General features: G+C 41.0%; 1 protein-coding gene across 2 annotated transcripts; it reads right to left on the bottom strand.

Annotated features, from left to right (window-relative positions):
- Positions 1-34,970: 34,970 nt before the first annotated feature.
- On the bottom strand, positions 34,971-66,869 carry wnt7bb (wingless-type MMTV integration site family, member 7Bb). Of its 2 annotated transcripts, XM_040026222.1 has the most exons (5): positions 66,724-66,869; positions 66,153-66,616; positions 58,963-59,189; positions 43,423-43,694; positions 34,971-40,316 (listed from the first exon to the last, which is right to left on the bottom strand). In XM_040026222.1, the coding sequence occupies exons 2-5, from the start codon at positions 66,221-66,223 to the stop codon at positions 39,837-39,839; spliced, it is 1,050 nt and encodes a 349-aa protein (XP_039882156.1). In that variant the 5' UTR covers positions 66,224-66,616; positions 66,724-66,869; the 3' UTR covers positions 34,971-39,836. The 2 variants fall into 2 exon arrangements, with proteins under 2 accessions (XP_039882156.1, XP_039882155.1); XM_040026221.1 differs by lacking the exons at positions 66,153-66,616; positions 66,724-66,869 and adding an exon at positions 63,505-64,006.
- Between the last annotated feature and the right edge of the window lie 5,220 nt (positions 66,870-72,089).

The following is a 72,089-nucleotide window of genomic DNA, read 5'->3' as shown; positions in this document are numbered from 1 at the left end:
CTTTAAACATATTGTACCAGTCAGGGCTTTGATGTTTGCCAGCCTTATTAACCGCAAATGGAGTCTAAATGTTGGATGACTCTACTGATGTGCAATTCGGGATTTCCCAGGCAGAGATAAGGTCATTAGGGCAAACAGGTGGCATTACAGGAAAGAATGAAGCAATACAATTCTGTGATCTTGACATCTCTCTGATTTTGAGTTGTGAGCCCAAGCGCAATTGTTCTAAATACCAGCTGCAATGTAAGAAGAAGCTGCACACTTTACTTAGCCAATAAAACTAGAAGCAGTATCGCATACATCAAACATCAAACTATATTAACCCAATTATTTATTTATGTGCAGCATGTAATGCATTCTAAAAAGAAAAAAAAAAGGCCTACTTTCCTTCTCTGCATATTATTATGCATTAAAACAAAAAGGCCACAGTGCTCTTGGTATGGACGGGTGAGAATGAGGAGAAAGGAGAGATGCAAGACGAGAGAGGAGAGTGTTTTGTTTGAAAAATGCTTGTACTTTCAAAAGACCTTTGTTAGCCTTCAGCTTGTCCTGTGTGTCCCTTTCCTTGGTGCTGATTTATGGCTTGTCTGTTGCTAGGGTACGGATGCCCGCTGTGGATTCTTCATCACTCCGAATGGAGAAGATGTACTGCCAGAACCCGGTCCAGATTCGGATAACGTGTGCAAAACCTGACCTCTAGTAACCGCTGCTTAACATGCCATTATAAGATGAAACAAGCCTTAACCAGCATGGCATCAAAGTGAGCACAGATTAGATAAAGATCCTAGTTCAAACAATAGTCGGCTGCCAGTGGACTATATTATGAAACCAGAGTTTAGATCTGCTTGGTATGGCTACAGACTTCAGAAGCAGATTACTACTTCTACTGCTCTCTTACTACCTGTTCTCTAGCACACAGACTAATTATGTCTTAATGACTTAATGAGAGCTGTGGGTTTGACTCAGCAGGAAACAACGGTTCTGTTTTACATCCAATAGCATGCTCCTGCAGCATGACTCACCATGCTTGGCTCAGTTCTTAACTCCATGCACAGACCATTTACAGGTCCGCCTGCCTGTCTCATTGCCTTACTGGCACAGTGAGAGATCAAGAGGGTGGATGATTTAACAAAAAAGACAGAATTAAGGGTGAGATTAAGAGTAATTCTTAGTGAGATATGAATGGCAACAACAACTTTAGGCAGCAAGATTAAGTTATTATAATTATAATATTCCTTAACCCTATCTCAATTTTCTTTTCACTGAGCTTCAACCTCTAACTTTAATTCCCTGTTTTTTTATAGAGTAATAAGATAAGATCATATTTATACAGAGCTAACTAAATTCTAATATAAAGCCAAGAGCTTTTTAATACACCTCCCCTTTTGATGTCACTTTTTCATTATACAAACTTTCTCTCAGCAGGCCAACGGACAAAATGACTCATAAAAATGTACAGAATGGCATCACTATGATTTTATTAGTAAAATTAATTTATAGCCATGATCACCATATTTACAACAAAAGTCAACAAAATCTGGAAAAATATTACTATTGATAAATTCTTTATCTACACAAAGACCAATATAAAGATCTCTGCAATAACAATTTTTACTACAAAACTAAAAATCCTACAGCATGTCAGCAAAACATCCTGTCAGTTCTTTTCCTGGTGGAAACAAGGCCCAGGTCAGGCAATGTTAAACCTTTAGGATTCTCTAATCCTTGCTTAATGCTGGTTCACTCTTCCACTTAAATGATTCTTAATGTTTGAAGCTAAGCTGACAGGATGGAGGTACTGACATTCAGCTGACAATCCAGCAATAAAAGGCTGCCAGCTCCAGTTTGTAATCCGTCTGAGAGCAGTTGTCTTATGCAAATTTGCAGACCACCCATTACCACTAAAAAGGATTAGAAACGCACGGCAATGATCCCATAGCCACTTTATTAATTTTTCCTCACGAGTTGATACATGACAGAAAAAATCAACTACATTTTACTGTATTTTTTCTTATTCAATAATCTCCCATCCAAAGAAAAAGATCTAATGCCGAACACTCATTGAGGTAAACACAGGCTCAATGTAACAATATAGATTTATCAACACATAATGTAAAGGACTGATGGGAGCTCCAGAATCTGGTGTTGTTGGAATTGTTTGCAGTCATGCGCATCCACTCTCAGTGCATGAAGAGGAGACACACCTGCAGTCACGCCATACTTTCCTGTCATCACATCCACTGGGACTCATTTACATGGACCAGTGCACGCTTCTTGCACTCCGTGACGCTGAATTTATGCATCGTCAAAATCAACATGTTCCCGTAATCACAGGCTTTGTATACATTTGGTTCTCTTTTAGTATTCTGCTTGTGTGAGAATATGTCAAAATAAGCGCCTAAATGTAGCAGCTCTGTTTCCTACTGCTAAACATACTTTCTTTAACTTTAAATATACCATTTTCTATAATATAATATTATTTGATGTAGTGGTGTAAAGTGACTTTTAGAGGAAGACAACAAGATAATATAACCCTCCTACCCCCTTACTCCACTGTTTAACAGGAGACATTGGAGCAGATGAAAACACACCATTTTGTCTTGCCTGTCTTTTTTTCCTTTTTTTACTCTGACAACCTCCTGCAGCTTGTTGCACTCTTTCTGCACTCCTTTGTGGCTGAAGAAGTGTAACATTTGTTATTTCTGTTTACTATTAAAGTGGCTGAGGAATTATTTTTAGAACCATTCTATTACAAAAATGAACAATAAAACACTGAAAACAACTCGCTACATTATAAAACTGTATTAGTGGAAACATACATTATACATGAAGCTTCAAAAGAGAAATGAATTTATCTGCAGAAATGTGTTCCCATCAGTGTTATATGGATTATTATTGTGCTGCAGATTTTTAAGGCTAAGGTCATTTAAAGAAATTGTTTTACATTCTGTATATAATGTCACGAAAACCTAAAAGTGATGTCAGCTTGATGTATATGATAGTGCAAAATGTTATGCTTCCCATGGTGAAATATCAGCTGGATTTATTATATAATAGCTCATATCAACAGGGGTGTCATCCCTTTGATACACCACACAGGATACATAATAAATTGTTATGTCTTGCACCCATTTCAGTCCCAGTGCCCTACAGTTTTCAGGTTGGGCTGTTTTCATGCAGATATGATGTGTAGTCATGTGAAAAAACAAAGGTTTTCACAGGACTCTGTGCTGTTTTATGAGGAACTAAGTAGACAATGCCACAATCTTTCCAGGAATGGTCTTCCCAAATTCCCAAGGTCAGACCATGCAGTGCTCAGAGAAACAGCAAAAAACCCAACAGCTTCATCTCAGATTCTACAGGCCACAGCATATTAAATGTTGAAGTTCATAGCAGTATAATTAGAAAAAGACCGAACAAGTATAGCTTGTATGAAATGGTTGCCAGGAGAAAGTCTCTTCTCACTAAAAAGAACATGGCAGCATGGCTTAGGTTTGCAAAGTTGCATCTGAACAAACCACAAGACTTCTGGAATAATGGACTTCATTTACTAATAAGTGCATAGAAATGTTCTTACTCTGCATAAAATGAGTTTGCATGCAAAATCTCTGTCAGATTTTTGACACATGCGTGACGACACGAACTGAGAACTGGTGCCACTTGAGAAATGGGTCCAAATTCTCCAAAGGATCAAAATTATACATGTCTGAGTAGTAAATGGACTGGTTAGTACAAAGCACGTTTCTACTCAAACTAAGCGCTCAAAACATGCGTCGTTCTTCCATGCACTTTTTTCTGTGCCTAAGAATCTAACAATCACGCTCCAATAGCAACTTGGGGATTAGTATCTTGCCCGAGGCATGCAGATTGGAGCAGCCAAGGATTGAACCAACAACCTTCCAATTAGTAGACAACCTGTGCTATCTGAGCTATCCTACTCTCCTGAGCTTATGAATTCCTTTGTCAATGCCTGCAGATACTGGCAATTCACACTGCAAATAAAAGGTGTTCAATATGCATGTTAGTGTTGTCAGGAAAATGGAGTCATAGAGGATAGGATAAAGCAGTCCAAAGCATTGCTTCATAAAGATAACAACAGTTTTAGTTGTAATGTCTGTAATTTGATTATTTCAGGTAGGGTTGAAAGATCAAGCTCAAATATCTTTCTACAGAGCATGGAATTCATTTCCAGGAGTGCCATATATTTGACGTTCTATGTATCACCACAATCATCACCAGTGCTGGTGCTGCTCTTTCTCAACCAAGCTGCTCATCTTTACAAATGCTTACTACACTTTTATTTGGCTAAGAACGCCAGAGTGAAAATGACTGCCATTCATGCTCTGGATGCTGAGGACTGTGTTGGTTGACATGCCTCTGCAATGTCACATGGAGGTCTGGCAGCACCTCTGGCGAGGTTCCCATCTTTAAAAGGCGGAGCCGTAGTGTGTGCTCCTACTACAGGGGGATCAGCCTACCTGATAAGGCCTATGCCAGGGTGCTGGAAAGTAAATATTTTACATTAGTCAAACATCATGCTTTGGAGGAAGAATACCGTTTTCGTCCTGGTCGCAGAATGCTGGACCAACTTTGTATACTCTCAGGGATGTTTGAGTGTGCGTGGGAGTTTACCTATCCACCCTACATGTGTTTTCTGGACTTAGAGAAGACATTCATCTGCATCCCTCAGGGTATCCTGGTGGGGATATTTTGAGTGTATAGGTTTATCAGCAATGTCGTAAACCTATACACTTCTGAGGCAGTAACTCAGACTTATTTCTATGTTGTTGTACTCCATCATGACTGCCCTTTGTCAATGATTCTGTTCTTAACTGCTATAGACAGAATTTCCAGGTGTACCTGAGTGGCAGAAGACTTCTGGCTTGGTGGCCTTAGAATCTTATCACTGCCTTTTGTGGTTCTTGTTGGCTCCAGTGCATGCCCTTCTGGCATGCACTGGAGCTGTTTGCATGAGTACAAAGCGGCAAGAATGAAAATTAACACCTCCAAGTCTGACACCATGGTGCTCAATTGGAAAAGGTTAGTCCGCACTCTGGATCAGGGATGGGTTGCTAACGATTAACAGGTTGATCTACGTCCCTACCCTCAGCTATGGTGAGGTTTGGGTATTGACTGAAAAGAGATTGTGGCTAAAAGTAGCAGAAATTAGCTTTCTCCTAAGGGTTGCTGGCCTCTCCCTTAGAATAGGGTGAAAAGTGCAGTCATATGAAAGGGACCAAGAGTAGAGCCAATGCTTGAGGTGTATCAGGCATCTGACTGGGATGTCTTCTGGGTAGTTCCTTGGTGAGGTGTTCTTTGCCTGTCTTACTGGGATTAAGCCCTGTGACAGACTCAGGACATGCTGGAGAGATAACATCTCTTGGTTGGCGAGGGAATGCCTCAGTGTTAATAAACTGGAGGTGGTAGGTGGAGGACTGTACCTTTCTGCTTACCTGCCTCCCTTGCAACCCAGCCATCGATAAGTGGAAGCAAATGGATGTATCGATTTGTTGATCTGTGAGACTGATAGTGAGTCTTACAGAGACTGCCTCAACTTACACTTATCATTAAAAATGGTAAATGGACTGGTACTTATATAGCTCTTTTCTACACTAACTGAGCACTCAGAATGATTTGTAGTACAAGCCTCATTCACTGAATTACACAGACAAGCACTTTTTTCCATGCCTAATGTTTGCACAGACACAGCAAATCAGGGTATCCTGTCCAAGGATACTTACAAATAGGCTGCAGTGGCTGGGGATGGAACCACTAACTGTCCGATTGGTAAATAACCTGCACTATCTTTTGGCTCATTAACCTTTTGATTATCATAACTGCATCTGATTAGAAATGCACAGAAAAGAAGAAAAGACACCAACTAGGAAGGATAAGAAAGACAAACGCAACAACATTGTCATCCCCCATGTAGCCGGTGTATCAGAAAAACTCAGGAGAGTCTTCTCCAAGCACAACATCCCAGTATACTTCAGACCCAGCAACACACTCAGACAGAAACTGGTTCATCCCAAAGACAAAACTCCTAAACACAAACTTAACAATGTGGTGTATGCGGTACATTGCAGCGAGGAATGCCCAGACCTCTACATCGGAGAGACCAAACAGCCACTTCATAAACGTATGGCACGACATAGAAGAGCCACCTCCAGGGGACAAGACTCGGCGGCCCATCTGCATGTAAAGGACAAAGGTCACTCTTTCGAGGATGCCAATGTACATATTTTGGACAGAGAGGACAGATGGTTTGAAAGAGGAGTAAAAGAAGCCATTTACGTCCACTGTGAGCGACCATCTTTGAACAGAGGCGGTCGTTTATGACACCAACTGTCTGCCATCTATAATCCAGTTTTGAGATCCCTTCCCAGATGCCTTAATGCCCACTCACATCCTGGGCCATCTGACCTCAGGAAATCACATGATAGGGTGGGGCTAGGTTTCACAATGAGCTCACACGAAACCTTGGCTGATTGTGACCTACACCCATTTTTACACCTTGGCTCATGTGATTGGGTAGAGGATCATCAGGGGGTCCATTGTCCCTCTCGGTGGGTTACTCCCACAGAGCTTAAATCTGGGACTCTCCACCATTATTTGACCCTAGAACTGAAGAAGCTTCTCGGATGAGAGGTGAAACGTCTTCAAGCTACTTAAGGAAGTCCAGATGCTTTTCTTTCCAAGCTCCTTAGACTACGATGAGCTTCACAGACATTAGAAATACACCTCTTTCTAAAGATGTAATAATGGTTAAAATCCAAACAACCCTATATAGACAGCCAAGGAGGGATATTTGTCCTTACAGGCTACACATGAAAATTATAAAATAGTTTTGCTCAAAAGAGACTTTGCCCAGAGTTTTACCCATGTTTAGTAGCAAGAAGGATAAAAAAAATTGTCTGTATTACTGATAGTAAATATACCTCTCTGACTGCGGCTAATCTCCTGCTTCCCGTATCTATTACAACTTGTTTAACATTTTCAACTCATAGATCATTTTAAGATCTTAGACATTAATGAGTATGGCCACACAGATCTCTTTGATATGCATCTTTGTTTAATAATTCTTCATTGTGACTGGAATATTCAGACCCTGTGAAAAATAGGGAGATCTAACAGGTTTTAGACATATAAGTATATTTTAAGTATATTTGCATCATGGTTAAAAAAGATAGTAGGTTTTGGGGTAACTGTGTGTTACAAGTGTGAGTGTGTAAAACAATTTTGGCTCAGTGGAAATGTGGTAATAAATAAGTGAATTAGGAGACATTTCCCCTGCAAAGTGATCTGAAGCCAATGGAGAATTTCAGTACAGCTAGTTCAGTTAAGGCTAAATATGTGGACGCTTAGCAGCATTGGCCAGACAGATGCAGGAGGTGTCCTTGTAATTTTGCTCTTAAATTTTTTGACTGGCAGACAGGATATTTTTTTAAACAGGGTTCATTCACAGAACACTGGGCTGCCCTTCCCCAAAATAGGGGAGGAAAGAAAGATTTGCACGCTATTTTATTTGTGTTTGTCTTTGCCTTGGCTTCTTGTGAGGTGCATTTTATGACGCCGGGTGAATTAATGTGTTTGTCGTGCCTGCGGTCGAGCCTGTGAGGTCAGCATGTATTCTGGATTTTGTTTTGAACACATGATTAGCAAATAAGCAAATGTTATGCTCTTGGCAAACAACAAAAAATATATTTTGCTTTCTGGGTAGGCAAATTTTATTTCAGGGGAAAAAAAAGATAGCTAATGGTTGAATTTCAGGAAATGAAACAACAAAAGACAATCTAACCACCTGCTCTTAATTTTACTGGAGAATGATCAAAACATGTTAGCTAATTAGGGACAGATGATCTTAATGTGCAATCTGTACTACAGTCTAAAATGGTCTTATGCACTTCTTTAAAGACCAGTGAACCTTTCAGCTATAACAACCGAGCATGTTGTGAATTAGTGCCAGCATGCCAAACTGAACCACAAGACAGTCCGGCGCTGACCTTTGAACTTGACTATATACCACCAGGTTGATGTTGGCACTCCATTTTCCTCTGTGCTGTGCTATGTCTGTGTATACGTGTGTGGGTGTTCATTCATCTTACTGTGGTTGCTGTGAGGCTATTGGAGGCTGTCATGCAGACATGCATGGGAAAGGTTTGTCGCGGCCCGATGTGCATTTATTCATAGCAACACATGGTTAGCTCGGGTTTGTTTAGTTGCAGGACAAAGTTCAAGGGCCTGCAGCCAGCATTTAATTGGTAAACACAATCATGTTTTCAAAAACACATTTTATGGCTGTCACGGGGGCGGTAAGGAAAAAGAGACTGAAAGATATATATTTATTCGCACATTAGCTGTCACGGCATATTTTGCGCTTGCTATACAGTAAAAGTGCCAGAGGCTGTAAAGGAACTCGTAAATGATATTAACGGTGGATAAACAATTTTGATTAGTTACTCATGTTTAAATGAGCTTTTATATGGAATTGTACTCTGATTGTTGCTTTAAATCATGGTTTTAAAACCTTCAACCCAAGTCCACACACAGGCACACGCATGCGCGCATACTCACACATTGTTATCTGTATGGAAATACTGTCAACGCTTAGGAACAGTTTAGTTCAGCTCCTACCATGTGTTACTAAGTTTATCTAGATGTTGACCTTTTTTTAGAAGGGAACGTGGTCATGAGGAATTGGAAGGAACCGGGAGACACACTCTCACACACTCGCTCGCTATATGCTATATGCTAGATGATAGTCGCACTCGTGTAACACACACGCACACGAGCACTCCTTACTCTAACAGTCCTGGGGGATTAGTAATGGTTTCTTGGCAGTGAGCCAGGCTTCTAGCACCACTAGTCTTTGGGAACCCATATCGAGGGGATTTTCAGCTAACCTCACGGTGTTTTTCTTGCACTAAACTCATATGTTTTCATCCTGACAGCACATGTTAAAAGAAGAGTTATCATTGTAATCACGGCAAAACATAAATGAAGCACAAATGAAAACCAAATGTTTGTCTAGAAGTGGTTATAAATTGCATGCGCTGTATTTGTGATTTGTGCATTCATGCTGCTTTTATAGCAATTTCACTAATGGTTTTATAGCCACCAGTCACCATGGCAGCACTGGAAGCCAAATGAAGTGCACGCTGGGAGGACTATAAGAGTGTGTTGAGTGTCTTCAGGATTAGGACCACAGGGCTATTTTTCATTTTGCTTTTGGGCCACCAAACAAGAGAGTAATGGGGAGCATTGCCTCTCCTAGAATCTAATCTCCCTTCAGCACTTGAGGCCATGCAGGAGAGTGGGAGGATAGCATGGGTCTGGGCGTGAGTCCGTGTGTCTATTTGTAAGAGAATGAGCAAGGACCAGATGATGCATGCTAACAAGTGCAGCCATGGAATATTAATCACAGTCCTTAGTTTCTCCAGTGCCTTGGCTGAGGACTGTATCAGCATTCATGACACGTCTACACTTGAACAGCAGCACACTAACTGCTACTTTAACTCATTTCATTAGTTTGTTTTTAAGGCGGTCCAAAAACAGTTCTTCTGGATTTGTTTCTCAAAGAAAAATTTGTCTTCAAGGATCTTGTTATCATATTTTTTGTCCATTATGACTATTGCTTAGTAGATAGACAATGAAACTTTAATCACACTCTATGTCTTCTTCTGACATATGGAACTGAGAATTAAGAGTATTCCCTGAAAACCCCTCTTTTGTCTAATCATTTCTTAATACAATTTTAATGTGCGATGATGAATTACGCAGTGGGGAATACGTTTCATCACATTTTTTTTCTGAAAATGCTGCAATGAAATGTGAGTAAAACTGACTTTCTTTGAATTCAGATTCATTATTTTTATTTACACCAAAAATGTGGCACATATCTTAAATGTTTTTTTTCCCATTGAGATTTGATGTGTTTCCAAAGTGTTCCTTTAATTTCTTTTTTTTTTTTTTTTTTTTTTTTTAGCAGTGTATGTATTTTAAATGTCTCACAATGCATCAAATCTGTAACATATACATGTTGGTATTACACATTCTTTCTCATAATAATAAGGTTCATCAAAGCCATTTCTTTAGTGCTTTTATGTAAGAATATGAATGCACTAAGAATATATCTGTGACAGACCCAGTTGTGTCATCAGAGCTGTTGTGTCACTGTTAAAAGCTGGTGGATGTCAGTGACATTTCCTTAGGTATACAGTACAGAACAAACTTTGCCCAAGGAAGAAGACTTACAAAACTCAACTACTACTTTCCAGTGTGTGGTTCTTCCAGCCAGGTGGACTGAGTGGTTACCTGGTGCACAGTGCACAAAAACACACATGCGCATACACGAACATAGACATGCATTTCATGCTTAATGGTTTCTGTGGAAAGCTGCCAAACTCACTGAAGATCTTCCCCTCTACTCTTCTGTATTTCATCTATCCCTCCCACTTTCTTGGCCTTTTCACTCTCTTCTATCCCATCTCTCTCCATCCCTCTCTCTCTCCTTCTAAGAGCATATGCCCTTAAACCCTCCCTCCTTCCTCAACAATCTGCCACTAAGTTCCTTATGAATGACACAACCCAAGACAGAGAAAACAGACATATAAGATGTTTGTGAAATGACACTCTGTCGCAGTATATGTTGTGCCCAACACAGAACAAGCCTGGAGACAAAGTACCATATTATCATCCTTCCTGTTGCATAAAAGCACTTCAAGAGGATCTCCTTTTTATTTAGTTTCCCTTTTCTGATTTAAACACAGAGGTCATGAGTAAGGTTATTGCAACAGGCTTGCACAAAAAGCAATTGGGGGTTGGGTGCTGGTTGTGAATGTGGGAGATTTCTTTAAATTGATAAAAGTTGGTCTTGGGCCATTCTACCCACGCATCAGATGGATCAGTACTTTACTGTGCTACATTTTGTTTTTCTGCAAAGGCATGTTTTAAGATACAGAAGATAACATACTGACATGTGGTGGATGTGTGATTCAGCATACCAATACTGGCCTCCAGCAGCACAGATGAGCATTTAAAAATTAGTAGTATAATGTCAATATTTCCATTAGGCTTAGTGTCAGTGCAAACAGTTCTACTCCTTTAATGCTCTGCTAAGTGCTTTTCAAACATAACATAATTTTGAACCAGAGCAGAAGCAACTGCACACAATTATACACAGATTCCACAAGCAGATGTTGTAATGAAACCTTAAATTAACCATGAATGAAAATGTCTGAATCATGAGATATTGTCATTCGCAATTTGAGAGCATTGTATTCTTTAAAGCTTGATTGTGTTTCTGATCCAACAAAACATGCCCAGAGTCTTGATCACAAAGCACTCACCAAGACGGCACATCACTAAGTTCATTCAAAGTCAATTATTCTGAAAACTGGATCACTGTGCTTAAAGGATTCAGTTTTTATGAATTGCAACAGATAGGAAGCTTTTCATTTACTACCCAATCCTTTGTAGCTTTTTAGTTTCTGTGATTATTCATTCGATGCTTAGATCTGCAGATTATAGATCTTAGCTTCAGGGTTTTTCAAACCTCAGTGTACATTCATAGATACCCCATAGTAAAAGTCAGCGGTTGTGTTTCTTCACACAGGAGTCAAAAGTCCATGACATGGAGCAGGTTTTTTTTCAGAGAGATCAATTACATGGACAACTGTGGATGATTCAGGATAAACTCAATTGGTTGGTTAGCTTGTTCTGGATCGAGAAGTGGAAGGTCAGCAACATGGAATATTTCCTCTTCACATGGTAATGCGTGGATCTTGCCCTTGTATAGTATTGTATAGTTAGTAATTAGTACTCTTTTATCCCTTAATTTTACCCAAATTTAGCATTTGTTTATTTATTTGTAATTCCTAGTTTTATATCTCTTGGAGATATATTTTTATATACTTATAAATCCACCATAGGGGGCTTGGGGTGAAACAGCATTTCGGTACGCTGTATACTGTGTATGCTGTTGTATTGACAATAAAGCTCTTCAATCTTGAATCTTTTGTAATAGATTGTTATCAGACACAATTAAAATCGACCATATTATAAAACCTTTGATGACATCATTAATTTTTTCTTCAAGTGTAACATTGTTGCATGCCATTGTTGGCTTATGTCTATTGCTTAAGAATAATCTTGTTCAATATTCTTGGAAAAAAGAAATTCACCAGTCTCTTGGGAGATATTTGCTGAAATAACATTTCTGGTAGAAAGTAATGGTGTGAGAACACAGTGATTAAAGTGTTTTTCCATATATTTCAGTTCCATTCAGTCGATTCTGATTGAGTGATTCAATGTATTGTTCCTTTCTTAGTTTTATTCTTTCAGCTGCTAATGTTTCTGTTTTTGTGTACTATTTGGTTATGCCTCTCCATGAATGGTGTAGTTTGCGTCTTATATCCTGTTAGTGTGTGCTGGACTATCTCAGTGGTGTCTTGTCACAGCTTGAAACTTAGGACCAGTATTGTAGACTCCTGCCTCTGTGGATCTGGTGCTTGAGACCTGTTCTTGTCCTGTTATGATCAGGACATGATCTCATAGCATTTCATCACAATGAATGAAATGAGGCTAGCTCCTCATTTCATTCTGTATTGTGGCTCTGACACTCACAAATCTTTGCACTCTCGCCTTTTGTTGCTTCTAGAGTCTCATTGTGCTAGACTTTGGATGGAAACACCCCTTGCATTACAAGGAGGTTGCCGGTTTTGACATCAGTGGGATCGGTTTCTTTATTTGGTCAGGTTTCCTTCCATTTGGGATGACTGGTATGTCTACTGGATAGTGGCTTGCATCATATTTCTATCACTCTGTGTGTAAGTGCCTCTTTTCTTATTCTGGAGCCATTTGGCCGTGGTCAATCTCCTTGCACTCTCAGCATGGTCCCCAGTGGCCTGTAGGATCCCAAGGTAGTTGTAGCTGCCCCATGTGGCCTTAAGTTAAAACACTTCAGTACAGATCAAATTCCTTTGGCCACAGCACTACAAATGAGATCCTGAAACCCCTTTCTGGTGAGGGTTAACAGCAACAGGAACATTCTATCATCTTGCTATGCTTGGTGGTAACTTGTGCACTGGTCTTGGAGTTGTTTTCTATAGTAGCATCAAGTTCTTGATGAACCTTACAAGTACACCAATGGGCCTGTATATTACTTAATATTCTAGTATCCATGTGAGTGGAATCATGTTGTAAGCTTTCTCATAGAGAATTCAAGAAGTTCTCAGGTTGGTATGTCAAAAGATTTTATATTGTTCAGTCATCCTTATCTGGTTCTGGTATTTGACTCTCTGCAGGTATTTTCTGTGGCCTTAAGAGCTTTTTCACGGATGTTCTTATAGAAAAGGCTGTAAGACTAATTAATTCTGGCACTGTATTTGTAAAATGTATACACAAGCACGAGGTTACAGTTCTACTAGCTATAACAACTTGGAATTTTCAATTTTTGGCATTTCAATTTAAGAAAAATAGAAATCCTAAGAAGTTTGCTAAAAGCATTCAGATCTGGTGCTATTCCTGTTTTGTTTTAGTTTTTTTACTTAGTGTTTATTACTCATTGGTTTTATCTTCCATCTCTTTTATTCAGCATATATTTCTATTTCGTCTTTGTTTTATCTTATACGTTCTGATGTGTGCATTATTATTATTGCTACTTTTGCCCACTAATTCGCATAAATAGTGAAAAAGTAAAGTATTGCTTGGTACCTAAAGAATTTTTTCCCTTTGTTGCAGATAGTATGTGAAAAGAATGTCTTGTAAATGTGTAAATGAATAGTGAGATCATGAATTTTATCTTTCGTTAAAAAGGAATAAAACAAATCTAGATTTATTATATCATAGCAGCCTTCAACATTTTTCAAACAAGATACAAGGGATATAACTCAGGTCTGTTTCTTGGTCAGTTCATGGATTTTTTTTTTTCTTACCGACCTGTGTGGAATGGACACTTCTTCACCTTCACCCCCCTGTTTCATAGAGCCCCAGAACCCCAACAACACATAGGATTAATGCATATAATAAAGCATGTGGCTGAATGGGTTTTGTATAGAGCAGAAAAGAGGTAATGCTCTGTGTTTTCTAAATGGGGGAGCAGAGGGCCTTTCAGAGGGAAAACATGCTGATTACTGTATTGTAAAATGGCTTTTGATTCCCCTTGCCTGCTTTAATCCCAGGACACAACAGTAGCCCTGTCTCCCACCAATGCCAATTGAAACTCTAAGAAGACTTGCATTACCAGCAAGCAGGGTTTAATTGTGAACTCACTCAGTTATTAAAGAAGCCAGGGCCTACTGAATTGGAGACCGGTGGGCCAGTCCTTCACTGCTTTTGACTATTATGGCTCTTTCTTTCTAGACTGTGGTTCGCAGTTTGTTGTTTGCTGTGCATAGGCCCTGGATGAATACAGGCTCCTCACTATAGAAATCTTTCTTTTTCTTCCTCTAAGTTTTTCCTCCTCTTCTACTACTGGCTTCCAGGGAACGCAATTATAGTGTGGAATTTTATGGGAGGATAGAGCAGTAGTGGGGAGTGAAGGGTGAGCAGGCCAGTGAGGCTATTATCTGTCACATAGGGTTGATTGTCCCCCCTCACCCTCCCAGCAAACACAAAAGGAGTGGTCAGAGCTGAACTGGAGAGCGGCCCCATCTTAAGAATGGCAACAATCAGGGGTGGCTGGTTCCTGCTGGCTTTATGCCGGAGGATGTTCACCCTGCAAAAACGTTTGGTCTCAATAATGGCTTACTCCAAAACTTCACCTTGAAAAAATTCCTGAAGAACAGGAAATTGTCTGTCTATAATTGATAAACAATTTTCAACTGTTTAACTGTAAATTGTAAAATGAATGCCTTTCACTTTTGCAAGTTCATGGGGCCAAACGGGGATATTATTGATGTTGGGGTTCACTATTTGTTACTTTGTAATAAACTTAACTGATGATTGGCTCAATCAGGGGGTCATGATGACCTCAGTGGATTCCACAAGTACTCTAGATGCAAATTTGTTTTTTTAATCTTTTGATTTGTTGTTTGCTCTCTTGCTTGTTGTTCACTTAAAGCTCCATTTGCAAATCTACAAATTAAACATGTGTTTGGTAAAAAGTTTGGGAAACTCTAAAAATTTAGACATACAATAATGCTTTATTCAAGGTGTGATCAGCCATAGCTTGCGAGCTATAGCACAGTTTGAACCCCTTCCACATTGAAGCAGTAAAAGTGACATGAAGTCCATTTCACCCTCAAAAATAACAAGGCACAAACACAGGGGCTGTATGCAATGCTCAAAAGTTAAACAAAAATTAAACAGGTTAAACAATTTAACAGAACTCCAATCCAGTTCAGTTTTACCTCAGCATTCCTTCCCATCCAGCCGGCTAGTTCTCCATCGGACAATAGTGGATTGAGGACACCCTGAGCAGGCCAGCCTCTCTGGGGCCTTTGCACTGTTTGCCAGCATGGGTAAATAGAGGTTTTTTAATATCCGCCAGGGGGTTGAGAGGTGGGAGAGGGGTCAGGGTATAGAGCTCACTGAACTGGCAGCCATACAGGCCATTGTTGGTGTTTGTTAACAGGTGTGTGTGCTTAAATGGGAGTCTTTCACTGGAGCTGCTACACGAGCCCGTGGGGCCCGAGCACCTCTCACCCCCTCACAGTGTTCTCATCAATGACAGCTTTTCAGCGGCCCAGGGAAAAGGAGGAGGAGGAAAGGAGGATGATGAGGCTGGCTGAGAGATTAAAAGTGAGAGAAAAGACTGCACAAGAGTGCATAATTTTTAGAAGGTACATTACAATCTGGAAAAATGAATTTCAAGATGCATAGGAGGAATGGAAATACAGAGATGAATACATCATGATGCACTTGTACTTTTTTTTGCATATTCACAATATGCATACAATCCAGTGATACAACGGTTGATCGTGGAAAATGTACAGTGGCCTTAAAAAATATGTGGGCCCTTCGTGATTTTTTAGTTGTTGTTGTTGTTTAGCATATTTGTCACACTTAAACATTTCTGATCATCAAACAAACTCACAAAGATAACACAAGTAAATGCAAATGATGACTTTGTTTGTATTTCCCAAGTTCAAGAAAATCAAGAAAATAGTTAAATAGAGCCTGTCTGACAAGGTGAAGTTGGCTAAAAGATTTCAAATAGCAAGACATCATACCGCAATCTAAAGAAACAGCTAAGAAACAAAGTCATTGACATCTATCAGCCTGGAAAGGGTTACAAAGTTGTTTCGAAAGCTTTGGAACTCCAGCGAACCATGGCGAGAACCACTATCCACAAGTGGAAAATGACTCCAAGAACCCGTCAATGACAAAAGAACCTCGAGCAACTTCTTAAGAACTGCAGGCCTTGCTTGCCTCAGTTAAGGTCAGTGTAAATGATTCAACAATAAGATAGAGCCTGGGAAATATATGGCATCTATGGGAGCTTTCCAAGGAAAAAAACCCGCTGCTGACCAAAAAGAACACAAAGGCTCGTCTCACATTTGCCTATAAACATCTTGGGAAAATATTATGTCGACTGATGAGAGAAAAGCTGAATCTTTTGGAAGATTTTAGTTTGGAAGATTTACCACCCAGTCAAACATGGTGGTGGTAGCGTGATGGAATATCTGTCCATAGGTTTGTGCAATGGAACTCATGCACAATGGGGTTATGCAGCAAAACATTTATCTAAAACACACCAGGAAGTCCATATCTGGATGGCTTAGCAAACAAACAAAAACAAAAAGGTTCTGGCGTTGCCTAGTCAACATCTGGACTTAAATCCATGGAATGAAACGTCCCGCTTTAGCTTAAATAGGTCATTTATGCTTGAAAACCCTCCAATGTGGCAGAATTAAGACAATTCTGCAAAGGAGGGTGGACTAAAATTCCTCCACTGTGATGTGAAAGGTGGCACAATTATCAGGTTTAAGGTGGAATTACTTTTTACCATAGGACCAGGTAGGTTTGGATAACTTTTTTCCCTTAATAAATTAAATCATCACTGAAAAACTGTAATTTGTATTTACTCATGTTATTGTTGTCTTATATCAAAAATTTGGTCGGTAAGAAACAAATTCAAGAATCAATGAATTCTTTGTAAGAAATCTGGAAGGAGGTAAAGACTTTCTCACAACACTGTTCCTACATTTGTTTCTTGGCTATATTTGAAGTACAGATCTGTATTTGGGGTATTAGCGTAAAGCCAAGCACAAAAAAGTTGCTTACAAATGTCCAAATTTTTACACAAAAAACAAACAAATGTACCAGTGGACATGTGATTCGGGTATATACTACATAGATAAAAATGCTCTTAGCAACTGATCCCCTGTTTGGGTCTTTATCAGCAAAACTCTCTCCTGTTTTCTTTCCTTACACTTCTTGTCTATCTGTACTGTATGTCACCAATTAAATAACAGTCACAAGACAATCTTAAACATATCTCTTTCTAGGAGCAAACATACGTCTTAAAATGTTGCTTGTCCTGCAAACTCTAAGTTGTCTGTTTACAAAGGATTCCTTTGGGTCTTTACATTGCTCCTCTGTTGACACTGCAAAACTGTTTTACAGTTGGTTGGCCATCACATTTTCCTTCCCATGTCACCCCTGTCTGTGACACACCAAGGCCCAAGAAAAAAAGGTCAAGTCTTACGCATTTTCACCACGCGTGTATCAGGAAAAATCGTTATCCTGTGGCTGTGGAGATCTAAAAACAGAGGGCAATGAGTCTCCCCCCGCTATATTGGGTTGTGTGAGGATTACTGTGCTAAGAGTAAAAGAGAGCAAGAGAGAGAGAGAGCAAAGGAAAGCTGTGTGAATGATAACCTAGCCACACTGCTCCATGGAACCCTGCCCTATTAATAGTTTCCACCATGGGCAAGTGAGGAGGAGACTGCAAGTAAAAGAAGGGAAATGAGGAGAGAGAGAAAAGAGGGGAAGCAGTAGAAGATGCTTCCTGTGTGGCTAGATGGGTGCTGGCCACACCACAGAGAAGGAACCTGCCTTGGGCACTGTGGAAGAACTGATGAAAGCTGCACTTTTCTCCTTTTGCAAATAAAAACAGATTTATTGTCTTGTCAGCATACTGCAACTAGCAGGCTTTATTACTTAATGTAATTACGATAATACTTTTAAGTGAGCATGCCGAAAAAAGCAGTATTTTTGCGCAGGGAAGAAAGTTCCTTTTGACTAACACTTTTCTTTCAAGCATTATATTTGGACTGGCGACTTGAACTAATGTTTGTTTTTTCTTCATTCTCAATTGGATCACACTACTTCGGACTGGTTTGGTCTGGCCTAGTCTGAGTAAACCTGATTGGTTTCCAGGTTCTGTATCTCACCACATGTCAATATAGGCCCAGTCTTTTAACATGGCCCTGAGGACTTCCAATCCCTCCTCAAAGTACACTTTATGTGTGGAAATAAATCCACAAATATTCTGTTAGACGCTCAAATGTGTTAACAGATTACAAATAGATGACAGACTATTTTGTGGAGTCTCAGTATTGTGCTCTGCCAGCTGTATTGAGCTGTCTTGACGAGATGATGAGATTTTGTTCTTTGTATTTGGTCTTTCATCTATTTCCTTTCTTTGTTGAGACGTAGGCTTCATTTAATGTATAGGACTGATCGAAAATGGCATAATTAGGTAGATTTATAGCACATTCAGTTTTCTGCTTATCATAACTGTGACACACTGTGCATGAATTACAGTGAGCTACATGGATAAATGAATCTTGGAACCAAGTACTCCTGTCCTCAGGTGGTGAAATATGACTTTGGTGCCCATGAACAAGATAAAAACAAACTGCAAGGCCTGCAACGCCCAAGTCACCACAGGCCTTGGCACTGTCAGGCTTCAGTGGTATAACAGCAGCATGCAGTAAAAGGCAGCTTCGCATTGCAGATTATACATGTTGGTGGAGCCCCGCTGATAGGACGGGTTAAGGGAGCAGTCCACTCTGTCCCTTGGGGAGATCCTTAGTCCAGGCAACAGTCAAGTATAGCAGTGTTTTCCTCTATAGGGTAGAGGAGCATAACATGTTAAATGCTTCAAAGTATATTTAGGGCGAGTCCGGTAAAGAGCCTCCCATGCTTGACTTAGCAAACCGCACACGTCTTTAACATATTTACCATAACTGGACAGAACAGATCTAATTCCAAAAAAATCTAGAGAAAATAAATATGATTACACTTTCTCTAAACTGCACTGCAGAAACTTCAAATTGTTTGGGTATAAGTAGAGTTAATACTGTCATTCAACTGTTAGAACAATGCAATATGTGAATTCATTGTTTAATAGACTATTTTGCACATGTGACTGTCACTCTAGCTGAGGAATGTATTCTCAATTAATTTTGTCAGCTTTATTTTTTAATTGCATTGGTGTGCAAAACATATATTTCTTTGCTTTTCATGTTTCACGTTGCATTATGGGTTTTTTTATGAGTTGGTTATCAAACATAGTACTCTTTAGGGTACTGAATTACATCAGAACCACCAAGTACCAACTCACAGTAAATCAGAGCACATATGCATAAGAGTGAGAAAATCTGATGTCACTCCTGTGACGTGTTGAAGAACAACACACACGTGGAAAGCCAAAAGCAGTGTCAGGTGTGGTTACACTTGACTCAACCCATATGGAAAAGAAATAGAAAAAACTTATAAAAGACTTGCATAAGATGTGGCCTGCTTCATATAGTGAATCATATAAGGCTTATACGATTTACTCATGAAAGTGGCCACTTTCTCATTACTTTCATTATATTGTTTTAGTAAGTATCCAAAACATACAAGTTTAATTTATATAATTTTTCAAGGGATCTTATTTCTGTTTTCACTCTTGTATGCTTTTCATACAAGTTTCACACAAGACAGACAAACTTTATATGATTTATATATATCTTTTCCATATGGGAATCATTGCTCTCTCTGACATTTGTGGTGCAAAATGCAAAGCTGGTCATGCTGACACATCTAATCTGATTCTAATCAAACACAAAAGGTATCTAAAACTGGTGAAGTCAAATTTGCCAAAGGATCTGCAGCCCTTATTATGTCTGTTGCACGTGTGTGAATTTATGGATGATGTTGATGAAAAAGCTGTCAGAGAAACAAGGCATTCTTTTCACTGTGTTGGTTGATTTTTATAATTTTTAAACTGTCTGCACTAACTAAACTTTCTTATCACTGTGCTATTTAGGATTTTTTTTTTTTTTTTTTAAACAAAACTCAAAAACATTCACATTGACACACATCCATGAACCTCCTCTGCGGTCTTTGTATCTTCTTCCTACCTGGCAGCTTCAAATTAAACATCCTTTGTCCAATATACCCACTCCTCTACACATGTCCATTCATCTCAGCCTTGATTCTCTAAATTTGTCTCCAAATCACTGAATCTTAACTGTCCCCATGCTTTACTCATTTCTGATCCTGTCCTTTCTGGTCACTTAACATCTCACAACATCTTCAGCTCTGCCACCTTCAGCTCGTCCTCCTGTCTTTTTGTTAGTGCCACCCTCTTCTGGCAGGTGTATCTAAAGTTCCTACCTTCACCTCCACACTCTGGCCTTTTCTTCTCTTGTGCTGCCTCCTAACATGCCTTCTCCCTTGTTTTTAGCCATCAGTAAGAGTTCCTCTGGCATCCTGTTGGCCATCAGCACTGGAGGTGCTTTTTGTTATCCCAACCAATCCAATGTGGAAATCTAATTTTTTTAGGATCCGGATGCTGAATTTGACTAAGATTTTATGCCAGATGTTCTTCTTGACACAACCCTCCCCATTTATCCAGACTTGGGACGGGCACTAGTAGTACACTGACTCGTGGAATCCTGTGGCTAGGTTGTGGAAATGAATTCACATCTTTAGTTAATTCTTGACCATATTCTATTTCTGATACCACCATTTGCTTAAGGATGCATCAAGAGTTTAGAGCAGGACAGTAAAACATCCCAATTTGATGTTGCCCCACAACATGATGCGGTGGGATTTATGTGGCTTATGAACTAAAACTACTATGATGCACCTGGTTTAGAGCACTGAACCAAAAGTTACAGTTTCTGTGCATTGTACTTCAAAAAAAGTTAGTTATGATAAATAAGGGAGGCTGTGATACATAATAAATATCAGTGTCAGTCACTTTTAGTTTCACACAGCATATTTTCAACTGGATAACAGTTCCATTTCTTAGGAAAGACAAGTCACATTATTTTGAAATTAGTCACACATCATTTGTCAGTGAGCAAATCATTTGAACACAATAATATAATGACACAGATTTGTTGGATGGAGTAGTCACATGGAAAGGGTCATAAAGACCTTGCAGTGACCTCTGTTACTGGTCTCCATGTGGGTCCCAAACCTTCATATGTGGAAAACGTGCAACAATTTGTGATTCTGAATAACAAGTCTTTGAACTGCATGTTGCTCTGATGCACATGCTGAATACAAGTAGAGCTTCCAAAAAAGAGATGAGCAGTTGAGAAGTTGCGGGAAGTCTTTGGTTTTTCTGTGTTTTTCTAGAGCATCTGTCTTCCTGCTCTGACTCAAAGAGACAAGCTGGAGGCAGCGTTTTGCTGCCCTCCAAGGCCTTGTATGTGGGGAGTAAATCATCCGCACATTGCGTGAGACCATGCTGTTGTTCACTGGTGTCTGTGACAGGGCTCATCAGCACAGCATTAATTAGGGATAAATACTAAGCATAAACAATAAACATCTGACCACAGAAGCCACAACTACCTCCCATACCATTTCAAAGCTTTGCCAAAAAAAGTAAATATAATAATCTTTTCAAGATTAGTTTCCTCCCACATAGCCAGCTAAGTGAACCCAGCTAAGTGAAATATATTATTCAGCTGATATTAGTTAAAATATGTCATTCCACAGGATCTAGGAAGCCGGACTAGATTGTGTTTTACGTGGCAGTTTTGCTGGATTTCACTGCAGATGCGCATCTTGGCATATGTTGCGTCTAAAATAACCTTTTCTTGTGTGTTGTGAATCTGGACTATTTGTTGTTTCCTGAAATCAACAGTGATTGTGTGATACTTGTATTCATCCTAATGGCCAAAAGCGGGGATCTCCCATGGTTTCAGAAATAAGATGTACGATATAGGAGTCTATGGGAAAACAACCCTGTGATCCACAGAGTGTATAGTTAGAGTTAAATAGATGATAAAGCAGGGTGTGCTGTAGGACATTGTGGCAGGGTTTAACAAAAGCATGACGTTGCTACTGAATGAACGTGCAGTGTTGTCTGTTAGTTTAACCTTTACATGAACACCAAGATGGCAAAGGCCACAACAGTCAGCCAGGACTTCACTGGCTGCCATTCTGCAACTGCATATTAAATCAATGCACACTGCTCTAAATAAAACCATTTTGCCATGTCTGTGACTGGATGTAGATGGGTGGCCATTTCATTGGACAAGAAGGCCGTTTTATTGCTGGAAATTAAATAACATTTTCCTTCTAAAATGAGGGGTGAAAAATGACAGACTCTAGCATTACTTGCAGTGTAAAAATTGTTTATGGTGAAAATGCTGTCAACACCTGAAGGCTTGATACGAAACATCTACAGCCTTCACGGGACATTTCTGTGTTATTGACCAATTTAAAATACTGGTAAGAAAAGTAATCCAAAAAAATTGAAATGTTACTATTGGAATTAGTTTGATGAAAATGGTTAGAGCTTGAAATTGTTACATTTCTTCTCACATTTTAGCCTATAATCTGTAACCTTTTATAATTCAAAAGAAACCTTCCCAAAGTTCTTTATGGAGAACTGTGTTTAAATAGTTCTGCCTCTGTGCGTGTGTGTGTGTGTGTGTGTGTGTGGTTGAATGGGAGTAAGTGAGTGCATGCAGAAGGGGGGATGGTTGAGGGGACAGCTGTAACGGAATCACTTCATAAGTGAAATACCACTCCCCGTACAATAGCCAGCCACAAACCAGAGCTGTGGTGCAAATGTTTTTCCAACATGGCATGGATTTATCCCTGCATACTGGGATTAAAAAATGCATTTTTCACTTACTTCAAATGAGCTACCAGAGAAGGTTATGACTGGTACACTCTGGTTTTGGGATCTCAGATACGTTTCATTCAAGCAGTTTTGTACGATGTTTTTGTCCGTCTTTAAACAGTCCTGTGCTTCCAGTTGTATTGTTCAGATTTCTGGAGCTTCAGCTGATGATCACATATGTCTTCCCTGCTGTTTCACCTTTTCATTTTGGAGACACGTTTACTGAGACGGGCTTTAGAGTGCCCACGTCAATGAAGACAGTCTATTGAAGGCCAAATAAAGGGTGCTAAAATGCATTCGTTCTACATAGTTTCACATGCTGAGCGCTACTTTGCTTCCATTGGCCTGGAGGGTTAAGATTCAATAGACCCTCACCCTGAATTTGTAGAATGGTCTTATTGAGGAGACCAAGGGGATGAACTACATTCCAGAGGCCTGTTGGGAGAAAACAAGATGGCCGTGTGTGACATGCGGCTTTGTTGGCGGGCAAGGGATGTCTCTCATGGCCATCAGGGTGTCAGAAACAGTTACCTCTAATCGCTCCTGATAGGCAGAGAGGGCCCGGCCACAGCCACAGGGCCTCGTGATTCAAATCACAATCACTTACAAAAACGCACCATGACCACACATTGACAGATTAACATTCCGCATGTTTAACTCATATCTCAGGAGCTGTGAAAAAGCAGTGACAAACTCCCTCCCAGATTCCAGATCGCATTGTTCCAGCTTTTTTCCCTTGCACTCTCCATGATGTGAACCTGAGGGAACAGGAGCGTTGGAATTTCCAAGATGGAATTCCTCTGAATGTCCATTTGACCTGACTCAACACTTAGTGTCAGCATGGGGAACACAATCATTAACAACTGGACCATGGTGATTGCTGACTTGAATAGCTGTTGTGACCCAGGACTAATGACTGCAATGGGCACTTAAGGCAGGGAAATGCTACGACCATGACTCCACATTTGGTATTTTTTTCCAACTGTCATAGACTACTTAACGTATACGTTATCCCCGTGGTAGTGATTGTGTTTTTGAGTGCTTGAAGAGAAGGCAACTGATCTTCTTTAGGTTTGTGAAGATGTTTTGCCTAAAATGCTGGTTTAGCTCTAAAACAACTTATCAAGAGTCCAAGGTAATCAAGTCTAGCTTTAGATGAGAAGCCCTGGACCCTTACCCTGAATTTGTAGAATGGTTTTATTGTTTCCCTCAGTTGTTTTAGAACTGGGAGTCCCAGTTAAACTAGATTACCTAGGACTCTCCACCTTGATTATGTGGGCAGAGAGTTTTTAAGCAATTAAGTTAAATTTATTACCTGGGACTCTTTATCAGTTGTTTTAGAAGTCAAAAAACCTCTTCAATGAGAGGTGAAATATTTCCCCAAACCTAAAGTCCAGTTGTTTTCTTTTCAAGTTCTAAAGACCTTCAGTAACCTGGTAGACTCTAAGTCTTCATAGTCACAGTCAAAGTTGTAAGAATTGTGCTTGAGAGACAAATATCTTCAGGGGTTGGTTGGTATTGTAAGAGGTCGAACCACCATATTCCTTCTGTTTCTGTGTACCTTGACACAGGCAGTATCAGGCGTTGACTATAGTCTATTTCCTAATTTGATGTTTTCAAAAGGGTGGTGAGAAGTGCTGTCTAAATTAAAATATAAGAAAAAACTCAGATAGATGTTCAGCTGGGTTGAGATCTGGTGACTTTAAGGGCCATAGCACGATTCACATCACTTTTGTATATATAAAACTACTTCATGACTCCTTGTGCCCCGTGGATAGTAGGATTGTCCTTCCAGAAGAGACCATTCCAGTCGAGATAGATTTTATTCTTCATAGGATAAACGTAATCAATGAACAACTTTGTCATGATTTATTATAAACCTTCCCTGGCAATGGCCAAAAACAAACAACCAGAACTTACCTGTACAATTCTCTGTAATGTGTAACTAACAAAGAGATAATATCCAAAAGTTCTGGGAAACAACTTTCCCTTTTGCTAGAAAGTCAAAGAATCGTGTTTGGCAGACGTTTTTGTAGGATGGCCACAAGATGGACAGGTTACACTGGCACAACTTTGATTTTGGCATTACATATTTTAATGGTTAAAATATGAATGGTCTTTTAAACAATGTCATTTATTGTCACATTGTTAGCTTTGTGGTGGCACGGTCAGATCATATCATCTATTGACGTTTTGAATCTATCTATCTATTGTCCATCCATTCTCTTCCGCTTGTCTTTATCTGGGTCGCAGTGGAGCAAACTGAACTGAACTGATATCTTTAAATTGAAAATCAGTATAACCTATTGAATTTAAAAAGTTGAAGTGAATAAACCAAAAGGCCTAACTAGTGATAATCTGTCAAATGATAGATTAATGCTTCTTTGAATGTTTATTTTATTTTTACCTTTTTTGCCTGTGGAAAGGGGTCTATAAAACATCTATTAAAACAGGTTTATACAGCAACTAATTATATATCAACCACTAAAAGCATTCCTTAGGAATGTCCAAATATAAAATATATGGCAACTGGAAAATCTTCAAATGAATAGTCCAGCTAAGACATTAGTAATATTTATTCAGTCCAAAAGCACTTCGTTAGCTAATAAGTGTTTTTCTTTGTAATGACGGATTCAACTTGTGATATATTTTTATTATAAATTTAAACAGATCAAAGTTGCACTGATATCAAATCATACCAAAGTGTCACTGTTACACAGTACACAATGATACACAAGTGTCAGTATGGTTAAAATGCAAGCAGGTAAACACTCAAATCTGCAATTGCCTAACACAAATGATCATAAACCAGCATCTGGTGCAGTATAGCGCACGTGCCTGCCAACACTGTGAGGCCTCCCCTCACCACTCTGACCACACATGGCTCTCCTAGCTCCTTTGGCACAGAACCATAGTAGTATGCCGTATCACTTTTCCACGTGATATATCTACCACTGTCCTCCTGTGCAATCCACAAGGTCTTTATGTGGGTTGGGAGTGATGGAGGGTTAGTTCTAAACTCTTTCCACGAGATTCGCGGTGGTGCACCTGTTTATCGAAAGCTCGGGAAAATGTCAGAGCTGCTGTGGCAGATGATTCCTAGTCTTTTTGAGTCAGAGCAAAGTGTCAGTGAGCATCTCAGACATCTCATTGCTTCGCCAAAATTGTAGAGTGGAGTTTTGCTCTCCACACGAAAACATGCCACGTTGGTTTCATTTGATATCTGATCACAGATTATGTTCCCCAGTCATAATTAGGAAATATTTCTTTCGGACATTTTGTGCCAGCAACATTATATTATGGTTAAAGGAAACCATTCATGCAATGTTGAAACGGCAGAGCTGAAAAAATATGTCACATTTGAAAAATGTATTCAAGTGTTCAGTCTTATTGGACGCCTTTTTTTTCTTTCTCTGAGCAGCCAAATGAGTTTAACCAACACTTGTCAACAGCCAAACCATCAAATAACTGACATGCAACATATTTTAAACCAAAGAGTGAGCAAGCTACCGCAACAGCCCTGACAAAACCAAGCTCTTCAGGCAGGGGGCTGTAAATGAATCCAAATAAGACCCAGTGCCACCCTGTAACAACTTTTCGGTGCTGGGGAGGAGGAACCTGTGAAAGAGCCAACCATAGGCCAGAAAGGAGTCTCTCACGGTCACTGCTTATAAATGTACCAACCCTTTAGACCGGCCTGCTTCTGTCCTACTCTTACTCACTCTCTCTTTTTTTGCTCTCATCCAGTATTATCACTTTTTTATCATCTATAATATGTCTTGCTTGATGTTACACAGATATTTTTATTACCTTGTGTTACTTTATGGTAAATGGTAAATGGCCTGTATTTATATAGCGCTTTACTAGTCCCTAAGAACCCCAAAGCGCTTTACATATCCAGTCATCCACCCATTCACACACACATTCACACACTGGTGATGGCAAGCTACATTGTAGCCACAGCCACCCTGGGGCGCACTGACAGATGTGTGACTGCCGGAAACTGGCGCCACCGGACCCTCTGACCAACACCAGTAGGCAACGGGTGAAGTGTCTTGCCCAAGGACCCAACGACCGAGACTGTCCAAGCTGGGGCTCGAACCGGCAACCTTCCGATTACAAGGCAAACTCCCAACTCTTGAGCCACGATCGCCCATTATGCTCATATTCTGTGTTTGCATTATGCATAAATATGTGCATGTAAAACAGCTCAAGTGACAGTTCTGATTTAAATAATTCTAGATCTTTGCTCATAATTTTAGTAATAACACTCTACTTAATGATAAATGTCTTTAATGTCTTTAAATGCAGCAACACCTTGAACAGATATTAGACTTCAATCAACAATAAACAGTTAAAATACCTTATGTCACTGTGTTTGCTGTACAAGTTCACTGCAAGTTCAGTATAATCTGTAATCAGTAACTCTGTTGGCACTATAACTGAGTTAGAAAAGAAGGCCACCGCTCTCATGTCTTCATCAATATGTAGTCACCAACACCACCTCATATGTTTGTGTACTGTTTTATGGATTTTGCCTTTGTTTTAATATGGTCTACTCCCATCTTATCTTAAGAGTAGTTGAGTTGGCAGCAAGACGTCAATCTGATTGTGTTGTGCTACAGCTTGCCACTAACCTTTTTTGACATATTCAAGTGGGTAGTCATGAAAATGCTGGACATGGAATAAGTCACAACCTTAAATATCAGTGAATAATTATTAACAACACTCACAGAGAAAAAAATTAACTGATTATTGACAACTCACGTTGCAGAACAATATATATACCTGTAAGATTAGGAAGGATGAATTGATTTTAGAAAGTTGTAGAAATAAGACCAAAACATGTTTTAAAAACTTTAATAGGACCTTAGCTCTATATCTAATTTACCTAAGCTAGGACACTTTCGTTCAGTACTACTGTGAAGAACTCTTAGCAAACCGAAACCTAAAAGTCTACAACAAGCAACACATAGTCCGATAGAGCAGTCGGCGACACACTGGAAATCCCAAATGCCTGGGAGAGCCAGCAAGTGCTACATACGACTGAATTTTCATTAGCTAGATGGTTGATGTTGGAGTACAGATTTTTCCCTGGGGGAGGGTGGCTGTCAGGAGGTTAACAACCAGTCTGTGTGACTGGAACTTTAGATGGAAATCTGTTCCCATGACAGGGCTTTCCTTTTGAGACATTGATATGAATGTAGTTATTTCATATAACTCAAGGTATTCAGAAATGTAAATGTCAGCTTTTCTTCCACTTTGCCTTTCATGTCCCAAGAGAGGATGCATGGTGCTGGCACAAAAATAACTCCAACTGCAATACATTAATTTCTAAGAGCCATGAGAGTGGGCTGCACAGTCTCACTAGCCAGGAAAAAACTGTGCCTCATATGCCATAGAATCAGACCCAAAAAATACCCATACCCTGCTCCCATCCTTCAACGAATACACACAGACACACATGCATTTATTGTGTTTATGATATACTTGTTTTACTGTATTGCCATTTTGTTAAAAATATTTCCATGATATGTAAAATCATAGCTGCGAAGAGAAAATACCCCCCCCCCCCCCCCCCCCCCCCCCCCCCACCACCACCACCACATATTCAGATAACTAAAGTTGTAAACTTTAACCATCTCTGGGTTAAGCTTGTGTTAAGCCTGAGTCCTCTGCCACTATGTCAGCACTTTTTAATAAAAAATTAATTGATCTGAGGTCACACAACATGTGGAAAGATTTCAATGCAACATGGAAAGCATGGAATGAGGCACAGTGGTTCCTTCGTTGCATTTGGCTGATCCCTTAGTATTTCATAAACCTGCATTCATCAGCTTCATTTTCATGACTATGATAAGTAATTCTTTCATGCCATGTCTTGGCATTGTGGTTGTCCAATTCTGCCATCATGGGGCCTGTAAAGTCCCCGTGACAGTGCGTTTAAGTTTACAGATAGTTTGCTACATCCAGCCTCTAATCTGCAAGATTTACTGCATACCTTATTCACCCCCTGTAATTATCAAACTTCCTAATAACTCACCTCATACATGTAGAACAGCTTCTAACCCCACATATCAGGACACAACAGGACCTACTGAGATGTCAGTTTCAAACTGAAAACATGAGGACGTTGCCATAGTGACAGTCACCACTTAAGCCAACTCTGGTTTAAGATGTGTTCACTACTCTTTTGCCAAATCTGAAGATCTTACGGAGGGAACTTCGAGTAGTATATTTAAGGAAAGAGAAAAGAAGGGATATGACTCAAGAACAGGATTACTGTGGGTCACAAATCACTGTTTGTTTAGCTGTGAAGTTACTCGGGCTGTGCATAAAAGATTAATAGAAAAAAACTTTTCAAAAGATAAACACACATGTAAAGGAAGCCCAGACATCTTCTGTCAGAATTAGCCAATCCTGACGTGACCACTGGAAGGTCGGGTCATCCACTCGGCTGTGATTCACCAATGCTATCATGGACCCCGACAACCACAGTACGTCAACCAGTAGTCTGAGGGAAGGCTTTGGGGTCAACTTTCTGCTAATGGCTCAGCGCAGCAGCACAAGTGTCTGGTCAGACCTGCTAGTCAGGCACCACACCCTGCCAACAACCACCATCTGACAGCTGCCGTTGGCTCGACAACCTGTGCGCTTGGGAAAAGTCCACTGAAGGCAAAGCAGACATTCTGGACATGAGAGGACAGGAGCACGTTTGGTGTCTGTGCACCCCATCACTTCAGCTGCATGTAAAGCAGGTCATATTCTTTAATGGTCCGAGTGATGAGAGGTGTAACTGCAGGTTGCAGGCCAGAGAACTGGCAGGGATTTAAAATGGATTTTACTGCTGCTCCAAGACCTAATAGCACTTCCCAATGAGGTCTAATGCGTTTATGTATTTGTGGATCACATTTTACTGCAATTCAGCTCAATAAAACAGAAAAATATCAGGGTAGAAGTTTTCTTTGGAAGGATGATATGCAGGTCCAAATGCAGAAACCATGACACTTAAAATTAGAACCATATTAATTTTTCCTCTGCCTTCTGCCCAAGTCTGCTAATTGATAGAACATATCCGAAATCTGGTAAGGTGATCCTAAGATGAACGTACTGAGCAACTATTCTTTCAAACCACAGTTTCAGTCTGTATGTGGTCAGAGGCTAATTAAAATCATCAAGGAGGGAATTCAAAGTCCAATAAATATTTTCCTAATCTTTCGCAGCTTTCAACAAAATGTGTGGGATTATTATGTACAGACATAAATTTGATTTGTTGTGTTTACAGAACTCAAAGCAGAATATCTGAAATGATAATTCAATGAGCCATCTCATTTCTTTATCCTCTAATTAGATTTATAACGCATATGGCACTTCACAGCCATATTAAAGTGTCACAGAAGATGGATTATAAAACAAGTATCATACATAGACTCGCATGGAAATAAATATTGTTCAGATTTTCTGTAAATAACGACCATATAATCACCAAGTTCTGGCTTTAAGCAAAATCTGTACTCGGTTTCTAAGAGGCCTCGTTAAATTCAATTACTTTGTGGTATCACAAAAAGAAGTTCAAAAAACACACTGTTGTTTTGATGGCTGTGTGGTTCTGCTCAACAAGTTGACACCTGCTACACAAAAACCGACTTATGGAACACATTTAAAGTGTATTCTCCAATACACCGAGCAGCATTCAAACAAACAGAGACATCCGCAGCAGTAGTAAAGCCTTTTAAAATATAAAGAAACTCTAAAGGTTCATTCCAAATAACAGAAGTTAGTTTGAATATTAGAATAGAGCATTGCCAGGCTAAATAAACGTTTTATTAATCTTCTGTTAATCTTCTCATTCAAGCTGGTTTCCAAGAAAATCAAAATTGCTGTCGACTGGTTTACCAGTGTGGTTGACTCAGTAAAAAACTGCCGATTTTTCTTATGAACTCTCTTTCAGACTTTCTCCCTGGTAACTTTGGTGGAGCGTTATAGAAGCACGGGGATTTAGAAGAAGACTGTCAGTGCCAGAGCCTTGCCTTAAACAAAGACATGTGTTACCAAAGGGATGTCAGCCTGCCCACTACCCAGCACGGTGTAACTCAATCTCCCCACATTCTCATCCACTGAGGGTAGGGGGATGGCTTCTTAGGAAGAAAGGGTTAAGTATGTTGATCAAAGACTCAATGATGGACCAGAGGACTTGTCTAGATCATCACTCTGACCTCGGCACATCCATCAGCCATTAGGAGGCCACGGCTGAGGCAAGGCCCAGTTGGTGTGGATGCAGCGATGGGGGTGGTGGCGAGGAGATGACGGTCTTTGGGACCTGGGGTGCTTATGGGTCTGTGTGGTAAAGGGGAGTCAGTGGTGAGGGTGAGGTGGGGATGAGGGGGTGGGGGTTGAGACCCACAGAGACAAGAAAAAGAGGGGAAAACTGGGAGGAGGGTTGCTGGATTAAAGCCCCAACCAGCCTTTAACTTCTCCCAAACCACATGAAGTTGGTGTCCAATGCCCTACATATTCAAAGGCATGTACACTAGCCCACTTCCAGCCCTTGACACAGATGGAGATAGAAATATACAAGTGCTGGGCAACCAGTTTCTCTAATGTTACTTTCTCTGTGGTGCACTTTGCTGACAGACTGAGTTAGCCATCGACTCTCTGAGCAGGAGATGGACAAGTTCACTGGCGTTAAGCAAACTTTGTCTACATGCTGCTCCTCGTTGTCTGCCAGAAATGCTTAAACCTCTGCTTAAACCTCCGCTACTCGCTGGGTTTAACACAGCTGAGAAAGCCATTAAATGTCATAATGTCACGAGATAATTTGTTTGAACAACAGGGCCCAGTGTTTCATGCAGCACGCTTAGCTACAGGTTGAGCTGGAGCCGTTTGTGTGTTGTTCCGGTGACCTTCCATCCCCATGGAAAAGCAATGGATTCAGCAGAATTTTCCATGTATGTGACCCACATCATGGAACCTCCTCACCACCACCACTGCTCTTTCCACAGGCTAGACAGGGAAGGATGATACACTGGCACTGAATTCCACTGGCCCTGGCTGTCTAGTGGGGTTGGCTACTCCCGAATTATCCTCTGAAACTGACTCAAAAGTGTTGCTGTTTAGTGGAGGAAAGAGCTAAAACCTTGTTGCAGATGCAGCAATGTGACAGTTTACAGTAGGCACAAGGTGCACAAATAACTGTGGATTTTTTTGGTGTAGTTGCTGAGAATACTTGATGCTGTATAAGTTAACAAAGAACTAAAAAAAATAATAATAATAAAATAAAATTACAAATCACAGCTGTGGAGTGTCAAGTTCTGTGGTTTCAGCTGCATAGTGCATTGATGTTGTTTTATCAGAACAGATCATGAAGTCCAGCACTTGAAGCCTTTCTGGTTTTCTATGGTTTGGACTGAGCTAGTTTGCTGTAATTTCAGTCAGTTCGGTTTATTATTTGCATGCTGGGATATGCCAAATTCCATTTTATAAAAAATAAATCATGGTTTATAAAAAAAAAAATGAATTGCTAAATAATGAGTCAGCTTTTGTCCTAGGAAATAACATGTGCTTAAGGCCTGGAAAATGAATTACCAAGTTACAGTTTTTGTTGTGAAATTCATTATTCGCTTCTTTCAGGACGCTTGTCTCTCTGCTTTGCTTGACAGATGCCGGCGGGGGGGTTGAAGTGCTAAGGTAATCTCCCTAAAGTGGCCTGTAGTTTTTCCCCCAGGTGGAGTCTGCTTATAGAACCCCGACCTCACTTCACGAAAAACAAAACATGAGGAGAAAAATAACCTCAAGGAGAAGTCGTGGCCTAGCCAACCACTGGACACTGAGCAGCACAAAAGCGCGTGTGGGCCGTCCTCGAACTCCCTTCACCAAATGTGTCCACATAGAAACCCACTTCCCATAGAGATGTGTCGGTCTTCACACACACACACACACATATGCATGCAGACAGAAACACAAAGTACCCGACAAATAAATCCGCCGAATGAGCTTCGCACACGCATGAACACATACAGCAGCGCCTGGGGTTAGACCCATCCCATCATCTCAGACTGCTGATGCTGTCCTTAATGTAGCTGTGAGGCCCGAGGGCGTCACCACATAAGTATTAACCTTGCTCATATTTTACAAGCAGTGCTTAGTGCCCCAGTCCAATATAAACAGGTGTGCATGCCAAATTGGGCGTCATTACTCCCCAGGCTGTCTTGTCTGCTTATAAAGATATAGCTCATTTTGATATCTGTGACTCTAAAGGTACTTGAAGTTCTTTAACTGGACATTTTTAATGTTCCTTTTGGTTTGTTTTTATATATAGGTAAAAAAGTCTGTGGGACTTGGCCATATTCTTCTTTTTCCTTCAGTCGTCATGCACAAAATTCTCCATTGTCTTTGCAGAAAGGACGAGAGACAGTTCGGCAAAAAAGCCCAAAGACACATCAGAAGCCGAGACCAACGATGGTCCGTTTTGTTTTCTTTTTTTAACAATATAGCTAAAGATGGATGAAGGCAGTCAGGTAGTGTTCAGAGTCCTCAGTCTGGGGTCTTGATGATCCCCACTTTGCCTTGCGGTTTATGATGTCACACAGGGTTTTGCCTTTGAATGGCCATGTGTTCCTCACCACTAATATCAAACAGATGATGAGAAACCTCCAAATGATGGTCTTTCACAAAGACAAGCAGTCAAAACAAAGTTATAGGAACACAGAAAAACACCACTCCAAGTGATCACATGACAAAGAAAGACTATGTGTTCTTAATTACAGCAGGCTGTGCTGTGGGCGGCCTTATGCTGTATTGTCTGCTCCTCTGCTTTGTTGAAAATTTAATTTGAAACCTGCATCATCATGGCACTGGCTGCATTTCTGTTCTGTTCGCACGGGCTGCTAAGAGATGCCCTCTGCACAGTAGCACTTTTATGATTTCATCCAGAATCCAGACTATATCCCAGAATAACAAACAAAAAGGTTCAAAGGAATGCCCCAAAATAATCTGTCATCCACGGGGCTGTTAAACATCCCCTGCCTCTACTTAGGAGAAGTCTGTAATTGAAGTGCGGTGTCTGGAAGACAACAATCCTTCTCACTTGGTGTCTGGCTAATCTCAAGAATCAGCTCAGTAGATCTTTCACTCCTTGATCTTAGATTTCATCCCTTCATTTGGGTCATTTTCTTTCTTTCTTTTTTTTGCCACCCCTTTTTGTCTCTTCACATATCATCACGTGTCGTATCTGTGAAGGGCCAAGCTGTTAACCTGAATGTCCATTACGAAAGTTACAAGTTAGCGAAGGAGGCAGGATACTGGAGATATTTCAAAGAAATTTCAGAACACCCTTCTAACATCACAATAACAGAAACAAAGGCTGGAGAAAACAATTTTCTTTACTATCCTATCAAATTTAAATTAAAAGCTGGTTTGTACACCTTTGGCTTAGATCCATTTGATTACTTAGGCACCCTAAAATCTCTTTGCAGCACCGGATTTGAGAATTGGACTGTGTTGAGCCATTTTATTGGTTCAAAGGACAAGAAAGTAAATGACCCCATAGGACTATGATTTTTTCCATGTTTCTGTCTTCCCTCTTCTCTTCAGCTTTCATGAATGGAAGCCGGCAGTCTTGTTACTCCTTCACCTAAATTAAAAGCTTCCCATGGCTCACAAAGCTCTCATGTCCCTGACACATTTCGCCATACAGTGAACTCTGAACAGTATGATAATGTGTTAAATTTACATAAGCTAAATGCTTGGCCTTAACACAGGCAAGGTTCACCCATTCCAGCAGTTATGTTACCTCATAACTCATTTTCCATGAATTGGAAAAGTGGGCACATTGCTCCCAGAAGTGAGATGGACCAGAAGCATTAGCTTGCAGAATATATCCCAATGAACTAATGATCCTGACACCCAAACAATAGCAGCTTTAGAAGAAGGCACACACAGCAGACTCTGTTTTTCTATCTCATATTTTTAATGACAAAATGTTTGTCGGAAACAAATGGATTTATTTTTCTCAATCCAGGGAATAATATGGGGAGCTTATATGGTTCCGGTCCCCTGGGCTTCAGACAACTAACAAAACACATCTTACTTCTGCTCTGCTGCCCGTCCACAATGCTTTTCACATACAGGAGGATGAGCGCGAACCTCCGTTTAATTGACAAAGTAGCATGGGTCTCATACATATATCCATTACATAGAAATAGACGAAAGCCGACAAAAGTCTGGAAAGGTCATTTGTTAAATATGTAAAGTTATGAATGATTTGAACATTTAATAATAATAAATATAAATTAAACATTGGATTTAATCGTTTATTAAATACACAGAATATCTTCTTTTTTTACTAGCTTTGCTCTAGTTTGTCGCCAACTTGCACCGGCAGCTGCTCCTTCTTATACAGTGTACCCACTATTTCTCCAATGCATTCTCAGTCAGGCCCTCTCTTAAATACCCACCCTTTTCACTTGCTGTTTCCGGCTTCACATGCACCTCCTTTCATCAAGCCATCCCATCCATCTCAAAAACACCCTCACAAAAGAACTACACTCTTGTTTGTGTGTCCAAAAACAAAGAGGCACACTGAGTAACTTCCTATTCACATCAGGTGATTTGCATGAGGGATCTCTCCCCATTTAGTGACTCCAAAACGCTTTTGCCAACACAGAGTGGATGAGGAGGCTTGAGGGTGGAGACAGCTATCCTTTCACTCTGCATGCTAAAATCCTCAGTTCGACTCTTCTTATCAGCCACATCGGGTTTTGAGAGTAATATCATCCACACTTGGAAACATAATAGAAAACAGGGACAGTAAAAGCCCTAATAATTCCATTTAATAATGTTGAGCTTTAACTGTGTGTAGAATTAAAATATTAGTGGTACAGATTTGACTATTTTTCCCCTCTTCTTTGTGATCACTGCCCGGTTTGACACAGACAAGAAGCTCCTTTCCATACTGGAGCGAGATAATTGACTTCTGTTCCATGCGTGCCACAATCAAGACAGCAGACCACAGCATATTACGAACATGTGCTGTGTACAAAATAATGTCAAAGTCAGCAGAGTGCTTGATTTATTTATTTTTGATTTTTAATGATTTATGCTTCCTAATGCACTTGCCAGTTACTATATTAAGCGTGGTTGGAATGTTTGAATAACAGACTTCGGCATAAAGTTTGGCTTCAAACCTGGACACACATACACGCGCACACACACACGCACACACACACAATCAACAAATTTAATGTGTGTGTTTTCCTTCGAAGGGAGAAAATTTATGAAAATAATAGCTTTGGATGTTTGTTGGAACAACCGATACGGGCAACTGAACACCAGGCAGGAACACTCTTGTACCAACAGGCAGTGAGCAATAAAGTGAAGAATGTGTGTTTAGGGTTCAGGGGTAAGCTTTCTTTTATATTTCATAATGCAATTCATCATTGAATCAAATACGCATCAGATTTTTATGTGTGGAAATGTGTTTGCATCTGAGTCTATTTCTTTTAATGGCTCTAACTGGAGTTATTTTAGGCACTATTTCAGGAACAATGAAAACATGGCAGTGTAAAAATACACGCTAGAAACTTTTTGTTATAATAAGCTATTTAATTGAGTAAATGTGCACAGTTATGAATGTAATTGCTTTGTTTAATCCATCTGAGTTGCGCCTTTGCTGAAATGAAAAAGAAAAGCTAATACTACATTTTAAATGACTAGGCTACATGGTTTTATGTGTAATCATAAATGTGCAAAAGTCAATCTACATCTCAAATCTATTAATTAACATGTAAATGAAGATAAACTGGCCTGGACGCTCTTTCACTGTCACATGATTTTATCGTGGTGTTGTAGATTAAATGTAAACAAACAAACAAAAAGCAAAGAGTGGTTAAAACAATCTGCTAGGATAGATCGACTTTTTACCTTTTTCATACTGCATGTATTAAAGGAATAATTTGACATTTTAATGTATGTATACTTTATTGATCCCCGTGGGGAAATTCCTCTCTGCATTTAACCCATTCACTCAGTGAAGCAGTGAGCAGCCATTGGGTGCACTGTGTAGGGATGGTACCTTGCTCAGGGGTACCTCAGGGTAGCCGTCCAGTGGATTCGAACCCTTGACCTTCCGATCATGGGGTCACCACTCTACCTACTGAGCTATCCCTGGCAATAACCCCAATTCATTTACTTCACAACAGTTAAATTGTTAGAGAAGACTGGCAGATTCTACTCTCATTATCTATGCGTCAAGTCTGGAGCTAGAGCCGGGAGGTGTAAAAGCTTAGCTTAGCATAAAGATTGAGAGCAGGTCTAAACAGCAACCTTGACATCCTCTAAATTTAAACATGTCATCATCTCTAAAAGCGATCAATTAAAGAAATGCTACTACTTCTGCCAAAACTGAATACAGGTTGTGAAACCAAATATTTATGGTCTTAAAGGGGTTTGGATGTGCTAACACCTTCAGGCGCAATGTAGATTCTCTTTGTACTTTATAGCAACACCTTTCTATCGGTTTCATTTGTGACATTTTACTTAAAAAGTTGGGCATGAGAATGCTGAAACATCTCAAATTTGTCTCAAGTTGAATTTATCTGGAAAGAAAAACAAATACTGCCCCATCTTTCTGCTGTAAACATCTGTCATTGAAAAAAATAATAATAATTGAACTTCAACAAACTTCAGCAAGCAGCTTTCTGTGTACTCTGTGTAACAACATATTATAAGATATACGCTATATGGGCAAACCTCCACATTATAGCTACAGGAGCTGCTCAGCCATGGAAACCAATGCCATTAAGCTCCCGGTACACTGTTTTTGTGCTGATGTTAATGTTAGAGGAACTTTGGAGCTCTGCAATTATTGAGTCCGCAGAGTGTTTTTTGCTTTTATGCAAAGTACGCGTCCACATTCAGCAATTACGTTGTCTGACACTTTGTGGATGAGTTACTGTGGTTCTTTGAAAAACAAACAAACATACAGTTTCATCATGAACTGTCGAAGAAGGAAGAAATTTCACTAACTGAATTTTGCAGTGGTGGCATCCCATTACAGTAATACACTTGAATTCATTGAGCTTCACTGAGATGACCCATTCTTTCACAAATGCTTTTAAAGGCAGGCTGAATAACTAGAAATAAGTCTAGGTGCTTGACTTTATGCACATGTAGCAATGGGACTGAAAAGACCTGAATTAAAGATGAAGAAATGTGTCCCAATACTTTTATCCATATAGTATACTTTGGGTGCCCTTACCAATAAAGTACTTTTTTTTTTTTTTTTTTACAATTGCTTATTTCTATTTTCTGCCACCATGTTATCATCTCTCAGCCGTTACCATAGTGAGCACAATGTGATCATGAATCCTCAAGTAAGATCCAAGTTGTAATAAAGTGGAAATATCCTTTATTATTGTTACAGAGGAGAGCTTATTTAGCCAGAAGTAAAATGCCCCTATAGCCAAAATGGGAATAAGCAAAAGAAAATCAACAGTTCCAAGTTAGTCTTTGGTTGAATTTGAAAAAATTATCAATAAAAAAAAAGAATTAAGATGAACTGCAGGTTAAACTTCAGTTGATATTTTAGCATTGAACCATCAAACTGAGTAAAATGGGAGTCATTTAGTTCTCATAGATTAAAATAGAAAATATAGGTGCAGCACTTAACACATCCACATTCAGCACAGTTTTAATGTTCATGTTTAATGAATTTAGGAAGGATCTCTGCAGTGTTTTCATGCTACTGTCTTTGAAATTGCACAACCATTGAAATAGTCGTTACTGCTCAGGGAGCGAAAAAGGACTGCAAACAAGCTAAACTACAACATAGTAGAGCCCAGGTGTCTGAAACATGTGAAACATGTTGTAAAGATCTCTTCTGTTGTCAACACACCAGTAGCTATGACTTTTTTTTTCTTTTCTTCTTCCTTTTTTTTAAAGAAAAGATTACGTTTTGTAGGGGTTTTTGGGGGGGGGGGGGGGGGGGGGGGGTCATGTTCTAATAGACACACATTTCCAGTCAGTTTCTAAAAAGTATTTTTCTTTACACTTAGTACAAAAAAAAAGACATGTCTACCCGTTAGTGTTTTGTTTTAAGATACTATAACATAAATAGACAATTTATTTTCAGTGTTCAGAACAGACAGTTCCAGTGTGACTGGAAAACTAACATACTCCACCATATTCCAGTTGGCAGCAGAGGGTTTTAACAGAGTTCTCCACTCAGATATTGGCGCAGCGTGATGCACCACACTTACAAAATGTTCTTCATTTCTACAGACCTCCACCATTAGCCCCAGCCAAGCTAGGGGTATCATTCATGTCAAGATTCACTTATGCCCCCACCCGTTAGTGAAAAAATGACAAAACCCACAAAGAGTTTCTCGTCAAAGACTTAACAATGGCTGTCACTTCGATCAACTCCCAGGTTACTGTGAGTTCCTCTCCATGCAAGTCTGGTTATATTGCAATCGAACCATTACAAATCCCAGAGTGCAAAGCACAGTTCCCACCGAGGGTCTCATTCTTTACACGTAGTCCCAACTTCACTGCGGATACATCAGTACATAAGCACAACCTCAATGTGACAGTAAAGTTTTGGGGGTATTACCTACTGATAATTAGAATTTACTTTCGGAAAAGCAATTAGATAGATTCTGCTGTGCAAAACGATGCCTCGAAGAGCTGATAGTGTAAATTCCATTTCTTCGCTTCAAAATCTCGAAGACACACCTTCCTGCTCGTTCTCCTGCTTCTTCCTCATTTAGCTAGTCCTTTGCGCGTCACTTTTTCTGGCACTGAGCTCTTCATGTCCTTATTTGCAGGTAAACACCTCCGTCCTCTCACTGCATGTGTTGCATTTGACGAAGCAGCACCACTGGAACTTACAATTGCACTGCCACACCTTTGTGTACTGGTGTGTATTGTATCCCCGACCGCAGCACATAAGGTCGCAGCCGTCCGTATGTGGTGAGGTGCGGTTGCACAGGCGTCCCTGGGTTCCCACGCTCCCTGTGGCTGCGTCCTCCTCGCAGTAGTTGGGCGACCTCTCAATGTATACGAGGTCTGTCTCCATGGGCTTACGGTAGCCCTGAGTCTGCTTTACCTTGAGGTGGGTGGGCTGGCGCAGTCGGCTGGCCCGGACTACCTCCACGTGCACAGCTTTATTGTACTTGTCCTTGAGTACGTAGCCAATCTCGCGGAATTTCGGAAGAGTAGTCCAACATGTTTTAGTGGTACAGGATCCCGAGACGCCGTGGCACTTGCACTCTAGCTTCATCCTTTCTTCTAAAACCTGGGGAGTGGTAGAGACAACAGGTCAGCTGTAGAGCTCTAGCAGTTATAGGACTTTCAGGTAATAGAACCCCTAGATGAAGATTTCAATTTTCCTTCTCTCTATGGATTTCCAGTGTGCTGGGAAAAAGGTAGAAATGTTTAAAGCGTCTAATTATTATTATTATTATTATTATTATTGTTATTATTGTTTCTCAACATGAGTGCAAAGCTCAAGACATCTGCATAGTTTGACTAGAGTGGAAGTCCAAAAGAAAATCATTGATATCCAATCGACCAATATATAGATCTTTGAACACCTTTTGTTTTGATGTGGATACTTTATTTTAGTCATTAGTTATTATAAGTCTCTTGCTCTCATTTATATTGTGCATGTCATCGCATCTCCCTTCCCTCACCCTCAACCAGTCATGGCAGATGGCTGCCCCTCTGTGTTTCTTCCTGTTAAAAGGGAGTTTTTTCTTCCCACTGTTGCCGAGTGTTTGCTCACAGGGGCTCATCTGATTGTTGGTGTTTTCTCTCCTTTCCTTACAATATAAAGCGTTTTTCTAGCTTTTACAAGAAATATCCTATAGTAGTAATTTTGCCTGTGGTTTCCATAAAACATATCACTGATGCAGAAACAAAAATATCTCATATGTTTTTGATCGCCATTGAAAATTTGGATCCATTGTGCAATTAAATGTGTTACGCATGCAGTGTACAAACAGGCAAACTCAATTAATCGTTTACAGCTGGACAACACACATGGTTTAAGTGGGTTCTTAACCAATATTATGACAAAAAAATAAAGCATTATTCCCATATGGGTAAGATTTTGATGTATTATGTTATATTACAATCATAAGACGGGACTATATGACAGTTTATTTTGTGTAACTCCCTTTCTTAGGTTTGGTCTTAAGATTTGTTGGTTTATCTCCAACATATGGTACACACAGGGCAGAAAGTCTTCTCTTTGCTCCCTAATCCCGCGGCATGTGGTAAATATTGCGTGCTGTTGTCAGTATTCAAGTGTCAATCCTTTGTCCCTTGAGAGTAAGAAAGAACAAAAAACAAAAACAAAAAAAGTCTTTTTTCCCTAAAAGACAAAGGAACAGAGAAATCACGAGGGTGTCGTTTAGTTGAGTCCTATTAACCCGCCGCTAACAAATCTGCCATGACTCTAAAAACTCTTCATTTGCTTGAGCAAAGCGGGCGTCTCTGTTGTTGCTGGGTGGCTGTGCAGCTTTTTCCTGGAATGACGCCTTGCCAACAGCACAAGTCATCACTTCTATCACACACTTATGAAATGTACACAAGTGATGTTATATAGCTCTCTCTGTCTTGTCTACGCACTCATGTGGTTTGAGGAAATTTGATTTTTTTTTTTTAAAAACTGAGCCTTCCCGACTACATAAAAGCTGGGATCAGATGTCAAGCCTGCCTCCAGTATTAATTCAGAGTGAGGATTTCCAAAAATGCACTGCACAAAAACCACAAGGAATGTCTGGCATATGGAGTCTGACATATGTATGGAAACATTTACTTAAAGTGTGTCCATCAAAGCCTCTGATCTGTTACTGATTAGTCCAATATGACCAGATACACATCACCGCATAGAGATGCACTGAGATGCCCTGAGATGGCTTGTCAAACACACATCTGCATGTAGACTTCTTTTGGTTTGTTTTTCCATTAATAAGAGTAATAGTAACAATCAACAAAGCCCTCTTACACTCGTAATTTAAAAGGCTTCACATCTGAACAAAATCCAGATGTAACTACATAAAATCCAGTTTACATATATAGCGATGCATATGTGTGTGCCTTCATCTGGCAAATTGCAGATGGACTGATCGGATCAGTGTTGGTTTTCCAATAAGACTCCTATCTGTCTTTAACTTTTGGATGTTGTTTTTTTTTTAAATATTTAATACCTATGTGATGCAGTTGACACTCTTGGAGTAACTGTGCATGCATCATCAAACAAAGTGAGGTACAATCAGAGAAGGCCCAAATCTCTGTGTCCTTATAAGTTCTTAAACTCTAAGAAAGAAAACTTTTTAGCTTTCCTTCAGTATGCACACAAAAAAAGAATCTGACACTTCCTCATAGCATTTAATTTTTTTGAGCTACAAAGAGCAAAGCGGCAATAGTGCCAGCTCTAATCGAGAGAGCTGCCAGTACCATGGCATGCAGCGTAGACCATATCAGTCTGCTGTGTTAACACTAGCATTGTCGGCCTGCTTTCACACCCTGAATAGATGCAGTCAAATGGCAGTGACATGTTTTGGTATTGTGCAGACAACTGCAATAATATCCTGTTCCTGACTTTACACTTCATAATTCCATGAAAGGAACTGGAAAGGATAAATGGCAGTCCTCCATCTGGCAACCACTTGGGAAGGCTCCATTTTCCCAGTGAACATTATACAGCTGAAGTTATTAATTAGATCCATTTTTCAACTAAGTATTGTCTTTTTTCTTTTTTTCACCTCCCACACTCTCTCTGTCTTTTTTTTCCTGGTCGTTAACGTTCTTCATGACGTTCTGCTATCCGTTCTCTAAGAAATAAACTGCTGATCTGTTGATTGATCGCAGCTTTTTGTCACAAGTCTGCGACTTTGAGCTCTTTATCTGGGAGAGCTCCGCTTGTCTGGGACACATCTCTGCATCTATGGATAAACACATGTTTGCCATTAAATCCATTCATCCAGTTGTTTGTATCTTTGGCTGGCAGATATGCCATGCTATCAACTGCTATCAAGTGACTTAAAGAATAAATAACAATTGTTCTTTGTAACTACTTCCAGACTGCTGCTAGCTCTATTTAGTTGCTCCAGACGTCCATTTATTCGTTGCGGTATCATTTATCAGCGTGATCACCAAACGCAAGCTTAATCCAATGAGTAACCTTCTTTGTTTGGAGGTAAAAACAAAAGTTAGGTCATCAAGATAATGCAAAAATTCACTTCGCAGTAAGTATGCTCTGTTGAGGATAGACATTTATTGTGCACAGTTTAAATAATATTTAAGTAATTAATTTAAGTAAGATTTGTTTAAGCATTTTCTGTGGTTTTTGTGACTTCGAGGCTAAAAGAAAAGTATATGACATCTTTCTTTACCTTTCTGCCTGCCTCATTGTTGTGCAAGTTCATCAGACGACGTGGGGTCTTTCTAATCTCGCGGGCATCCACGAAGCGGCGAGAGAACTCTATGCCGTACTTGATGTCTGCCGAGCATCCTCCCCATTTCCAGCCTTCCTCCTGATTATAATAACCCTGCTTCTCCCTGTCACATCCACACTGACTGAGGTTGCCTTGGCTGCATGCTGCGGTGATAGCATGGGCCACCCCAGCCGCTGTGATGGCATAGGTAAAAGCTGCTTCCCGGCTGCCTGAAAAAGAAAAACAGATACCGCTTGATAAATGCTCCACTCACAGCATTTTACAGCGCAGAGAATTTGATTTTTGACAACACCACAGATATTCAGAATCTTTCCCATCATTCGATAAGCCACCATTTTGCTTTCCTCTCATGAACAGCTTGCTTTCTGTACCTTGGTAGAAATGTGGTCATACTTCCCACCACAAATTCCTTGGACCTAGCCTGCAAGAGTGCAGTGTTGGAATTCCAGTGTGGGGAGAGCTGGGGTAGGTGCTGTCCAAAGTGCTGAATTCCTCCACAGGAGCACCTTGTACTGCTGCCCACACTGCACACAGTTGGGGTCTGCAGGTCTCGCTGACTCTGATACTGATCACTGACAAGAAAGGAAGCCCTGTGGTGCCTAGATCAGGTAATACCAGGACCTCAGAAGATAAGAGCAGCTGCTAAACCTAACAAGATTAATTCTACCTATGTCTCATAGTCTGACTTCAGGCTTTAAAGACAGTGCATGCTTACTGGCCATGAAAGCATTCAAACTGAAGGTTTAGATTAGTTGTTATTGGCTTTAAAAAGTTCTACTTGGGCTTATGTCACTAGATAAAATACTATGTGCACTGTCATCACTTAAAAACCAAAAAATAGATTCAATGTCTTGGGAAAAAAATTGAGAATGCCAATGCCCGAGGTATAGACTTCTTGTTGTGTCAATAAGAGAAAAAAATTATATATATATACAATAAACAACATGTAAAGGACCTGGGTACACTTTAGCTAAAAGGACGGTGACAATAACCATACCATACAATTCCACTCACTTCCTGCATATCTGAAATAACTGTACTATTCCCCTAATGGCTACAAAGGGATCTGACTTAAAAGACATCGTCTCTGGGTATAGGAAGGACTGGGGGTTATTACAACCCTGGTCTCCCTCCAAGTGGCAGTAATCTAGAAGGAGGCAATCCTCAGAAACAAGGCTAACCAAAGAGTGTTTTAAGGGGCCTTTCAGCCTGTGGAGAAGAAGGTTTTGTAAGTCTTTGATGTGTGTTGTGTAATGTACTCAGTCGCAATTATTGGAATCACTCTAGGTAAAATGTGTTCTGTTGTTCTGCACTTCAGAGGGCCAAAAGCTCCATGCCAGTTTATCATTTTCTTTTTTCAGCGGTTCTCAGAGGTTCATCGTGTTCGGTAGTTTGCAAACGTCACAGTACATGACCTATCAAAAAGAATCATCCGGTTTCAACAGGCTAGTGAACATAAAAGCTTGATGTAAATTTTCAAATGAGTGGCCGAATATAAAGTTGCACATACAGAACTTGTCACAAGTGTTCAATATACCGCCTCCAAACTAATGGATATGATAGTCAAACTTATCCTATACTTTTGCAAGCATGTCACTGCAACCACTGTTTTTCTTATGCTTCTTGCAGGCAACCACATGAACTCAAGAATCCCCTCTTTACTGTATTTCTGCTGGATGCCAAAACACACTGCAGAAAATACAAGTTCAAAGGGCCAAAATAACTGATCATATCATCTGTAGAAACCTATTTATTTATGAGTAAATTCTGGTAGCATCCTTGTAGGCTTTGGATAGAATTCTATTTTTTATGTATTATTTTTTCTACATTGTAGACAGTTTCAGTGTATTTGACTATATGTTCTAAACACTGATTAGCCTTTAAATACAAAAATACAACAAATGAAGTGAAAATTATAAGGAAACAAGACAAAAACGACTTTATGGACGCCAAGCAAACACTCGATAGCTTGTGTTATCCGCTAAAGCTTATGTGTACAAATTTTTATTAGACTTTTTTTTCATTTCAAAAGCAATGTGCTTTATGTACTCCTAAATATACTGCTAATATGCAGCCATTTGCAGCTGTTTTCCATTTCATTTCCTCTTCTTTTTTTAGAGGGACTTTTTACACCTCCTATTCTGGTCTCGGGGGCATTTTTGAACTCTCAGAGATGTTTTCACCCAAAGCCACTGTTAATTTCCTACCCTGGCACTGGTGCTGTAGACTTAATATCATAGCCACAGGTTTGCCTGGTGGGCACTGACTCACAACCACTTGCTTCTTTGGTTAGCAGCAGAGCTGTGCCCCACCAGCTTGTGGTGACATTCTGCTGCCCCCACCTCATACACAAATGCAGTCACACAGCTGCAATGTAGATCTGTTCACATGCACACACACACACATGCAAACGCTCCCTGACCGGCCACATAATAAAATAATACGACACACTTCCACTTCCCTCCACCCTTGCGCGCATACACTGTTAAAAGCTCGTTTACACATAGATGCACAAACAGAGCATCGCTGTAATGTTTAAAACAGGATAAAGGCAGTTTCCAGAGAAAGGGTGGTACTCAATGAGTTATGCTATTAGTGGGGCAATGATGACAATCAGAATAGAGAATGCTTTCATTCTGTTTCCCTGAAAGTGACTGACTCATAAATCAAAGATGGAAAGGTTACGAACAAAATAAGTGGAGTGAAGCCAGTTCAGACAGGCAACTCCAGCCACACTGTGTTATGCACGCTAACATGCTTCAGTTTCCACATGTCATATCCCAAACACCCCTCCTCTCAGTTTGGTGGTCTACTTGCAGAATTTCCCATCTCTCCCTCCGACATGTCAGTGCACTACCCTGATATGTCAACCCCTTTCACCAACCCAACCTGTAGGCTCTGTGTGGATGTTTACTCATCACTCCCAATTTCTGTATCATATTTAGAGTGGGCGATGAGTCAGAGTCTAGACACCAAAGATTATATTCTGCTGTTGAACTGCCTGGCTCAGTTACATTAATATAGCAATGCAAAGGTGTAGCATGTGCATCCTGCGTGTGCAACATCTTCTTTTTTAAACGCCTGTGTTCTGGAGAAAGAAAGAGGCCCCCGAACAGATGTGCATCTGATGAAATTTTGAAGGAGAAAATGCACCCATAACAGCAGCAAAAAGCCCCAAAAGAGGCTGGCCCCAGAGTCCTGACAGCACTCCAGGAGGAACCACCCTGGGATAGCCTTGCTAGCTGCCAGTGGAAAATTGGAGTGACCAGAAAAACCTCAATGAACTTGGAAACATCCAGGAGAGAAGAATGGGGGAATATTAAACCAGATGTCTAATGGAGTTTAGTGGCAAGTGTCTGCTGTAGCAGCCAAGAAAGCAGGCAAGAAGATCAGGCTTGTTTCACTGAGAACAGGTAAGGGAGCTCATATGCAGACATAAAATCTTTTGTTACAGCCCTGCGTTGGGGGCTAAAACCAGAAATACTGACGCAGTATGCTTTGGCCTTCACATTACCTGACCACACCACTTTGGACAGCGGCTCCCACTGCGATGGCCCGCCGTGTCTTTTGACCATCTGCCGACACTAGGACATAAAAAGAAGTCTCTGGATGTAGTGGCTTGCCGCTAAAACTGCAATCTGTGTTTAGAGACGGAGGCAGGCACACCGCTAGCCAAAATTCACATGACACAGCATAGAAGATTTACAACCGGGGATACTATACAGGCAGCACTTGTGTACTATAGACAAGCTGATGTAGTAACATTGCCGCTGACCTCAAAGGGCCTTGCTTTCTTCTCTGTTCACAGGCCATAGTAAAGATATGTTGTTGACAGGAGAGGAAAGGGAAAAGATATACTGAAGGGACTTGGATACAGAATTGGCTGTAGAGCGCCCTTTTCTCTCCAAAAACCAGGCCAAGGTCAGTCATGTTGTGTGTCTGCCCCATCATGGGACAAATGGTTAAAATATACAAAAAAAAAGGTCAAGTGAGGGTAGAAATGGCCTGACAACCTAGACTTGCTAAAGGTTATCGCATTCATCTGTTACTATTATGACTGACCTGATGTTTTACAAAGCAGCTAGTGGAGATGCTGAGCTAATTTCCTTTACTAATCCTGCCAGCCAGAAACAAATTCCTTCTGTCCTCGTCAGCACGCTTCCCCATAAAACATGTCTGGGATTCTGAGAATTCCGATTGCACAATGTGATACATACGGACGGTGTACAGCCTAAGAAAGATGTAGCGAAACATGCAGACATCAAGCTTTACAGAACATCACAGCAAAGGTATGATTCGGTTACGGTAAAGGTGAGGTGAGCCAGAGGATGGGTAAAGACATTCAGTAGACTAAAAGGACTGGAGAGAAGTAGTTTAGGCTGGATTCCTGGTAGGGAAGGGGTGGGGAGGGGGTGCCAAACAACAGCAAAACACACACACATACATACACAGAAGTACACACAGAAACCGGCAGGTTTCCAGCAGGGTGGCTGAATTGCCTCTCCACACAGGCCAAGCCTGCTGTTGCTGGAGCAGTGAAGGGGAAAGCCTTTTAAAGACCCCTCATCCCAGACATGCACTCACTCCCACAGGGGACACAAGGGAGTGGGGTGGGATTGGGGGGGGGGGGGTGGAGAGTAGATTGCATAAGAAATAAAATCTCCACAACACAGCGACACACTCGAAGTTCAAGTTTCACATCACATTCACACATTACCTGTAAGAACATCTTGTCACACACAAATGGCCCACAGTGAACAAAGGGAAAAGTGTCACCTGCTGGTGGCCAAGAGTCTTTACACATATTGTGGGATTTTCACAAGATACAAAATAATAATAACAATAATGATAATAATATTGATAAAAAACACGATGCCAAACCTTTTTTATAGCAGATATGGAAGTTGCAGAGTGCTGTTTCTCAAGTAACATGTACATCATGGGGTTTTTTTTCTCTTACTTTTCCCCCGTCTTGCAGCAAAACTATAGAAATTGAATCAAAACACTAAAACCCAGAAATAAAAGCTCCGGGTCATCATTTTCAAAAGCAAAAACAAAGCATCGTGCAACACACTCTGCAGCTCCGGTGAATCAAATGGAAACATGATACCGCTTTTAAAACATTGTGAGCACATGCAAGTTCATGGATACTACATAACAAAGTTATTTTACGTCACTGTGCACATATAATAAAGTTATGACACCAAAAAATACTGAGAATAAGCTCTAACCAAAGCCATACTGGTGCTGGAATCCTGTCTCCAGGGCCCCATGGAAGGGGAAGAAAGTTGGAGGAAAACCCCTCGCTTTGTGTACCACTCGCTGAACTGACTACTGCGCTCTCTACTACTGTTTTCCGTTCCGCTTTATGTACCGTTGCTATGAACATATGCTCCCAGCAAATTATAGACAAAGTTGTGGTCCGTGAGGTTTGCAGCTTGAGGAATTAGCACAGCCGTGTTCCTGTACAATAAAATAATATTGTTTTACCAGAACTAGGCTCCACATTCTCAGAGAACTCACATCAGAGAGCCGAGGAAGTGACACGCTTTGGCACGGCCGCTCACTGTAGGTCCTCCAGTTTGATTCATATAATGAGGAGGGCTTTGAGAAGAAAAGCTAAAAACAATTATGAGGGTGTTTAACTTTGCCGGTGCACTATTAAATTCTGAGAATTTAGGTAAGCTGCCTCCCAGGCACAGAAAATTGGGCTGGCACAAAACCGTTTCAAAAGCATCCTTTCTCTCCTCTGATCTGCCTGAGGTGAAGATAAAGCTTTTTGACTGAATGCTGAGGCTTGCTAAAACAAGCACAAATCCTTCTTCCCACCCTTTCATCCTAATAATGAGCCCAAATCAGGACCTCACCTGCACACATCTACAAACGTAGGCCGCTGCGCGCTCTACGAAGCATTCATCAAGTTCACGGGAGGACAATGTCGAGGATTTTCCTCAATTTCAATCTTTACTTGAATTTGTTTCATCTTCAGCGGAAACATATTTACCGAGATGTGTGCGGATCCCACAGCGCATCAACGAAGATATCATTATCCTCACCACTATAATCAACGAGTCAAATATGCCACTGATGACATGTTTCTCCTTCTCATTACAAAAGAAACCTCCAGACTTGACATTTTCATATTTGGTGATACTCATCATCACACAGTCAAAATAAAGCCCCACGTCTCTTAGCATCTTCTCCCTCCAAACCGGTGTCTCTGCCTTAAAAACCCACTAAGACTCTCTCCCTCTCGCTGTTTCTCTCTCTCTGAACTCTCACCTAAGTGGGCCAGTAGCGATGTGATTGTTGGCACATGTAAATGTCCAGTGGTGGGACAGCAAGTAGAGAATACAGTGATGGGCCTGGGATTGTGTGGAACAAAGCACAGAGTGAGATTACAGTTGATCCTCTTGCATCCTGCTTCCTCCTGCGTCTAGCTGCACTGGCAGACACAGACAGACGCAGATCCCACCGATAACGCGAGGCTACGGGGAGCCCCGTGTGCAGGGGGCCACAAGGGTCGGGTCTCTGAACAGCTCAGACAGACTGTGGGTGGGCGGGGGAGAGAGAAATGGGGTGAGGAAAAGGTGAGGGACCCCAGCAAACGGACACACCCACACATTCTGAGACAGAGACAGAGCTGATGAATGAACAAGCAGAAAAGCGGACCCGGCAATGATAGTGCTGTTTGGTTGCGTAGGACAACAAGCCACACCCTAGATACAGACACATGCTGTGGGCAGAGGATGTGAGGCAAGACGCTGGGAAGAAAAAGCGTAAGACATGACCTTTTACTGCCGATGATGACCACAGCCCACACGCTGCAGAACAACAAAGCAACGGACTCTCCTGCTATCTGATAAAGTTAGTGAAAGATCCTACGCGCGGGATGCGCACGCGCGCACGTCGGACCGCTCCAGCTTCTCTGGGCTCACATGGAGGAAGGCAGAGAGGATTAGCGCAACCCACATGATGACGGGCTGAAAAATAGGCCTTTTATCCACCACCGTTCCACCATAACACAATGCACGCGTCATTTCCACGCTGTTATCCGCTCAGTGCCAACTGCTTGGCTGCCTGGGAGTGGATCTGCTGTTTTGCTGGCAGATCAGCACTGGTGATGCATCAGATCTTTTATCGGCTTTAATATTCCGTCCTTTAATGATAACAATATTTATTTTTCTTTATCTCTGTGGGATAGCGAGATTTGGGTGAATGATTAAGTAGTCGAGCTGCAGTATGCCTGAAGGGCGTAGAACCAACAAAAAGTAATCCCCACAAAGGGGAAAAATCCTCAGTGGCAGTGAGATGATTGATGGCATTTCGGGAGAGTTCACCAGTGTCAAAGTATCCACTTGTGGTGAAAAAAAAAAAAAAAGGAGAAGGAAAAAACAGTTTGAAGAATGGCTTTTTTGACTGCCTTTGTTAAGCTAGTCCTGGGCATGACACCTTCTTGCCAGCTGAGTAAGCTTGTGTGTTTTTTTCTGCCAAGCTTCACTCCCAGCCAATCACAGCCTTGAAAACATGAGATGTAAGTTTACACAGTTATGCCATGTTATTTCTTCTTTGAATTTTGAATAATTGTGGGGTTGACAGTGTGGATGGCTGAAATTACAATGCTGACTGATTCCCTTTGCCTTGCTTTGTTTATACTGTCCTTGAATGTCTGCTCTCGAGACACAATCGCCATGTGATTTAAAGGGGACTTTTCTGGAAATCTTCATCTGGCCAGAGTGAATATTTCAGCTTGTATTAGCTCTCGCTTTGTCAGAATGAGCAAAACAAAGCAATAACCGAACCGCGTGGTCATTTTAAACAGATTTTTTCATCCATTCATTATTACCCTTAGGTTAGACTGATGCTGTGCCTCCATTCTGCGGAGATATGATTTCACCACAAAACGACCATCAGCTGATTCCGAGAAAGGGAAGGAGCTCCACCAAAGAATTTATAATCTGCAAGTATTCTGTTGTCCTCGGCCCAGGAGCTTGTAGTGCGGTGTGTCGGATGAATTGTAGACGTGTGGAGGGAAAAGCAAATTAATTGCTACTTCAAGTCTTGACAACAGCAAATAAAATGTTGGCATAATAATTATTAATTATGAGTGTTCAGGAAATTTAAGAACACCACAGGGATTCTCAAATCACACCAAAGTCATTTTTAAGATCTATATATATATTTAAGATATATACATATATATATATATATATATATCAGCAACAATGTGGAAAAGATGGTCCCACACAGTTTGTTTTTCTCTGATTATTGTATTCGGAGTGGGAAAAGACACCAAAAATGGTTCATCTGTTGTTTCTGGCACACTCTATTCTCTGTGAATTCAGGTTTTCTATAAAAACGGGAATGGTGTATATAACACTAAGCCAAAATTCCCAAACTTTTTTCAACCACATCCTCTTTGCACTTACTTATCCAACTCCACTGTGGATAAAAAAAACAGCCTCCCTCAGTTATGTCTGGCTCTTGGTGTCTGCAGTGACCTTTCCCCTCCTCCGAGAGGTAGCCCTGCCATCTCCAGCTCCCGATCAAGTATGTGCCTGTCCGGGGAGTTCTTTCCACACAAATGGTTTTCAATAAACCTGCTGACTTAATCATCCTTTCTAGTGACTGGATGCTAGTTTGGTCCCTGCAGCCCTGTAGGTTCTAGCAGGTGGACTGACCACTACCTTCACCACAATGTTGATCCTGTGAGAGGAAATGGGTGAAAGAGAAAGAAGGAGGATGGCATGAACACACCTTTAATTCCCTGACACCTCTACACTACTCCCATTTCTTTTTTTCTCTTTCTCTCTTTTTTGTTTTTCCTGTAACCCACAGATTGGGGCAACTTCTCTGCACCTGACAAAAAAACAATAGAGAGAGACAGGGAGACAAAATGGGAAAAAAAATAATAAAAGGAGCACAGTGAAGAAGCAAAACGAGGGGGGGGGGGGGGGGGGTCATGAAAGAAAAAAGACTTGCTTACATCTTTTCTTAAAAGGGTCTGATTGTTTCACTGTAGCAGTTGTGCACAGTTATACCTAGGTATGCTTAAATTTAAATTGTCGTAACAATAAAAAACTGTCGTGTTTCCTCGGCTCACCTGCTCAAGTGCTCCATCCATTCTTGTGCAATGAGCCAAAGGCAGAATGACTGAACTTTTGCAATAATTCACTAGCAGCACAATACAAGAAACCTCTTTCATGTGAAAAAGCGTGGATCAGGATGGTGACAAACTGGTTGGAAAGTCAAACAAAGAGTAACCAGAGCAGGCCATTTTATGACAAGGGGGCCAGTGTTGGCCTTTGATGCTGAGTGTAGCTGTTGAAAGGTGTCCATTTTCAGGCTCTAATCACTGACTTCAAGTGCATTGCAATTTGAACAGAGCTGTAAGGTATTCATAGGCATTTCTTTTTTTTGTTTAAGTGAAGGGCATCTCTATTACAGGTAGTTAGCCAAAGGAATGTCTGATTGCACACAGGATGAGGCTTTACCAAGTCAAAACATGTCATTAAAAACAAGGGGAGAAGTTCAAATATGCTTTGATAGGGAGATCGATAACCAAAAGCTGCACTGACCACGGCTGATGAGCAGCATAAATGCAATAGAAAAATAAAGCCAGTTCACGCAGAATATGCATGCTAAGGCTGATTTATGTGGCACAGAACAACGAGATTTAACTTTTATGTGAAATCTGTAGCACGGCACTTAATTATGCACAGTAAATTGAAATCAACAAATCACGGCTACGGGATCGAGTCTTGACAGGAGTGTTTAAAATAGAATGATTCATTCAGAAAGCAGGCCAGATCGGAGCGGAGGGCAGACCACATTTGCCATTCTTATCCTGAAACCCCCTCTTTTTCCTCCTAAGCTGCTGATGGATGTGTTTCTAATTTTATTATTGGTTCTTAATAGACTGCAACAAGTCACTCAATAACACCCATTTCTGTTAGCACGGGATAATTCATTCCACATTTCTGAGGGCTGATGGCACTGGCTCATGCCAACGCTGTTAGCGGGGCACGGGGAAGAATGCTAAATCTGCTTTTGCAGAGGAAACAGAGACACACTCAAATTGCTGGTTTCAAATCTCCGCGCTGAGTTTACGGTGTTGTACTCCAATTTGTCAGTTGGTGCGTAATAAGCAAGCTCACACTCTTTGCAAAACAGTGGAAATGCTGAGCGGCAGAGCTGCAGGAGATATGTGGGTTCATTTTTTTGTTTTTTTGTTTCAGTGCATCTACTGTAGAGTCTCGTGTCAGCAACAAAAGAGATGCCGGCAGCAGCCAACCTTGAAAACTTGAAATAAAAGTGAAGTAAATATCAAATAGACCATTTTTGAACCATCTCTGCTAAATGACGATATCTCAAGTCCTAAAAATACACAATAGCCCAGTTATTAATGTGTGCTCCCTTGGAAAGCGAATGTAATATCTTGGACCAGCTCCAGAAGAGAAAGACTGCCTCCAAGAGAAGGCAGTACAGAGAGAGAATGCATAAGACTTGCGGGCGGTTGATCTTTACTTCTTGAAAAACTGCCGACATCTCCTCCCTTCAGTCCAGAACTAAGACTGCATCACTGAGCACAGGGGTGGGTGGGAGGTTTGGCGTTCATAATTTGGGGGGATTTGAACAAGGAACCTAAATAGGAGCAGAACACGAACAGCTTTTCCCTCTACATTTGATTATGATGATGTTGGAATTTGCAGATTTGAAGCAGGGATCGGAACATTTTCTCCGAGGGGTGTATTCCATGATTTCATATGCCATGCTAAAGAATTCCATAATACATACGGACGCGGTTAGAAAACATGGTTACATCTTCAATCAAGGGCACTAGTCACTGGAAAAGATCACAATCGCGAAGGTTGCATGCAGGCTGATGGCAGCTTGAAATTCAGGTGTTGAGACAAAATACAGTCACCCGCTTCTCCCCTGTGTGTGTATGTGTGTGTGTGAGAGAGACAGGAGAGTAGCTGCGGTGTCGGTGGTTTCCTACGATGACCTAGTGGGACGCTACTAAACTAAAACAGAGCACTTAGATCGAATCCAGCAGCGTGCTTGATCTCATTTATTCAAGACGTAGTAATCACACCTCTGTCCAGCAGTTGCTAGATTTAGGTTTAAAAACATAAATATTATTATATTAACACTCTGAGGTCTAAGTCATCATATACCCTAACCCTAACCCGCGCTTTGGAAGAGCAGTGCCAACCATTGCTAGAAAACGGTGCTATGCAATATCAAACTAATGCAAATACATGAATCCCAAATATCTACTGAAATGATCTTAAATGTGATTCACAGCTTACTCAGTATCATCGTCACATCTTTAAGTATCTAAAAAGCTTCTATGTTAGCTGTGTCCACAACATAGAAAACAAAAAGCATGGTTATTTTGTTGGGTTCTATCTATTTTTGTGGTGCAGGACTTCTATGCATTAAACATCAAATAGGTTATAGTATGAATGCACTTTTAACACAACTTGAAATGGAGACTCGGCGAGGCTGTATCTCCCTGCTAGACCATCTTAAATCAGTCCAGAGAGTTAAACCTATGAATAGAGAGGAGCTATCCTACTCCTTATGTACACACAGCAAGAAATTCATTAGAGGTTTACTGACAGGGATACCGAACTGGGGTTAAAATACATTACCGCTCAACACTGACACACAAACATTAATGTACAACACCATTCAAATTCTCAAGCTCTTTGTGTATGACTCTAAGTACTATTGTGATCATGTTTGGCACACGGGTTATAGGCTCACCTCACATAGCCAGCATGTTTCTATGAATGAAGGTGCAACATATGCTACCTTTTATGGTGCAAACACAGACCCGGAGGGAGAGATTTGGGTGATTCACAAGGTCATGATCAGAAGTAAAAACACCATATTGCCAGACTTCAAGCTACACAGTTGCGGTCAGTCAGCATTGCATGACTAACTACTGGCCAATAAGTTTGCAGCAACAAGTTGTGGTTTAGATGCTACAATAGGGAGATGACCAGATGTTTTCCACACAGATTGCAACCATTTCCTAGTCCAAATGCTGACTTTAAGTAATCTGATTACATCTAAATTTTCCATGTTTTTTTTTAATGGAGGTACAATGTGAAATGTTCAATTCAATGGAATATACTTACTCTTTTTTTCACACTTGGGTCAATGATAGTAAGAAATAACTGTTAAACAATTTCTTATTAAGTCTTTTGAGCTAGTTTCGCCTTCTAAAGTTTCAAAGGGATAAACTAGCAGCCTGCACAGACTTTTCTTTGAGGCATCAGCTCCTCGAAATGTGCAGCGTTTTCTCTGAACAGGAATCGATTTGGAACGATTACTAATCGGGTTCGCATGTCATGGTCCTCCAGTCCTCCTGTGAGCCTCCACCGTCTCCCTCTCTCTCTCTCTCTCTCTCTCTCTCTGTTGTGTCCTTGCTGCTCTGTGTGAGGGTGTGTTTACTTGCCTTACAGGGGCGGGATCCTCCTGGGATCCCCGCCCTCTCCTGGACACACCTGACTCAATCAGCGCCTGTGGATCATCTGGCAATCAGCTGTTTGCTATTTAAGCTGGGACCTGACCTTCAATCTTTTCCTTGGTGTTGTCTAACTGCAGTAGTGTTCACGTTGCCTCTCTGTTTCAGTTTATTTGCTGAAGCTTTCTAATGCGTCTTTTCCTGTGCCTAGGACGGCCCAGCGGAGTTCCAAAAGAGTGTTTGTTACTTGGCAGAGTGAGGAGATCGGGGACTTGGATTCATGCAATCTTCCATCCATTGGATTTTGTACATATTGGACTTTTGAACTAAGCACTTCAAAGACTTTGTATATAGCACTATCACCAACACTGTAAATATACTCACTGAACTTTCATTCCTGAGTCTTGCGTTTGAGCCCAGCCAGACAAACCATGACATTGCATCATTTGCAGAGATGCAGACTGAGAGGATTTGGTGTCACTGTACTGACACGCAGGGTGCCTTATAATATGTCCTCTTGCAGTTTACAAATGTGACGCAATCGAGCAAGCTGAAGCTCTACTGTCATGTGTTCTTTTGATGCGCCACTCTGTTAGCATAAATCTGCACAGTTTGGCCTGTTTTACTGCTCATTAACTTTGTGTGTGGTTCAAATATGACAATAGAAGATGGGGTGGGTAGGTGGGGGATTTTTATGGGGTTTATTTTCTAACATAAATGAGGGAAAATAAGTTGAAAAATAAGCCCCTGTTGGCTGGTTATTTTATTTATTCATTGAAAAACCCCAAATCTGCCTTGGGAATCCTAACTTAAATCAAGTTCCATGTTGGTCTAGAGGAAGACGTCATTGTAGGGATACTTTATTGAGAAGGCCACCAAGTCCCATCATTATAGAACAATCATGACAGGCCCAGCAGTCATCGGTCTCTGACTATAACTGGACGACCAACAGTGATGTGCTCAGTGCGGGCGCATGGAGCATTTATTTGTGCAGATCTACTATGGAAACCAAACAAGTTAGCACCAAATTCAAATGGCGCCATTGCTAAATATATAATATAACATAAAATAAACCAGAGAAGACCCCTATTGGGTTGAATATATGTTTTAATAGTAAAATTTACTTTGGGTGAGCAGCATAATGCATGTAAACATTAATAGCCGTCACACAGAAATGCACATGAGATGCGTCCAAAGAACCACTGCCGAATGCCATGTATAAATCTCCGAGTGCTTCAAAAGGCCATAAAAGACAAGAACAAAAGAAAGCGAAAAGGGGATGTTGTTGAGGAAAACAACATGAGCTTCATTACCAAAGAAAGCGCCACATTCACAACAAAGAAAAAAAATGCTTTTGCTAAAAGGAGCTGGAGCTAATTCAGCTGCTGCTTAAGAGGAGGGATTGTGAACAGAGCCACTGGATTAAATGTGCAGCCCAACCGCAACGTAATGGCAACAAAGCATCTAAATGAAAGGAAATATATAAAAGTCCCTGTAAAACAAAAGCAGCGCAAAAGAGATTTGCAGAAGTTTGAGAAGTCCCTCAAGCAAAAGCATTTTAAAATGTAAACGTTTGCCCTCTTTTGGGGCTTTTTCTGCCTATATGAGAACACTCAACTGAACCAGCCAGGCATGGACACAACCAATTTAGCCCAATTAACAACAGATGTGTCCATCTATTTCGGTTTGACATGAGTTCTCTGCAATAACACGATTAGCTGTCTCTTCATTCGCCATCTCGTTTTCCATCCATACGCTTTCCCCATCAGAGCCGCACTTCTTTTCGGTAGCTTTTCCACAATTTTGGACACAGCCAGCTATGGCAGGCATGCTGCTAACCAACACCCCACACTGCACAAACTACATCAGCGAATCAGCTGCAGGGAACACTAGAGAAACAGCATTTTTTCAGCTGAGAATGAGGAACAGCAAAAGATGGGGTGGAATCAGCGGTATGTGAGATCCTCTTGAGCAATATGAATGGTTATACAATAGAAAATCAAAAGAGACTGCGCATTACTGGTTTGAGTTTGAACTGACTGTGTGATGTGTGCAGCTTGGGTTTGGCTTGTTACGAGCCATATTTCATGGGGTTCAGAGGGTCAGGGCCTGGTACCACATTTTTGATGCTCTCGTGGTACTGTTTCATAAAACTGGGACAATAAAGATGGCTCAAACCATGCATTATGTAACTTCTTGTTTAATAAGAAAATTACTGGTATTATTGTTGTCAGCTACGTTGCCATTACCAAATTAATAGTTGCGATTGCAGGCAGAGAAAGAAATTTACCACCATCTGCTCAGCATCGCACAACTTTGAGGCTACACAAAGCCTCAAAGCTGTAGTTCCCATTTTGTATCATACTTTCATTGTTAAGTTGACTGGAAAGTCACAAATCCATAGTAGTGTACAACAGTGCCTCAAATGGTTTGTTCCTCTGTCTTATTAAGACGGTGTATCGCTCACCTTTAAGTTATATTCAAACCAACGTGATACCAAATCCATAGTTATTATGAGTGAGTGCATTTTTGTAGTGAAGTACTATGTCTATAAATGTATTTGGGAAAGTGTGCCACTAATGTAAAATATCATTTAAGCTGTATTGTTAAGTATCTTTGTGTATCAAAATCCGATTATAAGATTTTGGCTGTTTTAGCTTTTCTTTCTAACTGGTGTACATTAGTGGGATGTCTAAGAGTTTTATTTAATCTCTTCTGCATAGAATACGGTTATTATGATTTTTTCCACCAGAGTCCTGTAGGGTAGCAGACCGTAACACTGAACCTAACTTTAGCAAACAAAAACCTAACCCCAATCCAAAGGTCTTACACTGACTCAATTTGCTCATTAAAGACGTGATCAGTGGCAAAAGTTCCTTGCAGCGCCATAAGCAAAGCCTGTGTAAGTTTATCGCATGCACAGCCATACAGAGCACACAGATATGGATACAGGAACACACTATCCCGCTTCAATTTGTGAAAGAACGCAGACTAACCTACTCGCAGCTCCTGACCGAAGACTGTTCTTTCTCCCAGCGCCGAACAGTTCCAGCGTCCATATCGGAACTGGTATTGACACTCATTGATGCCCATCTGGGCCCCTTCGCCCACAACAATTATGGCGTCCGGGCGGCTCTGGCAGATGGCCCGCTGGCGAGGTGCCAGCCCTGGGATCTTGTTGCAGATGATGTTGGCACCCAGAGCCACCACTGAGGACAGGGCCCTGCCGAAGTAAGAAAAACACACCGCCACACACGCAGACATGCATTCATACGCAGAGGCACGGATGCATGCATGCGTTGTCGCGCACACACACACACACACACACACACACAAACAAACTCAGTTAGAGCCTCCAGAGGACGGTGAGATTTACTCACTTTCACGAGACTCTCCAGAACAGGATTCAATTCAGCCCGTGATTGATGCACATTCTATAGTAAAGTGAAAGCTGTACTGCACGAGAGTATTACTATTTAATGGATTAAAGGTAAATGAAAAACCTGAGAGCTTAATCTAACATAAGAAATATAAAAAATAAAAATAAAAAATGTTAAAAACAGCCCAGAGAGAGACAAGAAGATGCCTATTTGGCTGCTCACAACAGCATTCCCCAGTGGTTTGGAAGACGTGAGTTTAAGTAATTTGTTTGGGTTTTTGTGTCAATTGTTAGGTAACATACTGGTGTGAATAGCTTCCAGACTTGTATACCCACTGTGCAGACCTCCTCGGTGCCTGATGGCACAGTTGCAGAAATCGCTTTTTTAACCAAATCTCATATAAAGTACGATTTGTATGATTTGTGTAATTGCAGTATGCGTTTGAAGAATACTTGGGGTGTAAATTGCCCATAAATTTCATGAGAGGCTTTGCATTGAACACATGTAAGGTTTTCAGCACTGGTTTTCTCCAATCCTAAAGTGGTCGGTCTTGTATGACCCAGGACATGTTCTTATTGATTCACCTCAAACATACAACAACATATTTGATAGGTACAAGAGCATATTTTCGAGAGGGCTTTATGGCCACTGGGAACACCAAAACAGATTACAAAAAAAAAGAAGAAGAAGAAGAAAAAGAAAAACACAGACTTTCTCCAAGATTCTGTTTATAGCCCTTGAAACCATGTAGATACATACTTTTCAAACATGTCAGGGACAGGGAGCCATAAATGAGCGCGGAGGCAAACACCGCCTTTGAAGTATGACGTCGACCTCCGAAGTATTGACCACAAACGGGGCAAACTAACACAGGCGAGCTGTGTGTCAGCGAAAAGAAATGGCAACATATATAAGGGGTGAAATGGAAGAATGGATGAAGGAGACGAAGAGAGAGGGAGAGACTGCAGAAACAGAGCTCTAGGAGATGTCGATTTTAGAGCTCGGAGCACACTCTCGTTCTGAGAAGCCCTGACTTAGAGCGTGGATTTGAGTCGGGATAGCTAAAAACCTCTCGGACGACTGTGTTCTCTTTTCTGATTGTTGTTTAAGTTCCTACGCAATGGAAGAACAACATAAATCTCAATTTCAAAGACAAACTTTAGAATAAATCCTAACTGCAGTGGGGCGAGTATCTGTTACCAAACACAGGGCTACACACATTGTCTTGGTGGACTATAACATTGAAAAGGGACACGCAAAATGGGTATGCTTGTTGATTTTACAAACGCTACACTTGAACTTGCCATAAATCAATCAATGTCAACATGTTAGGATACACGTTTTCATATAGAATAGAAGCCTGATGTTTATTAGACAGAAGAAAAAAAAGAAGAAGAATTAAATTTGGTCTGCGAAACGTGTGCATCACTACACTAGATGCAAACTTATCTAACAGGTATTTAACTTCTAAAAAATAATCATATTAATTTTTTTTAAAATCCCCTGTTAGAAAGAAAAGAGGACATTCATCAGGTGCCTTCTGCATTCGCAGCGAACACTACAGCCTGCTGCTTCTTTCAATCCTGCTTTGCTTTCTCAGCTGTAAAGTAGCTCGAACTTCTCTGACCCTCATTGACCCTCCGCTGCATACACAGTAGTTCATGGCAACGACGACATCCAGTTTGTCCAAAAGTGAAAGGTGGGCTCATTAAGTTTAATGTGCAACTAGAGAAATTTGCTTCCTTCCATAATGAACATTAGAGATGAATAAGGTCAGTTTGCGATAAAAATCCAACACAAGCGTCGAGGTGATCATTTTTAGCTCTGTCAAAGAAACCTCTTTTCAGCCTCCTTTGTTAGCTCTTTCTCATGTCCTTCACATGCTAATTTCCACAATCACAGTCTACCATGGGCAAACCCGACCAACAGACAACACCAAACAGAGAATTCCAGGGCTAAGCTTTTAAATCCCCGCATCATCAAAGTGCACAAATGCGAATCTGTTTGCTTAGTGTATGCTCTGTGTGTGCCAGCAGCTTGGGGGACAGCTCACCCACAGCCATACAGATCTCCAATAAGATAGACTGTCAACATGAACTTAAAAGTAAGCTGATGAATTTCAAAGCCCCGGCCTGCCTAGCTTCCTCAGGTTTACAGGATGAGAGTCGATGCAAAAGTTGTGTCTTTTCATGCAAACTGTGTGCTGTTTAATCGACTAATGGCAGCGTCACTGGATTGTGGTTTAGCAGTGATGCTGCAGAGAGATGAGAGGAAAGGTGGGTTTTAATTTAAAGCAGCAGGTGGAAAGTCTGATCATGTTACCACAAACCGTACAGAAACCTAAAACATTTAGAGTCCACCGTTAATTGCTCTTTCTATTCTGATTTTTAAGCTGGTAAAGCTGATTTTTCATTAATAATTTAACCTTAGCGCTGATAAAACATGATCATTTCCGTGTTACATTGATCCCAAAAACTTCAAGACTAAAACAGTCACCAGGAAATGTAAACGAAACACTACTTTAGGTCAGTGTGAAGTCATTACTGTGGAAGAGCTTAAATCTTAACTGTGGTGAGGAGCTTAAAGATTCCATCACAGTGCAGTGTGGTGGCCTTAAGAGGAACTATCATCTGCGTCATGGCATGCAGTTTGCTTACAGCCACCTGCTTCATCACATTGAACACTTTGAACCTAACTGACAGGCTGTTACGTTCCCAGGCGTGTTTTCTACAAGAGGAAGGCCCTCGCAAAAATGCCTGAGGCACAACTTACTCAAGTCAAGTGAATAAATACTCTCCTTATTCCCCCCACCACACACACACAGACACATTAACAGCAAATCTAGCAGCATTTATAAATTTTAGCATTTTAGAGTGGTTTTACTTAAAACAAAATCCCTTACACACCCACAGTTTTCAGACTGTTTCCACAGGCAAGGTGTGCAGTGACTCCAAAGGACTATATGGATATATACTTTGGCTCGGGGTGTATTTACTGCCCCCCAAAAAAACCTTGTTTTTACAGTTTTACATGCCAAAACATTTCCTGTATAGTTTTGATGAAGGGGTATTGTATTATTTTGAACCTATGTTTAAATGTTCTCCACGTGGCTTATCCTGTGGTTAATACGCCGGTGAAAACATAGTTAAATAATCCAAACAAATAATGGTATGTAACTTTGATGTGCAAGCCATATACTTAGCAGCGTAGCCTACTTTTGTCTGAACCCCCAGGAAAAAAAAACACATCTATTCCAGCATCAGGTTTGGGGTCTCCGGGCAGCAAAGGATGGAGCAAAGGACCATGCTCCAGTAATTATTTTGGAAACTTTAAGAAAGCCGCCGTTCTGCGAAATACTTTTAATCCAGAGCTCAGCGCATTGCGGTGCCAATCACGTACGTGTTGCATAGGGGATAGTTTAAGATGTGGGCTCAAACGGTAACATCGAAATATTTGAAATCGGGGAGAGGTGGGGTAATGCGTGGTAGTCTTTCGCTCGCTCTGGCAGGTTAAAGGTGCTTCCATGCGTAAAAATGACCCACGTTGCGCGAAGTTTTTCTCACAAGGGGAAGAAAACAGAATCTCCGCATCTAATTGTCTTGAACATCTCTGCCACTCAGTGGCCAAAATGGACCAATGTTGCAGTTCCTACAGTATTATTTTTCCTCGATTTTGTAAAATGTTTTAAATCCAACAGCCTGACCCAAACGAGCCCTACTTACTCCGCAGACATGCTCGCTGAGGGGATGGCACATTAGAGCGTTGAGCTTTACGCCAAATTACTGCTTTCCCACGTGGACCCGGGTGTTTCTACTGATGAGTATTATCTTTTTTCTTTTTTTCTTTTTTTTGAGTTTGGATAACATAAGTTCAGTTGAACAATCAAATATGCCGCCTGAGCTGCACTTCTGTTAGACCCGGTCCGTGTTCGATACAGTTTGATATCACGGTGTAAATAACTCTGACCTGAGGATGAGGGATGAGCGAAATAATCCACTTTTATCGGCTTTTGAATATTGGGGCGAAGAAAATATATCCCCTATTGAGAAGACTGAGGGTTGTGAGAGGAGGAAAGCCTAACCCGTGCATCTTTGTGTTGCTGAGGATGAGAGCGCGCACCCTGTGGAGTGAAGGACTCGTTAATTGGCTCGAACTTACAGGTAGCTGCCACTCGTCAGGATCAGGAAAATCTGCGGGTAGTAGACTGACAGCAGTACACTGCGCGACGAGAAGAGGATCATGATGACATTGAGCAAAACGGCCACGCTCGGTTTGAGTGAGACGAGACGGACTACGATGAGAGGAGGAGGGATAAAAAAAAAACTTCTTTAATCCCGGGCTTTAAATCCCCTTTTCCGCACAAAAATTAAAAAAAAAAAAACTCGCTCTGCGTCGCCTTGTGTTTGCGCAGCGACTCTACGCAGCTCCAAGCTCCCAGGGCCGTGTGTGCGCCGAGATTGGCTCTGTCATCTCTCAGCAGCGGAGGCTGTTACACAGTACTGTGGGTTCCCGAGCCGGAATGATGATGGTTTTAGGGATTTTGCATGGCAGAAAAGTGCCTCTCTCCGCTCTCATGAGAGTCGTGCCTGCCATTGGGCAGGGAGAGACACTGCTATCCGCCCACTTTGCCACAGTGGGACAATAGGGTGACACTCATCTGATTCCCGTTGGACAGCGCTGAAGGTTTCATTCATCATTATCACCCCCTCCCCACCTACCGACACAGCCACACACCCCCGCAACCTCCACCCCCAACCCCACCATCCAGCCAAAAATAAACAAACACAGAGGCTGGCTGCTTCAGCCTCACACCATCAGCGAGGCTCCATGTGTAAGAAATCAGCGCACGTCTTGGCAGGATGTGTCATTTTGAATCAACAAGTTGGCATCACGTTAACGAAGTGACTCTATCTATCTATCTATCTATCTATCTATCTATCTATCTATCTATCTATCTATCTGTCTGTCTGTCTGTCTGTGAATGGCAGATATGATTCTAGCTATTTTTCCATGCTGCTGTAAAGAAATGTCTTTGTCTGCTGTGACATTTCCATGGAAACATAAAGCATAATTCCCAGAAGCCAAACAGGGGTTCAGTGACCTTATTCTATCCTGCAGCAACACTATAACATTTCTATAGGCGTCTATAATATTTCTGCTCTGCCTACCTGTCTGCTGCTCTCTGTTGGCTGTCATCCTATTTTGAGACCCTGCTCTGAGGCAGGGTTTTCTATGCTCAGGGTGCAGGATTGATGGAAGTAAAGGCTTAAAAACTGCACTATTGTTGCCATAAACTGAATTTTTCTTTTCTTTTTTTCTTTTTTCTTTTTTTTCTGACATGGTTTGGTGAGTGGAGGCTTTTTTATCTTCTCAACATCGTGACTTTCACTCAACACCTGCAGGCTCCAGTCATTGTACACAAAGAAGGTACCATGAAAGACTTAGCCGGAGTAAAAGGATGGAAGGAATGAGCTAACTGCTCAGGATTAGTAAACAATAAGACAAGAGACCCCATAAAGGAGCTACTGTCATGTGACATGAACCCCGTGTGAAATCTGAAGTCAGTTCACGAGGTTCTGGCTATTTGATTCGTTTCGAACGCGCGAATCTCCGAGAATTGCGCAGTCGGAGCATTAACATCAAGCTGCAGGGGCCCAATCGCTCCATTTTACAGCTGAAAATGTGAGACAGGATAAGAGCAGATCTACTTTACTGCCATTATAAGCACAAGCATACAACAAAGTTAGAAGCACTCCTGAACTTGATGTATATGACAAACATAAACAGTCTTACTATTAGAATAAAAGAGTCATAAATACATGTTCTATACTATTATGTGGTGTGGTCATGTGTGACTGGTACCAGCTTTCATTTTTAATTATTAACTCTTATTTATTTCTTGGGCAATTGCTTAGAATTAACCCACTAAGCAAATGCAGAGTGGCTTAAAAACAACAGAACCTGTTATAAAGTCTACTTTTTATAACGTAGGCCCTGCTTTTGCTCTGATTCGGTTGGATCTGTCTCCTCTGCAGCGCAACGTTCCCGGTAGGCAGGGCTGCACAGGACCCCTTGGCCTTATTATGGCTATAGCAGCTAATTTATATTGGTTTCAGTGTATTGGATTCAGATGGGTTAGAACATGTACTCTTCGACTCACTGAGCATTTCACTAATAATTAATGTTTTATTAACAGTATGATGTTAAAAATGCGCAAAAAAACCCCCGAACTTCTGCTTATCTTCCTGGAGATCCTAACACGATCATGCCCGAGAGGCAGCAGAGAAGGAAGGCATGGACGTCCTTCTGTGTTTATGTATCAAGGTGAGGTATTGCAAAACAGGTAAAAACTCCGTCTGGGCAATGGAATGTGGAACTACAACTCAGTCTGCCGCTATTAATGAAGGTATGCAGGGCCGAGCTGAATCCGAGGCAGAGACAGCGGCTCAAATGATCCTCTGCAACAAAGCAGGAGTACCGGGAGGTGAATTAAATAAGCTTCTGTGGTAAACGCCGATCGATCGCACTGTCCGTTGGTACAAGAACAGACCTGCAATTTTTTTTTACGCATAACACCCCTCTCCAAGCTATAGCTGTGCACTTTGATGATGCAATGATTCTTACATGTTTAAACACACCTGGTTTTACTTTTTCATCCCCATGCTTCACTCTAAGGTCAGAGGGCAGTCGAATCTTTCCTCTACAATGCTTTTCCCCTCTGAAGCGTGCCTGACTGTCGCAACGAATTTCACACCGAGGCTCGCGGGCTACAGTGTCTCGATAAGTAACAACGACAAAAAACTCACCCAAGTCTGAGGTATATGATGCCAAAACACAGGAACACGTAGAGACTCCGTCTTCGGAGGGTTTCGTGCATGATCGTTGCCACTTTGTCCGGAGGCCATGCACTATAACATAAAGTGGCCACGCTTTCCGTTCACATTGGCAGGTTTCTTAGCCCTTCCAGATGCACGTGTACCGTCTGTTTCCCGCGACATCTAGCATAAGCTCCTTGGAAATAATCGACCGTGCGAAATCCATGGTCCGCGAGTACAGGTGAGATGCTGATGACGACCTGAAAGGTGGCTAAGAACTCCAAAATGAAACTCGAGAGAGGTTCGGACTTGAAAGGTGAATGAGTTCTTGGAGGAAGTGCCTCCTATTCGTCCTTACTTTGACGGTAAAACCTAATTAACAATTCCTACTTGCTGTGCCTTGCAGGTAGAAAGAGAGCGAGGGAGGGGGGAATAGTTGCGCATACTGCAGTGTCCTAAAAGAAAAGGAAAAAAAAAACGCGGATTTCGTGGTGTTTAAAGCTTTGGAACATCGCTGCTTCTATATTTTGAAGACATCTTAAACACAGACCACGTTACTAACTTGCAACCGCCAGGTAGTCTAATACAGGTAACAAAAGGGCTCCTTGCCTCCTCCTCCTCCTGCAGCATGGATATGCAGAGGATGGGACGGGCTTCAATGCTGAGCTCAACACGTGCAGTTGTTGTATAGAAAACTAAAAGGAACGAAGTGAAATGGCCTTTTATAGGCCTGTAGCCCCGGCTAGGCGCTTGCAACATTAGGCATTGCCCCACAAGTGATGGGCTACACCACAACAGTAAGCCCCATAAAATGAAGCAGAGGAGGAATGGCTTTCCAGCTGTTTGAGTGAAAAAAAATACCACTGCATGACTAATAATTAATAATAATGAACTGGTTCAGTAGGATTCTGTCAGTGATTTTGATTAACAGTGAAGTGCATGAACAAAAAAAACATAAACAAAACATCAATATTCGCATTTCTTGCCTATGAGCCAGGGTGATGTGAATTTTGAGCAGATATTCAGACTATGGAGTCAAATCCTTTGGGACTCCCTCTGGTGGCAAAAGGACACACACACACACACACACACACACACACACACACACACACACACACACATAGATAGATAGATAGATAGATAGATAGATAGATAGATAGATAGATAGATATGTCACTTTACATGTCCTGCTTCCTTTTTGGTTACTGGAGAAAATGTAATAAAACTGATAATCTGACGAGGCCACTCCAGTCTTAGAATTTACCTTAGTTCACTTTTAGGCACAACTGATCATATTTAATCAGAGTGATTTATTTACTTACTTACTTTAGCTAGTCACAGTCCAAGGAACCCTTTTTCTCTTTACTCTTTAAATTTTATTGTCCCTGGTATGTTTCTCTAAAGAACGCATAAACCATCAGTTCAGTATATTTCCAAAGAAAGTACATGAAAAATAGCTAACGTGTTGTAATAATGATGGCATAAACTAAAATTACAGACATGAGCTATCTGAGCACAGAGACTGTCGGGCTGTTGTTCGCCACGAGAAACAGACAAAACCGCAGAGACCTTTGTTTCAAGACATCCCTGCATTGTGGTTTCAAGGCCTTTTCCTTCAAAACATGCCCATCAAAATTCCAGATGGATTTTAGAAATAATGAAAGTCAACATGCAGGCCCAGGGTGACATAAAAAAGACATGTTTTTGATGTCTGCCCTGTAAAAGATGGTCTTGTTTGTCTTCAAAATGTACATAACTCATAGGCCTGGGTGGAGATGGTCCTGTTTAGTTTAATTAAAATGTTCAAAGGACTGACTCGTTTTGTTTTTTTTGTTTTTTTTTATTGAAGCAAGGCTCAAGACCCGGGACAGTGTGCGTCAGCATTATTTGTCACTCGCCATTGTCATCACAGACGTGTCACACGCATCCAAACCGGCGAACACATTCCCGTGCGCACTAACACACACTCCTCGTCCCTCTGCGTCCATGCAGTAAATCTGCGTACGGAGCCACAAATTAAACCGTTAGACACAAGCACTGCGGACACACACAGAGAATCTCTCACACACTGAAGCACTTGGGTGGCATGTGGAAGATCTTGTGACACACTGTTTATTTAACTTCAAAAAGAGGAGGCAGGGATGACAGCATTTAGGTCAACGAGGACATATCAATCTGCGTAAGTCATACGCCACATCACTGCCTCTGCTTTGTGCTGGATTTCAGGGCCATTGTATTCGAAATATTTCCATTTGCAGCCTCTTGAAAGGCAGTCACTGTCTTTGCTCTGTGCTTGCCATTTTTCTCAGTCTGCTCTATTACTTTAATAAGTGCCAGCCAAACTTTGTCTAGATTGGAGCATTGTGTATCTGTTCCTTTTCATCTCCGTGCTCTCTTCCCAAACTGCAGAGGGGAAAATTGTTGGGGAGGGAGGGAGGGGAAAAAGAAAAGAAAAAAAAAGCAGATCATATTTTGGCAAGCGTGGTATGATATGTCGCACTGTCTTTTTGAATATTATTAAGTACTCTTGACCGACAACTAAATAAGAAAACCCACCGGTTGCCCATGTGTTTGCATGGGAGCTGGTTCAGCTGGAAACAGTGAGAAGGCTGAAATGCACAGCGTGCCAAACCACGGAGTGGCGTCTGGGGCTGGGTCCACCACATCTACGCTGGGCCCCAGGCAAGAGGGGGGAAATGGCTATATTGTACTCGCAAAGTCCCCCCTTTCAATCTCCATCAGACGTCTCCCTCTGACTCTCTGTTCCTCTTAATTTTAACACTTCCTTCAATTAGCCAAGCTCAGCCTCACTTTGTGAATACAGTGATGGAGATTTGTAGAAGCATGCTGGGAGTAACTGAAGTGCATATAAAATGTCAACTCATACATGGAACTGTGAGGTCAAAGGTTAGACCAACCCCGTCATTCCACCTATCCTTTTGAATGGATTTGACCTATTCATCTCTCCTGTTCAGGCACAGCTGCAGGTAGGGAAACAGGGTGTGTCTGATTAATTCCTCACCATGCTTACTGATATATCAGTTCCTTACAAGCTCATTTGTGTGCATATGTGTGCAAACATAGATCTGCTAGGCTGGGTCTGCATGAATCCCAGGCCCACTTCTTCCTGGAAGCTGAAATGCTGCACCATGCCCTCTTGATAGAAGGCAGGGTTTTTTTTTTTTTTTCGACAGCTGGTTCCTCTCTACAGTGCCCAACACCACACTTGCTGAGATTGTATGAAGTTTGAACTGAAGCTTAAAGCGGGGAGAGTGTTTTTTCTCATGTTAAAACCTTCAAACATTAATTTGCAATGTTGCTATTTTAAATAGGTTTCACTTCTTTGCAAGGCCACTAGCCAAACTGTCACGGGTGTTTTCCTGATCAGGCCAGGGTTCTTAAACAGTGCAGGGAGGCAGGATCAGTTTTCCCAAATCTGACAGTCTGGGACACCATGCCAAAGCTGTAGTCTATATTCAAGAACACACTCAGTAAAATGAATGAAATGACATAGAGGAAAGAAAAGAGTCCGGTTTCAACTTGGAGAGGTCTTAGAAAGACTGAAATTAAGATTTGTTGCTACTGTTCCATGTGTCTACGCGAGCGACTAGCTGAGGATGTATATTTGCACAAAAGTAATACAATATACACTTGATAATTACTGCATGCAGGAGTTCGGCAGGAATACATTTTATTGGAACAAACCTTAGCATGCTCATCAAACGACATGTGTCACATAAAAGACTGCATAATTCACGGTTTGTTTTTCAGATTTTACATTGTCTGCTCAAACACTTACTGATATTCCAGCTGATACTGCTAATGACCAAAAAACACAGTGAAGTCACATCAGTAAAATACATCTATCCCCTCCCTCAGTATTAAAGTTGGGGTCTTTTTATTGTTGTTTTTTAATCACGTGTTTTGATGACTCTCCAGAATCCTTCCCAAGTAAAAAATTCAAAATTATATGTCATCCGGGGATCATAATGTAATGAATGTCTATGCCCACAGACGTAGTATGTCAAACACAGTTTGACTCATACACGCACAATAATACACAAAGCCACACACTCGAAGAAACCTTCAGAAGGAAATGAAATGCTACCTTTTCACTCTTCAATAGTATTTGATTGGTCTGACTGCCCTGGGCAAACATTTTGCCTTCAGTTGTTTTCATTAAATCAGATGGGTAGGAAGCCCTTGTGTGCCACAGTCTAAGCATGGGCCTGTTACTTGGAATGAGCACGGGATATATATCCATATATCTTGTTTATTTGTTGTTATTTTGATTTTTTTTTTTTTACTTCACTGGATCAATATTATTGGGACTAAAATCCCTCTTACAAGATACATTTAGCAACACTGAAAAAGCTATAATACAAATACAATTCAGTTCAAGTTTGTTTATATTGTGCCAAATCAATCAATCACAATAGTTGCCTCAAGGCGCTTTATATTACAAGGTAAAGACCCAACAATTATACCGAGAAAACAATCAAATGACCCCCTTTGAGAAAGCACTTGGCGACAGACAGAAGGAAAAACTGCATTTTAACGGGAAGTGAGAGCAAAATTTCACACGTTCAAGGCAAATACAGGGACAATTTATTTCATAGCTTAAAAACACATAAATCTGACCAAAAACAAAGTATATCAATCACATTTTAGCTTCCTTGGTCAGAGAATGGAACCCTAGCATTTACATTCACAATAAAATCTGACAGACATGTGGCTTGTGTCTGTAGCAAAGAACCCCCAGACACTGTGTGCAGTGGAGCGAATACAAGCAGTGCTCTTTGTTGCCCTCTAACAAGCCTGTGGATATGAGAAAAGCTCTGAAAAGACAGAGTCCACATCAATTTGGCACTTGAGACACAATTTCATCTATAATATTAACATGACTTGTTCCCTGTGCCCAGAAGCAACAATTCAACTGCATAATTTCTGTTATATATTTTTTTAAACCCAACACTATCAGAAAAAAAACAACTCATCAATAAAGCATAAATCAAATATAACAAGTAAGCTTGAGGTTTGCTTGAGGACTTCAGTGTTTGTAATTCTGCAACATTCTCTGTAGTACTTTAAAATAAGCAGCTTCCAGTGCATGCTGGTCCACTGGCTGAGAGCTATTAGTGACTGCGTTTTGCCTCAATAGGCAGGAATATGAATGAGATAACATTGCAAAACTTCATTAGGTATTAACTTTCCTCCACTTTTCAGGTAAACTTTGCGGACACATCAAATGCACACTTTGGTGTTGGAGTTTACATACCTGTGAAGTCTAAATGGGCTGCATTGACTTAAGGTGTGGTGCTATATTTGTATCTGGCCGCAGTTATGGACAGGTACAAGTGCGTGGACATGTGCACACATATGCACACACACACACGAATGCAAACATCGATCTGAACAGCTGGGAGTGTTTGCAGTGCGAGCGGGTCTTTCGTTCTCCTCTCTGTCTCACACAATGACCCATGCACTGTCTGTGTTTGCACTTCTCCCAACTCAAACAGCGTGCGTTTCCGTCCCATGGCCGTTCAAGCACACTCTGAGGCTTGCTTTTGTGAAAGCTCACACGAACTGGGAAGGCTTGGCCTCGGGTCACACTGAGAAAACAAGGGCCAAGTTCATTGAGAAATCAAGCAGAATCTTAGAAATGTACCTGATACATTTCTCCCAGTGTTTTCTCCACACTTCTGATAATGTTTTGGCATTCCAGTCAGGTTCACAGAGATATTGGCCACACATCTTTTCAATCACAGTCACAAAGACAAACGTGCTGTGGGGAAGAAGCTGGCACGGCGAGTTTACGAAGCCAGTGGAAGCTCATCGTCCTCACTCGGTTACAGAGCAGTTCATAAAAATGTGGCTAACAATGAACTCCAGACTTCCTGTGCAAAATGAATAAAATACATTTTCACA

This window comes from Simochromis diagramma, unplaced genomic scaffold (genome assembly GCF_900408965.1).
Source record: "Simochromis diagramma unplaced genomic scaffold, fSimDia1.1 OVJJ01000293.1, whole genome shotgun sequence".
In the NCBI taxonomy this organism is placed as follows: domain Eukaryota; kingdom Metazoa; phylum Chordata; class Actinopteri; order Cichliformes; family Cichlidae; genus Simochromis; species Simochromis diagramma.
This window is presented reverse-complemented; position numbering and strand designations above follow the sequence as displayed.

What these genes read in the sequence shown, in the direction of transcription:
- wnt7bb (XM_040026221.1), bottom strand. Translation starts at nt 63,587, where the DNA reads ATGATCCTCTTCTCGTCGCGCAGTGTACTGCTGTCAGTCTACTACCCG. An exon ending in CTGACGAGTGGCAGCTACCT is followed by an intron (nt 59,190 to 63,504) that starts GTAAGTTCGAGC and finishes TTACTTCGGCAG; the next exon opens with GGCCCTGTCCTCAGTGGTGG. An exon ending in CGGTCAGGAGCTGCGAGTAG is followed by an intron (nt 43,695 to 58,962) that starts GTTAGTCTGCGT and finishes TTTCTTTTTCAG; the next exon opens with GCAGCCGGGAAGCAGCTTTT.